This window comes from Bos indicus x Bos taurus, chromosome X (genome assembly GCF_003369695.1).
Source record: "Bos indicus x Bos taurus breed Angus x Brahman F1 hybrid chromosome X, Bos_hybrid_MaternalHap_v2.0, whole genome shotgun sequence".
Taxonomy (NCBI): Eukaryota; Metazoa; Chordata; class Mammalia; order Artiodactyla; family Bovidae; genus Bos; species Bos indicus x Bos taurus.
In genome coordinates, this window is record NC_040105.1 from 132,279,324 (window position 1) to 132,350,911 (window position 71,588).

Here is a 71,588-nt window from a genome sequence, read left to right on the forward strand (position 1 = left end):
GTGAGGAATGGATTGGAGAGAGGCAAGAGTGGAGACCAGTCAGGGAAGGGTTGGAGTCAGCCTGGGTTAGTGTCCTATCACTACTGTAACAAATCATCACAAACTTAGTGGCTTAAAATAACACAAATGTCTCCTCTTACAGTTCTGGAGGTCAGAAGTCTGAAAGGAGTCTCACTGGGCTAAAATCAAGGTGTCAGCAGGGCTGTGTTCTTCTGGAGGTTCCAAGGAGAATGCATTTCCTCCACCTCTTCAGGCTTCAACAGGCTGGCCACTTCCCTGGCTCATGACGCCTTTCTATCTTCCCAGCCAGCAATGGCCAATCAAGACTTTTTCATCAGTTGGGAATCTGCCTCCCTCTTTTATGTCTAAAGACCCTCATTATAATGGACCCATCCACATAACCTGAGATAATTCCTTAATCTCCCTGTTTTAAAGGCAGCTGATTAGCAACTGTAATTCCTTCTTGCCATATAACATAGCACATTCATTGGTTCTGGGGATGGAGATGTAGATGTCTTCAGGAGGCCATTATTCAGCCAACCACACATTCTGATTTACATACATCACCTCATTTATTTCCCATGACTCCTCCCATGAAGTTGGTACTATTATTACACCCCTCCCCCATCAAAAAGAATTTTTTTTTTGAGGGAACCACACAGCATATGGGACCTTAGTTCCCCAGTCAGGCATTCGAAACAAGGAGTCTTAACCACTGGACCAACAGGAAAGTCCCCTATTAGTCCCTTTTTATGGACAGGATACCGAAGCTTACAGAGGTGACCTGCATAAGGTCACACAGTTGGGAAGTGGCAGAGTCCAGAGTCAGATTCCAGGCTGATGTTGCAGATCCTGTGACCTTAGTCCCTGCCCCACACTGCCTCTCAATGCAGAGGGCACAGGGGAGCTGACTTCTGGTGTGCAGTGGGCTAGCTCTTACCCAGAGTCAAGTTTTGGGTGACTCCAGAAGGCAGAGCCAGGCCAATACTTATAAGTTGTGTGTGTGTCAGTCACTCAGTCATGTTTCACTCTTTGCAACCCCACGGACTGTAGCCTGCCAGGTTTCTCTGTCCATGGGATTCTTCAGGCAAGAATATTGGAGTGGATTGCCATTCCCTTCTCCAGAGGATCTGGAGAAAGACTTTTTGTATTTCTAAAAAGTTCTTTGTGGTGATAAGCCTCAAAGAAGTTGGAAGTTGATCCTTTAGCAATGGAGAGTCACTGAAGACATGCTGAGAGAGGGTTCTAGAGACAAGAATGTGTGGGTGAAGACTTTCTTCTTTCTCAGGTGAGAGGAAGGTGAGCATTGAGGTGACAAGAAACTCCCAGGCAGATAACCAATCAGAGGAGGAGGGAAATCAAAGGTGGCCTCATAACCAGATTCAGAGTCAGAATCTGCAAGAGTACCAAAGAGGCCCCCTCTCATTTGGGGAAAGGAGCACCCCACACCTTTCCCCCTCAGATCCATCCATCTCCATCTGCCTGAAGGACCATCTGTTCATGAAATCTGTCTCTTCCAGGTGGGATATTTTATGTTTTCCCACCTGTGGGAGAAACCTGCAAGGCTCACATTGCTCAAATGGAGCTGAGATTAGACTCTAGCCTTGTGCCTATTGCTTGGATGTCAGGGCCCTGAGCAGTCATCACCACAGGTAGCCCAGTGCAGGGGAAGAACCAGGCCAAATGTTTTCAGTGACTTTGGGGGGCCCATTTGGGGTCTGCCCAACAACACTTGCCCTTGGGCCCTGTTCTAGAGTCTTGAGCTGTGGGGAGTCGGGTTATATGACACCCCCACTGCAACAGCCTCTCCAGGCTGCCACTTCTGTAAGGCGGAGGTAGCCCTGGCTCTTGGCTTGGGATGGTCTCTTAGGAGAACAATGGGCAGGCTGGTGCCAGTGGGGATGGGGAAGTTTTGCTTCTTAGCAACAAAGGGAGCATTGGAATGGAAAAGAAGCCCGGGGGCTGCTGGGACTCTCTAGTTGGTTATTTCTCTCTGCTCCTAGACAACTCCAGGCAGCATGGGGACCTGGACTCCCTCTGCCTAGCCTGTGGCTAACGTGCCCCCCCGGAGTGAAGGGGGGTGGCCCGTGTGTCCACCACCCTGTGGCGAGGATCCAGCCCTTTCCACACCAGCGCGCTGCCGAAGGCTTGCAAGCTATTCGGGGAGTTGCACAAACTGGAAGAGGGCTGCTGGGGAGGGGTCGGAGGAAGGGTGTTGGGAGAACTGAGCTGTACTGCCGGCAGCTGCAGGGTGGGTGGCTGAGCACTGTCTTCTCTGGAGGGAGGTCAAGGACACAGCTGGAGCCTATTCTCAGCTCCCTCCCTCCTTCCTACAGCGCCGTGATAATAGCTCCTAACACTTACTGAGCCCTTAGAACAGGGTCTTAGCCAGACTCTGTTCTCAGCCTTTTCCATGGATCATCTCATTTAATCCTTCACAACAGTCGTATGAGATAGGGCTATTATTATCTCTATTTTAGAGATTAAATAATAATACTTTTAAAACACCCTGAGGCACACAGAGGTTAAGTAAGCTATTAAGTGCCTCAGCCAGGATTATGAACTCAGAGTTTGGCTCCAGAGGGTGAAACTAACCAGGCCTTGCTGCCTGTCATGTGACAGGCTGGCTACATGGTCCCACCTTTTGGGGCTGCCCTGTGAAGTGTCCCTTCGAGGCCGGCCCTCTTCGGGCCTTCCTCATGCTTTGAACATTATAATAGCCACCAACATACTGCGCGCTTACTATGCACCAAGGATTGTGCCCTTTACAGGACTGATTTTTATAATCTTCACCACAACCCTGTGGAACAGATATTGTTGCTGCCTCCATTCTATAAGGTGTGGAAACCGAGGATACCGAAGGTTTGATAACTTGTTAAAGGTCAAGTTAGGATGTAGCAGAACTAGGATTTAAATTTGAACCAAAGTCTGACTCTGCAGCTTTTTATTCATTCATTTATTCAACCAATCAGCCTTTCATAGACTGACATATGCCAGGCACTGTGCTTGGCATCAGTGGGTATACACAAGAGCAACAGTTCTATATGTCTGATTCTATCTCTCTAGCTTAGACTGCTCTCTAGAACTGTGGATTTATGAATCCAACTGGCCACGTGACATCATTCTGAGACTAATGTACTCAAAACAGGACTCTTGACCCTTCCTCCAAAGTCGCTTGTGCAAAGCTTTCCTTAATTCTGCAAATAGCGTCATTATCCAGGCAGTCGCTCAATCCAGGGCTTGAAAATTGAGACGCTATCATTTTTTTCCTCCCTTTTTGGCTATGCTGCACGGCACTACGATCTTAGTTCCCTGACCAGGGATCAAACCCATGACCCCTGCACCGGAAGCTCGGAGTCTTAACCAGTGTATACTGCCAGGGAAGTCCAAGAAGCCAACTTTGAATGCTTTCTTTCCTTGACCCCTGACATTTAATCTAGTGTCTGGTTGACTTGATCTCAAACATATCCTAAATCTTTTCATGTTTCTCCCTCCCTTCTCCCCTCACCAATCCATATCCAGAGGGAAGTCAGCATGAACATTAATACATCAATCACATCATTTCATTCCCCTGCAGATTGCCACGTGCTCTGACCTACATGGCACTGCCTGAACTGAGTACTCTGTTGCCACCCTGGTTCCCTGCCCTCTCCCTCCTGTAACAAGCTGAGCTCTTTCCTACCTTTGCCTTTGCTCACATACCCCTCTCTGCCTAGACTGTTCTCCCATCAGATCTCAAATTATTATTATTTTTTGGCCGCACCATGAGGCATGTGAGATGTTAGTTCACTGACCAGGGATCAAACCCGTAGCCCCTGCATTGAGAGTCTTAGCCACTGGACCACCAGGGAAGTCCCTAGGTCTCAATTTAAACGTCACCTCTTCAGAGAGGCCTTCCCTACCCAGTTTCTAAAAAGTAGTCACTCTCTTCTCTCTGCATGGCTCTTATTACTAAAGAATATTTTCTTTAAAAAAATTTTTTTTCTCCTTGCCTATCTCCCTCACCCACTACAATAAAAGCTCCATGAGAGCAAGGTTGGCCCTGAGCATCTGAAAGAGTATGTGGCAAATAGCAGGTGCTCATTAAGTATGGTGGCAGAGTTGGGGGGTAGAGCAAGGTGGGGGGCACACAGAGCGGTGGAAAATCCCTGGGAAATGACAGAGGAACAGCAGCCAAGAAGCAGCAGAGGGACTAAAGAACCTTCTGTGAGCCCGGGCTAGGGGGCAGGGAGGCCTGAGGCTTCTAAGTTTCCACTCTGCCAGTCACTAGCCAAAGGCACTGAGCTTCTCTGAGCCAAAGCTCCCCTAGTTGACAACAGGAATAATGGTATTGTCACCTAATAGGGTTGTTGGGGGGTGTGGGGGACTCTGCTCAAACCCTCCAGTGGCGTCCCAGCTCGCTCCGGGTAAAAGCCAAGGTCACTGTAATGGCCTCCACGTGCCACACACACCCTCCCCCCTCCTCCCTCTCCACTTCCCCTTTGCCCTCATCTCCTACTACTTCCTCTCACGCCTTTCTTCCAGCCCCAACGGCCCCTCCACTTCCCAGCTGCAGGGGCTTCAGCTTGATGTTCTCTCTGCCCAGAAAGCTCTTTCTCCAAATACCTGTGGAGACTCAGCCCTCACTTCCTCCAGGTCTAGTCTCAAAGGTTCACCTCCTCGGTGAGACCACCAAGGGTAACCCTGTTTGACACTGTGCCCTCTCTGCCTTCTCTCACTTCCCACAGGCTGGCATGATGTGAAAGTGCAAGTCACTCAGTTGTGTCCGACTCTTTGCGACCCCATTGATTATACAGTCCATAGAATTCTCCCGGCAAGAATACTGGAGTGGGTAGGCTTTCCCTTCTCCAGGGGATCTTCCTGACCCAGGGATCGAACCCAGGTCTCCCGCATTGCAGGTGAATTCTTTACCAGCTGAGCCACAAGGGAAGCCCAAGAATACTGGAGTGGGTAGTCTATCCCTTCTGCAGGGGATCTTCCCGACCCAGGAATCAAACCGGGGTCTACTGCACTGCAGATGGATTTTTTTTTACCAACTGAGCTATCACTTCTTTCCCTCATGTAACCATTTGTCCTCCCTGTTAGAATGTAAGCTTCATGAGAGCAGGGAGTTTAGCTGTCTTATTCACTGCATCCCCACAGCCCTCAGCATATAGTAGGTATCCAGTCAGTCTGGATTGAATGAATCAATGAAGGGCTGGCATAGTGTCCAGCATATAAAAAATGTGTGGTAAGTGGCAGTTATTATTACAAATGACTATGTGTGGTCCCCCTTCCTGTGTCCGTGGCTTAGCACAGAGCCCTGCACTCAGTTGGCATGAGTTGAAAGAAGAACTCTACTTGAGGTAGAAAGTCCTCTCTACTTGCCACAAGAGAAAATATAAAGACACGTGCTCTAAGAGTGCAGAGGAAGGAGGGCAGGACCGCAGGCAGTTTCTAAAAACCTGATCTCCAGACTCATTCCTGCCCCCAAAAAGGAAACAGGGGACTTCAAGCAAAGGGCAAGTCCCACAAAGGAGCACCAGGGAGGCTGCATGGCTCCTCTACCTGGGCCCCTGGTCTTGGAAGGGGTCTGTCACTAGAATTCAGAGGGCTCATGAACTTGGATGGGGAAAGCTGCATCTTTATTTCTGCTCTCTCTCAACTCCATTTTAGCAGTTCCTTCAATCATGAATGCAGGCAAAAACCCACCATGATCTCAGAGGGCCTGTGACTCGGCCACCAACAGGAATCACATATATTTTCATATCATAGTGAGTGAATCTTAAAATATCAATATGCTCATCACTACTCTGAAATTATGATAATTGTAAGGCTCACTGCTGGATCTTGTTATTTAATCTGCTGAAAATGAGGCACATATATCACAAATTTTAAAAATATGTTGGCTGTATTTCAGTCTCATGGGTTTCCATTATAATCCTCTGTATTTTATTTTATGTATTTAAAAACATTATTCTGAGAAGAGAGGAGGGTTCAGGCTTCACCAGACTGCTAAGGGGTCTGTGGCACAAAAAAATGCCAAGAGCTCCGGGTTAGAGCATGAGCAGTGTGGTTGCAATTGGCCCCAGCTCTCTGGTGACTTCTTCCAATGGGAACCTACACACTCGAATGTGCTAAGTGGATTGGGGCAGACTCTTTCCATTCCTGGATGGGGGAATCCCCTTCCCCCACTGTCTCAGCTTCTGTCATTATGTCTGTGAACTGACTTGTCAAATGACTGGTAGGCCTAGGGTCTCAAACTCCTTCCTGGGAGTTTGATCAGGGCAGGCATTGGGTCTCTAACTCCTTCCTGGACACACTGTACCATCCAAACTAGATTGCTCACTGTTCCTTGGGAGAGCTTCACACATCCTACCATCTTACCATCGCTTCTGCCATTCTCTCTGGCTAGAATGCTGGCCCAAGGTCATGCTACTCAAACAGCAGATCTTCCAACCATACGGGCAAATAACATATTTTCATGCCCTCAAGGGGCTTCTCAGGTGGCTCAGTGGTAAAGAATCCGCCTGTCAATGCAGGAGATGCAGGTATGATCCCTGGTTCAGGAAGAGCCCCTAGAGAAGGAAATGGCAACCCACTCACTCCAGTATTCTTGTCTGGAGAATCTCATGGAAAGAGGAGCCTGGTGCCAGTCTTTGGGGGTGAACTGCAGTCCATGGAGTGGCAAAGAGTTGGACATGACTGAGCACGCAGCACTTTCACAGAATCATCTTTCAGGATTTGAAATAGCTCAACTGGAATTCCATCACCTCCACTAGCTTTGTTCGTAGTGACGCTTTCTGAGGCCCACTTGACTTCACATTCCAGGATGTCTGGCTCTAGGTGAGTGATCACACCATCGTGATTATCTGGGTCGTGCAGATCTTTTTTGTACAGTCCTTCTGTGTATTCTTGTCATCTCTTCTTAATATCTTCTGCTTCTGTTAGGTCCCTACCATTTTTGTCCTTTATCGAGCCCATCTTTGCGTGAAATATTCCCTCGGTATCTCTGATTTTCTTGAAGAGATCTCTAGTCTTTCCCATTCTGTTGTTTTCCTCTATTTCTTTGCATTGATCACTGAGGAAGGCTTTCATATCTCTTCTTGCTATTCTTTGGAACTCTGCATTCAGATGCTTATATCTTTCCTTTTCTCCTTTGCGAACAACAGACTGGTTCCAAATAGGAAAAGGAGTACGTCAAGGCTGTATATTGTCACCCTGCTTATTTAACTTCTATGCAGAGTACATCATGAGAAACGCTGGGCTGGATGAAGCACAAGCCAGAATCAAGAATGCTGGGAGAAATATCAATAACCTCAGATATGCAGATGACACTACCCTTATGGCAGAGAGTGAAGAGGAACTAAAAAGCCTCTTGATGAAAGTGAAAGTGAAGAGTGAAAAAGTTGGCTTAAAGCTCAACATTCAGAAAACGAAGATCATGGCATCTGGTCCCATCACTTCCTGGGAAATAGATGGGGAAACAGTGGAAACAGTGGCAGACTTTATTTTTTTGGGCTCCAAAATCACTGCAGATGGTGACTGCAGCCATGAAATCAAAAGATACTTACTCCTTGGAAGGAAAGTTATGACCAACCTAGACAGCATATTGAAAAGCACAGACGTTACTTTGCCAAAAAAGGTCCATCTAGTCAAGGCTATGGTTTTTCTGGTAGTCATGTATGGATGTGAGAGTTGGACTGTGAAGAAAGCTGGGTGCTGAAGAATTGATGCTTTTGAACTGTGGTGCTGGAGAAGACTCTTGAGAGTCCCTTGGACTGCAAGGAGATCCAACCAGTCCATTCTGAAGGAGATCAGCCGTGGGATTTCTTTGGAAGGAATGATGCTAAAGCTGAAACTCTAGTACTTTGGCCACCTCATGCGAAGAGTTGACTCACTGGAAAAGACTCTGATGCTGGGAGGGATTGGGGGCAGGAGGAGAAGGGGACGACAGAGGATGAAATGGCTGGATGGCATCACTGACTCAATGGACGTGAGTCTGAGTGAACTCCGGTAGCTGGTGATGGACAGGGAGGCCTGGCGTGCTGTGATTCATGGGGTCGCAAAGAGTCGGACACGACTGAGTGACTGAACTGAACTGAACTGAGCATGCACTCATGCCCTCAAAACCCAATGTTCTGGAACCCCACTGAATACTTGCTCAAACACTTGAGGTGATCCTCAGCCACTTCTCTGAGGAACATATTGGTTTTGCCCTCAAGCATTTTAGCAGCTTGAGGTAGGCAGTGGCCTTCTGTCGAGGCAAGAATGAAAGGAGAGCATATTCATTTTCAAAACAAAATGGCAACTCCTCTACCTGGGTCACCATTCCTGGTATGCAGAGCACCCAGGTCTGAGTTTTAATCTGCAGCAAAGAAGCCTGCCCTCTGAATACTCACCAAAGAGCTCAGCCTTGACCCCATGTACCCAGCATCTGGTTCCCAACACTAATCTTTGGAGAAAGCTCAGTCACCATGGTAATAAAATGACAGACCATAGACTCCAGGCTGGATAATAAAGAAGTGAAGAAAGCAGAGGGCTGATAAAGTAGGGGAAATAGAAGCATCAATGGATTGGACACCCAAAAAGATAGAAGAACAGTTCTGGTAACAAACAAGCAAACTGGAGGATGTGGAGGTAGCAGAGAGCTGAGGCTTGAAAGTGAATTTTATTTATCTTTTAAAAAAATTATTGGAGTATAGTTGATTTACAATGTTGTGTTAGTTTCTGCTGTACAGCAAGGTGACTCAGTTATACACATACACATATCCCCTCTTTTTTAGATTCTTTTCCTATACAGGTCATTACACAGTATTGAGTAGAGTTCCCTGTGCTATACAGTAGGTCCTTATTAGTTACCTATTTTTTATACGAAAGTCTTAGTCGCTCAGTCATGTCCAACTGTTTGCAACCCCATGGACCATAGCCCTCCCGGCTCCTCTGTCCATGGGATTTCCCAGGCAAGAATACTGGAATGGGTTGCCATTCCCTTCTCCAGGGGATCTTCCTGACCCAGGGATTGAACCCAGGTCTCCTGCCTTGCAGGCAGATTCTTTACCATCTGAGCCACCAGGGAAATGTGTACCTGCTAATCCTAAACTCCTAATTTATCCTTCCCTCACGTCTTTCCCCTTTGGTACCCATAAATTTGTTTCCTGTGTTTATGTATCTACATCTTTGTGGTTTTTTTTTTTTTCTGTGAGTCTGTTTACGTTTTATAGAGTCATTTGTACCATTGCTTTTACATTCCACATATAAGCAATATCATATATTTGTTATTCTCTGTATGACTTCACACAGTATGATAATATCTAGGTCCATTCACGTCGCTGCAAATGGCATTATTTCATTCTTTCTATGGCAGGGTAATATATGTATCACATCTTGGAAGAGTGATTTTTATTAAAGTGGCATAGTTGAGAGCAATGTCAGGGCTTAAGTGTGGCTGGGTAAGTGTAGCTTGAGAAGGAGTGCAGAAGAGATAAAGGTGAGGAAGTTAAGGAACGCAGAGATGGAGGCATTGAAAGGCATGTTCATATGGACATGTCATCCGTGATAGTGGGGGCGCTTCTGGAGGAGAAGAAAATCATGAACTGTTTTCCCAAAAGTCTTTAATGAATGAGAGGGAGTGGGGAGAGATGACAGGGATTGGGAAGGGGAAAGGTTAGTACAACCTTATAGTATGGATCTTGGGAGAGCAAGCCATTAAACATCCTTCAAGGTCTCTCCTAATTTTTGCCATTCTCTGATCTTTCCCCAGCTGACCAGGTAACTGCCCAGCTTCAAATACCTCTCCTGATGGCTCCCAAACGAATATCTCTAGCTCTGATCTCTCTTCTGAGCTTTAGACAGCCTATCCCACTGCCTACTTGATAGCTGCTCTGCTTGGACCAAATCTATGACCTTCCTTCCAAATGTGGTCCACTTCCCATCTTCTGCATGCTGCGTGTGTGTGTGTTCAGTCATGTCTGACTCTTTGCGACTCTATAGACTGTAGCTCGCCAGGATCATCTGTCTATGGGATTCTCCAGGCAGGAATAGTGGAGTGGGTTGTCATTTCTTTCTCCAGGGGATCCCCTATCTCCATGCTACCAATATCAATTGTCTAAGTCAGAAACTTGGAAATTATCCTTGACAGTTATTCCCCCTCTCCATTTCCCATGTCCAATAGATTATTGAGTCCTGCTGATTTCCCCTCCTAAGTAACTCTTGAGTTCATCCAATTCTTTCCAGTACCATCCTGGCCCCAGTTATCATCATTTCTTACCTGGTCTAATGTATTAGTTCTCCACACATCTGCCCCCTCTGGTCTGTTCACTCTGCAGCCAGAGTGTTTTGAATGCAAATCCAATCATGTTACCTGCCTGCTTAAACTTATCAATGCCTTTCCATGCTTCTTAAGATAAAGGTCAAAAGACTTATGGCTCTATGTTCATCATAAGATTCTCATCCTTAACTCAACATTAGAGCCACCTGTGGAGACTTTAAGACATTGATACCTAGGAGAATTCCTGGTGGTCCAGTGGTTTGGGCTCTGTGCCATGGGTTCAATCCCTGGTAGGGGAACAAAGGGAACTAAGTTCCCACATGCTGCAGTACGGTCAAAAAAAAAAAAAAAAGGATATTGATGCCTAGGTCCAAACCCAGACCACTAAATCTGAATTTTCAGGAAGCCAAACTTGGGTATATTTCTCCGAGGATTTTAATTTTCAGCCAGAACTGGGAACCTCTGCTCTACATAGGTACCTCCCTACCGCTCCAGTTTCTTGATGGCACACATGGCCATCTTGACTCTGTTCCAGCCACACTGCCTTGCTATTAGTCTCTTGGACTGGAACATTCTTCTCCAGCCCACCCCTTTCACCTAGAGAGTGACAATTCATCTTTCAGATTAATGGGTAATTAACTGTCATTTTCTAGCCCCCTCCCCAGGTACACATTAAATCAGATTCTTTCTAGCAGTCATCCAATCATATATTTGCATTTTATTTCGGTGGTTACTTGATTACTAAACTGTCAGCTCCGTATCTGTCACTCACTGCTGAATTCTTATTAGCTAGCACAGTGGCCACCACAATATAATGGCTCAATAAATATTTGATGGTTGAATGAATGAGAGGTAAGATGAGGTATATGAAACCATATGAGCCAATTATATTCTTTGATCACAACTGAATTCTTAATCTAGGTCACATACTGAACCCCTGTGGTTGGTCCCAGTATGGAATCAATGTCCTTGGTTACAGCCTAAGTCCCTTTTCACAGTTGCTTCCACCACGGGCTCTCAATCCTGGCTGCCCATTACCATCACCAGAGAAGCCTAATGAAAAACAAAAAAAAAGCTGGCCCCACCCCAGACTATTTAAATCAGAACATCTTGGGGTGGGGCCTGGCCTGATTAGTTTTTTCTTCTCCTAGCTTTACTGCGGTATGATCAACAAATTAAAAGTGTGTATTAACATATTTTGGTTGTACAATATGATGTTTTCTTAAAGGTGTACCTCATGATGATTTGATATATGTGTACACTGTGAAATGATTACACAGTGGAATTGACAAATCCATCACTTCACATAGTATCTTTTTATTTTTTTATGGTGAGAACACTTAAGATGACTCAACCAAATTCAAGTGTATTGGGCTTCCCAGGTTATTTGAACTGGCATAGCTGCAGTCAAGAGCAATGCTGTGCCCCTTGCCCCTCCAGGTGTGGTCTAGGGCAGCAGCTGGAAGCTTTCTAGGAATGCAGAGTCTCAGGCCCCACCCACCTAAATCAGAATCTTCACTTTAACAAGGACCCCGAGCGATCTGTCCAAGTGATAACGTTTGAAAAGCAAGGCCAAGGAGCCGGGCAGCAGAGTGTGGACTTCCAGGTGCCCCCAGTTTCCAGGGGAGTGTGTGGCTGCTTGGTTGGGAGCCAGTCTCCACTCTTCCACAAGTCCCAACTTCACGGCTGCCTCGGCGTTTGGCTGGGCTGCTGGGTCGACATCCTAGCGTAGCAGCGTAAATAAAGTCTTCACGTGGACCAAAAATCCCGACCTGGATAGCGGCAGCAAAACCGAGCTCTGGATTTCATCGGGAGAGCTGGGAAGAGCAGAGTATGTTTGCTAGGAGCCCTCTCGGACGAGTGGGAACAACAGAAGAAAGCATCAACCCTCGCGGTCCCGTCACGTCCCTGCACCCAACTACCCGCGGGGCTGGGCCTCGCAACCCCTGCCCGCATTGCTGAGCAGGGATGCTTGTCAGGGAATGGCTCTCAGAGCTTCTGCTCCCTGCAACTCTCCCCCACCCCACCCCACCCCTCTCCCCTCCCCTCCCCAAAGCGATCAGACAGGTTCCGAATGTCTGCCTGGTTTTGGCCCGATTTTGGGGCTGGGCCGAGTAGGTGGAGCCGGGACCCCCTCGTTGCCCGACCCAGCCGGTTAGGGGAGACGTGAACCCGGGGCTGGCTGCAGGCCCCAGGGCGCCGGCGGGCTGCTCTGTTCCCCGGAGCTGACTGAGCGCGTGGCTTCCCGGGCTGGCTGGCACTGCCTGCGCCGCCGCAGGCCGGCTGGTCCGGTTGCCCGGCCAGGAAATGTCTTCTGACTGGAAAGACGGCTGCTGTCTGCTGCGGCAGCGGGTGGCAGAGTCTGAAACCAATTTGCACAAGCCCTGGGTGACCAAAAAACTTTGTGTTCGTTTCGAGGAGTGTTCCGCTAGAAGCAGCGTGTTTTTTTTTTTTTTTTTTAAGCCACTGTTCGGGTCCCAGTTCGTATATGAACCCACCCCAACCCCACCCGAGGAGGGTGACAGTGTAGGAAGCATTCCCACGGTGGCGGAGGCTTTCACATCACTGGAGGCGCCGAGTCTCAGCGCCCAGGACACAGCCCCTCCAGAGCCAGCTGTTTGCCATGTAACTGAGAGCTGAGTCCTCTGAGGACACTGGGACGGTTGGGTAAACACTCTCCTTGTCTCTCTAGCAGCTGAGGGAAGCCAGGGCACTCAGTTGTTGCTCAGCCAAAGAGCCAAGGTGCTTCCTTCTAAAAGCCGCAGGCACTGGGTCCTTCCCTGGAGGACACACAGCTTCTGAGAAAAGCAGACCGTGGCCCCTTTCGCGAGAAAACATCTATAAAATCCCGTGCCTGGATGCTCAGCACTGGCCCTGAGGCTTGTATCCACCTGCCTCCATCTTGGCGTTGGTTCCCTGGGCATGGGCCTGGTCACCACTAAGAAACTGGCTCCCTTGTCAGCTCACTCCCACTCCCTGCCTTCTTTCTCCTGTTTCCTTAAGTTTTTCTTACTCTTCTCTTGTTTTCTCCAGCTTTCTTCATCATCTCTCCCCATTCATTCCATCTCTCCTTCTCTTCCTTCCTCCTCCTTCCTTCCTTATTCATTCAAAAAAAAAAAAAAAAAAAAAGCACTCATCAGGTATTAGGGCTTCCCTGGTGGCTCAGTGGTAAAGAATCTGTCTGCTAATGCAGGAGCTGCAGGAGACATGGGTTCGATCCTTAGGTGGGGGAGATCCCCTGAAGAAGGAAATGGCGGCCCCCTCTAGTAGTCTTGCCTGGGAAATTCCCATGGACAGAGGAGCCTGACAGGACACAGTCCATGGGGTTACAAAAGAGTCAGACACGACTTAGTGACTAAACAACAACATTAGCACTGTAGTAGTCGGCTCGGGTTGCCATAATTAACACACCGTGGACTGGGTGGCTTAAACAACAGAAATTTATTTGCACAGTCCTGGAGACTGGAAGTCTGAGATCAAAGTGCCCACATGGTAAGGTCTTGGTGAGACTCTGTCCCTGGCTTGCAGCCTTTTTCCGCTGTGTCCTCATGTGGCTGAGGGGAGGGGGATATTTCTCTCTCTTTCTCTCTTCCATTTCTTATCAGGCCACAGTACTATGGGATTAGGGCCCACCCTTATGACCTCATTTAACCAGATGAGAGCAATATTGTTAACAAAGTGTGGACAGAAGGCAAAAGGAGAATGGAGGGGCAGGAATGAATAGATGCCTCGAGAAACCAAGGAGGGTTTGACAGAATAGGTGACTTTTGAGCTGGCTCTTGAAGCATGAGAAAGAGTTTGCCAGACAAAGAAGGGAGGAACTCTATTCAGGCAAAAAGAGTGGCATGTGCAAAAGCATAAAGTTGTGGCCTGCTTGATGAGCAGTGAAAATTTTGTAGTAGTAGAGATGAGAGTATATAAGGAGGTGTGGCAGGGGATGCTGGAGATGCAACATGGAACTCTCTTGTGAAGGGTTCAAGCAAGAAATGATGATGGCCTATGCTAAGGTAGGGACAGTGGGGATGGAAAGTAAGAACAGAATGCTGGAGACATTAGCGAGACCAAATTGGCTGGCTGAATGGTGGAGTGAAGAGGCAGCAGGGGAGAGCAACTCCTGGATTTCAAGCTTAGGAGACTGGCATAATGGACTGAGATATGGAAGGAAGAGTAGGTCTGAGGTGGGGGGTGAGAGTAGACATAGCGACTGTGAGGTATCTCCAGGATATCCTGCGGAGGTAAGCTGGATGTGGTGAGTGAAGTAGGAATGGAACAAACTCTATGTAGGTTCGTGAACATGTGTGAGGAAAGTATTTGATGCTCGGGAGAGAACTATGCCAAATGATTAGAGGGACTGGAGCTTAGCATTCACACAGGGCTGGGAATAATGCTGGTTCCCATCCAGCGAAAACTGAGGCATTGGCGAAAGTACACAGAAGGGTCTTGCCTTGGTATTAGAGAGTAGTTAGTTCTACACTGAGCACTGCTCTGGTCTCATCTAACAAAGCTTAACAGCAAGACCCAAGAGGGATCAAACAATTTCCAAGAAACGTAGTTAAGTCCCAGAACAAAGTTCAAGAGTATATACAGCAAAGTTTCTCAACTTCAGAACAACTGACATTTTGAGCTAGATAATTCTTTGTTGTGGGGGCTGTCCTGTACATTGGAGGGTGTTTGCCATCATACCTGGCCCTACTTATTGGATGCCAAGACCAGAGAAACAAAGCCATCCCTGGTTGGGAATCACTGATTGTAGGAATACAGTCATAGTAAAGAATCCAACAAAGTAAAACTCACAATGTGTGGCTCCAAAAAAAAAAAAATTACCTGGCATTGACGGAGCAGGAAACTAAAACCAATAAGAAGGTGGTAAATCATTAAGAAGCCAAACCAGAACTTACAGTTAAAACTGGTAAACAAAGATACTAAAACAGTTATTGTAACTGTATTCCAGATGTTCAGAAAGTTAAGTAGAGCCATGAAAGGTATTTTTTAAATACCCAAATCAAACTTACAGAGGTGAAAACTACAACATGTGATGTGAAAAATACATTGGATAGACTTAATGGCAGATTAGACACTGTAAGAAAAAAAAAAGGCTAGTGAACTTGAACACAAAGCAGTAGAAAGGATTCAAAATGAAATACACACAGAAAAGAGAATTTTAAAAAATGAACAGAACATCAGTGAGTTGTAGGAAAATTCAAGTGGCATAATCTAAATATAATTGGAGTCACTGAGGGAGAAAAAGAGACAAGAGGGAACAGAAAAATATTTGAAGAAATAATGGCCCAAAGTTTTCCAAATTTGATGAAGATTATAAACTGAGAGATCCAAGGAACTCAGCAAACTCCAAGTATAAGAAATATGAAGAAAATGACACCAAGACACATCATAATCAAATTTCTCAACATCAGTGATACAGAGAACATTTTAACAGCAGCCAGAGAAAAAAGGCATTTTATGAATAGAGAAACAAAGATAAGACTTCTCATTGTAAACAATGCAAATGAGAAGACTATAAAGCAAAATCTTTTTAAAAACAAAGACAAAAACCCCTGTTAAGCCGGGATTCTACATCAGGCAAAAATATCTTTCAAAAAGGAAGGCCAGGGAATTCCCTGGTTGTCCAGTGGTTAGGGCTTGACCCATTCACTGCCAAGTCTGATCTCTGGTCAGGGAAATAAGATCCTGCAAGCTGCCTGGCAGGGTCAAAAAAAAAAAAAGAAAGAAAGAAATACCAAACAGACACATACTACCAGAAATGGAAGGAAGATGATAGTAGATGAAAATATGGATCTATGAAAAGGAAGAAAGAAATATTAATAGTAACCATATGGGTAAATATATAAGATTTTGAAAAATTATTTAAATATCTTTGATAGTGGATTATTGAAGCAAAAATAATAATAATGCAGTGTGTGATTTATAATGCACATAAACAAAATGTATGACAACAGTGGGAGGGGAGAAAAGGGCATATATTTACTATTATAAATATGTTTTCATGGTATAGGTTGTGTGGTATATACCATTTGAAGATCAACTGAGGTAAGTTAAAGATGTTTACTATAAACCTTAAAGTAACCACTAAAATAATAAAACAGAGTCATAGCTGATAAACAAATAAATGAGATACAATACAATAATAAAAGATATTCAATTAGTCCCAAAAAAACAGAAATAAGAAAAAGAAAAGGAAACAAAGAACAGATGGGACAAATAGAAAACAGATAACAATATGATAGACTTAAACCTAACTATATCAATAATTAATTGAAATGTAAATGATTTAAATACCCAAATAAAATGCAGAGATTGTAATTGGATATAAAAGCAAGAACAAATTATATGCTGCCTACAAGTACAGAACATTCAGAAAACGAAGATCATGGCATCTGGTCCCATCACTTCCTGGGAAATAGATGGGGAAACAGTGGAAACAGTGTCAGACTTTATTTTTCTGGGCTCCAAAATCACTGCAGATGGTGATTGCGGCCAAGAAATTAAAAGATGCTTACTCCTTGGAAGGAAAGTTATGACCAACCTAGACAGCATATTCAAAAGCAGAGACATTATTTTGTCAACAAAGGTCTATCTAGTCAAGGCTGTGGTTTTTCCAGTAGTTATGTATGGATGTGAGAGTTGGACTATAAAGAAGGCTGAGCACCAAAGAATTGATGCTTTTGAACTGTGGTGTTGGAGAAGACTCTTAAGAGTCCCTTGGACTGCAAGGAGATCCAACCAGTCCATCCTAAAGGAGATCAGTCCTGGGTGTTCATTGGAAGGACTGATGTTGAAGCTGAAACTCCAATATTTTGGCCACCTGATGTGAAGAGTTGACTCATTTGAAAAGACCCCAATGCTAGGAAAGATTGAAGGCAGGGGGAGAAGGGGACGACAGAAGATGAGATGGTTGGATGGCATCACCAACTCAATGGACATGAGTTTGGGTGGACTCCGGAGTTGGTGATGGACAAGGAGGCCTGGCGTGCTGCAGTTCATGGGGTCGCAAAGAGTTGGACACGACTGAGTGACTGAATTGAACAAGTACAGATCTTCCTCTACTCACTTTGGGGTTATGTTCCAACAAACCAATCATAAGTTGAAAATTCATTTAATACACCTAACTTATTGATGCTGGGAAAGATTGAAAGTAAAAGAAGGGGGTGGCAGAGGATGAGATGGCTAGATAGCATCACTGACTCAATGGATGTGAGTTTGAGCAAACTCCAGGAGAGAGTGAAGGATAGGGGAGACTGGTGTGCCGCAGCCCATGGTGTGGCAAAGAGTTGGACATGACTTAGTGACTGAACAACAACAACACTGAACATCATGGCTTAGGCAAACCTACCTTAAACATGGTCTGAACACTTACATTAGCCTACAGTTGGGCAAAAGTGATCTAACACAAAGTCTATTTTATATCAATAAAAAAGTGTTATATATCTCATGTAGTTCATTGAATACTGAAAGTTACAAACAGAATAGTTGTCTGGATACAGAATAGTTCTAAGTGTATTGATTATTTACCCTCATGATCACTTGGCTGACTGGGAGCTGTGACTCGGTGCCACCATCCAGCACCACAAGAGAGTATGGTACCATATGTTGCTAGCCTAGGGAAAAAAAATCAAAAATCAAAATTTGCATTATGGTTTCTGTTGAATATGTATTGCTTTACACCATCATAAGGTCGAAAATTACAAGTTAAACCACTGTAAGTCAGGGGCTGTCTGTAAAGCATTTTAGCTATAAAGTTTAAAATAGGTTAAAAAAGTTAAAGTATGGGAAAATGATATACCATGGTAACACTAATAAAAAGAAATTTGGAACAGCAATATTAAATGATATTAAGCAAAACTTAATATCAGAGATAAAGGTCATTTCATAGTGATAAGTGGATCAATCCATTAAGAGGACATGACAATCCTAAGCATTTATGCACCACATAACAGAACTTCAAAATACATGATGCAAAAGCCGACAGAACTACAGGTAGAAACAGAAAAGTTCAAAGTTACAGTAGAAAATTTCACCTCTCATCTTTCGTTAATAGAATAAGGCAGGAAATCAACAGCAAGGATCTAGAAGATAAGTATAACACCATCATCCAACTTGATCTAATTGACACTTATAGAACATTTCATGAAACAACAGCAGAATACATACTCTTTTCAAGAGCATACAGTACATTTACCAAGCTAGATAGATAATATTCTGGGCCACAAGTCTCAAAAATTCAAAATAATTAAGTCATACAAAGTATATTCTCTGACTACAATGAATTTAAATTAGAAACCAATAACAGAAAAATCTCTGGAAATTTCCCAAATATCTGAAAACTAAATCACAAACTTCTAAATAATCCACAAGGCAAAGAAGAAATAAAAATGTAGAGACTATTATGAAATGGATAAAAATGAAAACATGAAAGAGATGGGAATACCAGACCACCTGACCTGCCTCTTGAGAAATCTGTATGCAGGTCAGGAAGCAACAGTTAGAACTGGACACGGAACAACAGACTGGTTCCAAATAGGAAAAGGAGTACATCAAGGCTGTATATTGTCATCCTGCTTATTTAACTTATATGCAGAGTACATCATGAGAAATGCTGGACTGGAAGAAACACAAGCTGGAATCAAGATTGCCGGAAGAAATATCAATAACCTCAGATATGCAGATGACACCACCCTTATGGCAGAAAGTGAAGAGGAACTAAAAAGCCTCTTGATGAAAGTGAAAGAGGTGAGTGAAAAAGTTGACTTAAAGCTCAACATTCAGAAAACGAAGATCATGGCATCCGGTCCCATCACTTCATGGGAAATAGATGGGGAAACAGTGGCAGACTTTATTTTGGGGGGCTCCAAAATCACTGCAGATGGTGACTGCAGCCATGAAATTAAAAGACGCTTACTCCTTGGAAGGAAAGTTATGTCCAACCTAGACAGCATATTAAAAAGCAGAGACATTACTTTGCCAACAAAGGTCCGTCTAGTCAAGGCTATGGTTTTTCCTGTGGTCATGTATGGATGTGAGAGTTGGACTGTGAAGAAGGCTGAGCACTGAAGAATTGGTGCTTTTGAACTGTGGTGTTGGAGAAGACTCTTGAGAGTCCCATGGACTGCAAGGAGATCCAACCAGTCCATTCTGAAGGAGATCAGCCGTGGGATTTCTTTGGAAGGAATGATGCTAAAGCTGAAACTCCAGTACTTTGGCCACATCATGCGAAGAGGTGACTCATTGGAAAAGACTCTGATGCTGGGAGGGATTGAGGGCAGGAGGAGAAGGTGATGACAGAGGATGAGATGGCTGTATGGCATCACTCACTCGATGGACGTGAGTCTGAGTGAACTCCAGGAGTTGGTGATGGACAGGGAGGCCTGGTGTGCTGTGATTCATGGGGTCGCAAAGAGTCGGACACGACTGAGCAACTGAACTGAACTGAACTGAACATAATGTGAGATGCCACTAAATGTCTATAGTAGAAAAGAAGAAAGGTCTCAAATCAATGATTTTCAGCTTCCATAATAAAAATCTAGAGAAAGATGAACAAATTAAACCCAAAGTAAGTAGACAAAAGGAAATAATAAAGATCAGAATAGAAACTGAGGAAATAGAAAAGAAATAAACAATAGAGAAGATAAATGAAACCAAAAGCTTTGAGAAGATCAATAAAATTGTTAATCTCTAGCCAGACTGATCAGAAAAAGAAGAAAGAAGACACAAATTGCCAATATGAGGAATGACAGAGGTGATATAACTACTGATTCTACAGATATTAAAAGGATACTAAGGGAGTATTATCAACAATAAATTTGACAACTTAGATGAAATGGACAGGTCTCTTGGAAAACACAAAAGCTCACCCAAGAGGAAATGGGTACTGTGAATACCCCTCCATTAGGGAAAGTGAGTTTATAGTTAAACACATGCTACAAAGACATCTTCTTGGCCAAATGGCTTCACTAATGAATTCTATAAAACATTTAAAGAAGTAATACCAATTCTATACAAAGTCTTCCAGAAAGTTGAAAAGGAAAACATAGTTCCCCATTAATTCTATTTGTGTTTATTATTAGCATTACCACAATAACAAAACCAGAAAAAGACATAATAAGAAAACTACAGGCCAATATCTCTCATAAATACAGATGTAAAATTTAACAAATCAATGTAACTAAATATATAAAAAGATATAGCCACATCAAGTGTGGTTTTTGCCAGCAAGGCAAATTTGGTTTACCATTTGAAAATCAAGCAGTTGTAATTCACCATATTGATGAACAAAAAAACTCTAAGCATATGATTATTTCAATAGATGGAGAAAAAGAATTTGACAAAATCCAACATCTATTCCTAAGGAAAACTCTCAGCAAGCTAGAAATAGAAGGAAACTTCCTCAACTTGATGAAGGGTATTATAAAAAACCTACAGTTAACATAACATTTAATGGTCAACTACCAAATTCTTTCCCTCTAAGATCAGGAGCAAGACAAGGATGTCTGCCCTTATTCAACATTTTACTGGAAGTTCTAGCCAATGCAAATTGTTAAGAAAATGAAACAAAAAGCATCTAAATAAGAAAGGAAGACGTAAAACTTTATTTGCAGATAACATGATCATCTATGTAGAAAATCTACTGAGATCTACAAGAAAGCTACTAGAACTATGAAGTGATGTTAGCAAGGTTTCAGAATACTAGATCACTTTTTATTTCTATATACTAGCAACAAAAATAATTGGAAATTGAAGGGTTTTTTTTCCTGTTTTTATTTTTATTTTTTTAAATTTTATTTTATTTTTAAACTTTACATAATTGTATTAGTTTTGCCAAATATCGAAATGAATCCACCACAGGTCTTGGCTGCAGGCCCACAGCATGTGGGACCAGGGATTGAACCCATTGGAAGGTGGAGTCTGAACCACTGGACTGCCAAGGAAGTTCCAGAAACTGAAGTTTTCAAACAATGCTGTTTACAATTCAATGGGGAAAAAATAGCCTTTTCAACAAATGTTGCTGGAACAAATGGATATCCACATGCAAAAGAATGAAGTTGGTCTCCTTCCTAGCACCATACATAAAAGTTAACTCAAAATAGATCCTAGGCCTAAATGTAAGAGAGGTGAAACTGTAAAATTCTTAGAAGAAAACATAGCTGTAAATCCGTATGCCCTTGGATTAGGCAATTGTTTTTTAGATATGACACCACAAGCAAAAGCAACCAAACAAAATATAGACACATTGGGTTTAATCAACATTAAAAAACTTTTGTGCATCAAAGGACACTATGAAGAAAGTGAAAAAGTGCACAGAATGGGAGAAAATATTTGCAAATCATACATTTGATAAAGGTCTAGTATCCCACAATATAAAAGAATTCTTACAACTCAACAATAAAAAGATAAAAACTCAAGTAAAGACTGGGCAAAAGGGACTTCGCTGATGGTACAGTGCTTGAGAATCTGCCATGCAATGCAGGTGGCCTGGGTTTGATCCCTGGTGGGAGAACAAAGATCACATATGCCAAGGATCAACTAAACCCACGTGTCACAGCTACTGAAGCCAGCAACCTCTGGAGCCTGTGAGACACAACTAGAGACTCCGTGCATGGCCATGAAAGGATCTCACATGATGCAACGAAGATCCTGTCTGCTACAACTGAGACCCGATGCAGCCAAATAAAATAATAAATAAATAAATACATGAAAAAACAGTAGCAAAAGATCTAAACAGACACTTCTCCAAAGAAATCTCTAAATGGTTACACATGAAACATTATTAGTCATTCAGTTCAGTTCAGTTCAGTCGCTCAGTCGTGTCTGACTCTTTGTGACCCCATGAATCGCAGCACTCCAGGCCTCTCTGTCCATCACCAACTCCCGGAGTTTACCCAAACCCACGTCCATCAAGTCGGTGATGCCATACAGCCATCTCATCCTCTGTTGTCTCCTTTTCTTCCTGCCCCCAATCCCTCCCAGCATCAGAGTCTTGTCCAATGAGTCAACTCTTTGCATGAGGTGGCCAAAGTACTGGAGTTTCAGCTTTAGCATCATTCCTTCCAAAGAACACCCAGGACTGATCTCCTTTAGGATGGACTAGTTGGATCTCCTTGCAGTCCATGGGACTCTCAGAGTCTTCTCCAACACCACAGTTCAAAAGCATCAATTCTTCGGTGCTCAGCTTTCTTCACAGTCCAACTCTCACATCCATACATGACCACTGGAAAAACCATAGCCTTGACTAGATGGACCTTTGTTGGCAAAGTAATGTCTCTGATTTTTAATATGCTATCTAGGTTGGTCATAACTTTCCTTCCAAGGAGTAAGTGTCTTTTAATTTCATGGCTGCAATCACCATCTGCAGTGATTTTGGAGCCCCCAAAAATAAAGTCTGCCACTGTTTCCACTGTTTCCCCATCTATTTCCCATGAAGTGATGGGACCAGATGCCATGATCTTCGTTTTCTGAATGTTGAGCTTTAAGCCAACTTTTTCACTCTCCTCTTTCACTTTCATCAGTGGTCATTAGGAAAATCAAATCAAAACCACAGTGAGATATCAGTTTACATTGCTAGGATGGCTTGAATAAAAAAAAAGCAGAACAATAAGATGGTAAGATGAGTAAAAATAGGAACCTCATGCCTTGCTGGTGGGATTGTAAAATGGGACAACTGCATTGGAAAATAGTTTGGTAGTTCCTCAAAAGGTTAAATATAGTTACCATATGAAGGTAAAAGCTCATAGGCACATACCTAAGAGAGCTGAAGATACACATATATACAAAAATGAGTACATGAGTGCTCATAGAAGCATTTATCACAACAGTCCAAAAGCAGAAACAACTAAGTGATGCATATGACGCTATTAATACAGACAACATAAAGGAATCTCAAAATAATTCTGCCGAGGGAAAGAAACCAGCCCCCAAAATGCATACTGTGCTATTCCATTTATATAAAATTCTGAAAATGCAAACTATACAGTAACAGAAAGAAGATCAGTGGTTGCCTGGGGATGGGGGACTGCAGAGGGGATGAAGTAAAGGATTACAACAGGGCAGAAGGAAACTTTAGGGAGTGATGGAAATGTGATGGTGGTGATGGCTTCATGGAGATACACATATGTCAAAACTTGGCAAGTTGTACACTTTTTGTACAGCAGGCAAATGTGAAGGTTACTTTATGTTGATTATTTCTCAAGTAAAACTATAATACAAAATTTAAAAAGGAGCAGGTTTGTTTACTTTTTTATTTGCCCGTGCTGGGTCTTAGTTGCAGCAGGCGAGATCTTTGATCTTCCTTGTGAGATTTTTAGCTGCGGCATGCAAACTCATAGTTGCGGCATGTTGGATCTAGTTCCCTGACCAGGGATCGAACCCAGGCCCCCTGCATTGGGAGCTTGGAGTCTTAGCCACGGGACCACCAGGGAAGTCCCAGAAGCAGGTTTTTTGAACAGATGAACTGCCAGGTCCTTTCCAGCTCTGATTCTGTGATAGCTATTAGAGGGGATTATCCCAAAGCCTTGCACCGCAATGGTGCTTTGTAATAGGATGCCCAAATCATTGAGATTAAACAAGATTTTGTTTGAATTATTCAGAAACAGGCCTTGTTCTTTACTTTCTGGGACTGTGTAGACAGAGCCCCAAAGCCCAGTTGAACGACGCAGTAGGGAAGCACACCCTCCAGGCAGTGGGAAAACGTCCAGGTCAGAGGAGGAAACTGGGGAAACGACAGCCTAATGAGCTCTGCTCTTTCCAACTTCTTTAAGTCTATGATTCAGAGGATCGGCTCGTCATGGACATTCCAGACCAATGAGGCATCTCAGGACCATGAATGCAAAGACATCCCAGGGGAAAAAACAATGGAAGACAAGGTGGAAATGAGAAATGGCCTTTTTAGGTCTCTTGACCCAAATGCAAGGAGCTGAGAGGATATGGAGGAAGAGGTGGAAGTGTCCCTTCCCTGCAGGAAAGGAGATTATGACTTGACAGGGTCTGGGGAAATCAAATGCAAGACACTGAAGAACTGGAATGTCAGGCCTCCAGGGATGCCTTCTAGATGGACGTGCCAGAGGAGCAGGAGGAAGGAGGTGATCCCCTCCCCACCTGTTGGCAGTGAAAGCCAAGAAGGCAAGGAAGGGAAAGAATGAAAAGCCCAGAGGCACGCTTCAAAGTCATTTGTCAGCTGGGCAGCGCCTTAAGCCAGTGCCAAGGTTGATGGAAAGCACGAGCGGAGATGGACCCAGCCTGAGAGGCTGTCACCCTCCCCTCAGCCCGCAGCTGGAGCAGATGCTTTAAAGGAAGACGATTAAAACCCTCGATGCCCAGGGTGACTCAGGGCAATCTTTATACCTGAGGAGAGTGGCATTTTCTTTTGATCCCAGAGGATGATAAGTTAGGAGCTGCAAGTCTGAAGCAGGGGAATGGAGTGTCCATGTAATCTTATCCTACCCAGCAGAACTCCTACAGAAACTCTTCTTCTAAAGGGTCCTTTCTTGCTTCCACCCTCGAATCTCCTGCTGCCCCAGACCCTGGGCAGGGCGCCTCCCTGGCTTCCAAAAAGCTGATGACATTGGTCAATGTTATCACGATTCCTTAAATGAGTAAGGCATCTCATGGTTTATAGAGCCCCTTTCCCTCCATGATCTCATTTTTCTCATCATTCAACCCTGTGAGATAGGCATTGTTTCTCTCGTTTTTAGGAGAGGAACACAAGCGATGAGAACACAGATGTTTGGATGAATTAATTAATTCATATATTCGTTCAAATAATGGCTGAACACCTACTATGTGTTGGACACCGGTTAGGTTCTGAGGACAGTGATGAAACCAGACAGCCACAGGCCCTCCTGGAGCTCAATAAATTGGGGTTGGCGGGGAAAGTAGGTGAGGAGAGTTATTGATACAATGCAAATCTAATTGCAAACTATGAGAGATATGATGATTTCTCAGCTGGTCTGGAGGCTAAGGCAAGCATCGCTTAAGGAAGCGGTATTTGACCTTAGAGCTGAGCTGATGCTTGATAGGTGTTAGCCAGAAGAAGGTGGGGTGGAGTAGAGAGTTCTCCAAGAGGAAAGGACATGGCACTGCAGATAGAAAGAGGGAGAGAGGCAAGACAGGTGGCTGGCACCTTGCAGGCCATGGCCAAGAGTTGGGTCTCAACCCTCAGAGCCACTGGGAACCACAGAAGACTGGCAAGCTGAGCAGGCCAGCCTAACTATTCTGGTTGGTTTGGAGAATGATGTGCAAGGACTGATGGGGCTTAAATGAGGATGGGGCACAGAAACATAGAGAAGTATACAGACTTGAGAGATATTGGGAAGCAACATGGACAGAAAGTTCATGCTCTTACGATTCCAGCATGCTAGGGATACGAGCAGAGGTAGTGGGGTGCAGTGGGTTGAATGGGAGTGCGCAAAAGATATGTGCATCTCTAAACCCCTAGAAACTGTGAATGTAACCTTATTTGGGTAAAGGTCTTTGCAGATGTAACTAAGTTATGGATTCCAAGAAGAGGTCAGCCTGCAACATGCAGGTGGGCACTAAATCCAATGGTAAGTGTCCTTATGAGAGAGAAGCAGGGACTTCCCTGGTGGTCCAGTGGCTAAACCTCTGAGCTCCCAATGCAGGGGGCCCGGGTTCCATCCCTGGTCAGGGAACTAGATCCCACATGCCACAGCTAAAGATCCCATGTGCCAAAACAAAGACTGAGGATCCTGCATGCTGCAAGTAAGACCTGGAGCAGCCAAATACATAAATATTTTAGAAAAGAAAGAGGCTGAAGGAGGTCACACAGACAGACAGAAGGCCATGTGAAGATGTTGCAGCCCCAAACCAAGGGATGCCTGGAGTCATCACAAGTTGAAAGAAGCAAGGAAGGAATCTCACCTAGAACCTTCTTGATTTCAGACTTCAAGCCTCCAGAGCTGGAATAGAATAAGTTTCTGCTGTTTTAAGCCACCCAGTTTGTGGTAATTTGTTACAGCCACCTTCAGAAACTAATATGTGAGATTTTGCTGTAAAATGGCTACCTTTATTTTTTTCCCCCCAAATGTTACCTTTTTAAGTTAATACATTACTGGGCTCTCTCTTTCTGTGTTCCAGAAATGTATGGACGACGAAGTGAGACATCAAGAGGCTCTCGGTCTGTGATCTGGGTTAAGACCCATGCGGTGACGATGACACCTCTGATCACCATAGGGGTAGAAACTCGCATCTGGGATGGAGCAAAGCTGACCGAGATTATCTCGCTAGCTTAGCCTCATTATTTCAGAGCTCTAAGCGCACAGCCAAACTGGTCATAGACTTAACACCTAGTTCCCATCCATCTTTGCTCTGTCTCAGCACACAAAGGTACCAGATTTGAGGTGGTATAATACCCCACCTTATGTAAGTCTGGTTAAGATTAGCCAGCAAAGCAAGAAGAAGAAAGGTTCAGTGGCCCACTGGACCTTGGAGATAAACCTGCTCATTTGGGAGTGGCCATCCTAGTTCACAGGGCCTTGCTGCTTGAGGAAGGAATTCATAGGCCCCCCTCGGGGGACCAGTGTATTTATAGATCCTGGAGGAGAGGAAGGATGGAGGCTCCTGGGAGACGTCATAGAGGATGTGCAGAGGAAATGAAACTGCTCTGAAAGACCAGCGGGAGGAACGGGGACCTGCGTGGCTCTGGGCGAGGCTGAAGGATCAGAAGGAATGGGCAGGATGCAGGGAAAAGGGGCAACTCTGTGGGGCTGGGGTGGCGGTGGGGGTGGAAGAGCAGTTCTTTACCTTCTTGGAGGCTCCCGCTTGGGACTGAATCCTGCTAGTGAGCAGTCAGTCCGTTGAAAATATTTGATATATTGCCAGTGATCTGAATTCCATTGCCATAATACCTTTCAGAAACATAGTTGTGTCATGTGAGGCGTATCTGTGAGGGAACCCTTGATCTGTTAAATATATAAGAGAAACTGGGAATGTATGTTGTTTGCAAAGAAGTTGGAAGAAATGTAAACGTTGAATGAACATTTCTGGGACATTTGGAACCCATTTGCAACTGGCAGAAACATGCCCTGTGAAAGGATTTAGCACGCAAGGGGACTGAGTTATGGAATTAAAGCCAGGGATGTTAATAGAGGTAGTGTGGTTATGCTGCAAAATGGCTACTTCTCCAAGTTTTGCAAAAGTGATAACTTATAATGTTTAGTATTTGACGCTGCATGCTTGGGGCAAGGGCAAGTGTGAGAGGCAAGACCTTTAATCTGTTGCCAGGGTTAGGATCCAGTTGATGATAAAGACTGGGAGGGATTGGATACCAAGGTGAGGGGAGAATCATACAGCTAGCTGAAGAAGAAATCCTGGCAATGTCCCAAAATCCCAACAACTGGCTTTTTTCCCCCAATTGGTCATTAGGATCTTTTGATTTATAGAGTAAGTTTCAGGCTAGTTTCCATGTAATTAACATCATGGTTTCACACTCAAAGTGGGAAAGTTAATCCCTGAAGATGTATTAAGTTTCTACTGTATGGCAAACATTGTGTTGGTTGCTCTGGGGCATATAGATGAGTTAGAAAACTCAATTCTAGCCAATATAATTGGAAAGACAAATACTTAGTAATGAGACAGTGAAAATTCATGTTCTCTGCTGGTGCTGAGCCAAGTAAAGATCATTTGTCAAGGAGCTAGTTAGTGAGGCATCAACCAGCAGCTGGCCTTTTCTGCTGTTTTTCAAGTTCCTGTTAAGTAGCTACAGAGACAGCGGAAGCTTTGAGGCTCTTCTTACAGACTTTTCACCAAGGTTGCTGCTACTGAACTTCTCTGATCATTAATTTAGCTTACGTCTTAGGGAACAAATTGGATGAGTGATATTGGGAAGATTCATTATTATGATGTGCTCCAGAAGGCCTGACTGTGAATGAGAGTCCGTGACTAACCACAGCCATTCTGAGTGGCTTCACAGTCAGCCGGGGCACTGCTCAGCCAGTGAGTGAGTGACAGCTGTATTCAGGGAAGGCACCGAGGGAAAAGCAAGAGACAGGAGTCAATGAGATCTAGGTCTCCATCCCAACTTTGCCACCCGCTTTCTGTGTAACCCTGGGCAAGTCACTATTCCTTTCTGGACCTCAGTTTCTCTATCTGCATAATGAGGGGGTTGGGACTCTTTCTGTTAGGGAGATTTCTCTGAGTACTGGCTAGGCTTATCACTCTCCGGATGTGTACTTGTCACTCCACTTTTTATATTACTCCTGTTAAAATAGCCACTACCAATTGGGGGTGGGGGGAGTTCACATCTTTGTGTTATTTCTGCTAACTCTTGCTGTTGACCCATCTCAGAACCTGTTGGACAGGCTGTAATGACTTTGCCCAAATAAGGATACCTGATATTTATCATAAACTCAGATTGATTATTAACATGACTGTACTGCCTGGAGAATCCCATGGACAAAGGAGCCTGATGGGCTACAGTCCATGGGGTTGCAAAGAGTCAGACACGACTGAGTGACTAACACACATACAGTTCCTTCCCGTGTTCAATGAATATTTATTGAGTATTTGCTTTGGGCATTAGCACTGCTGGTAAGAACACAAAAATGAGTAAGACATAGCCTTACTGTCGCATACTGTTGTTAAGATATAAACAAATACCTATGAGAATATATAAAATTTATATAATGCTTGCCTTACTAGAAGAGTCAAGCAGTGTACCAAGTACTTCCTAGGTATTGTTTGGTTTAATCCTTTCAATTTTCCAGGGAGCTAAGCCCCCCCCCTTTTTTTCAGATGAGGAACCTAAAATTCAGAAAGCTTAAATAATTTGCTCTAAGTTACCTATTTAGGGACAGTGGCGTTATTTCAGAACCCAGAAGCTTAACCACTATGCTTCACTGCTTCCTAATTTGATTCAAGACAGTACGAGTGTAGTGTTAGAAGTGCGAATAGCGCTTCTTGGTGGTTCAGGAGTTAAGAATCCACCTGCCAGTGCAGGGGACACAGGTTTGACCTCTGGTCTGGGAAGATCCCATATGCCATGGAAAAACCAAGCCCATGTGCCACAACTACTGAGCCTGCATGCCTGGAGCCCACGCTCTCTGTACCAAGAAGAGCCTGCACACTGCAATGAAGGGCAGCCCCTGCTCACCACAGCGAGAGAAACCCCATACGCAGCAATCAACACCCAGTGCGGCCATAAATAAGTTAATCTTAAAAAAAGAAGTGCAAATAAAGTGATATATTAGGCTCAGAGAAGTGAGAATTTGCTTCTCAAAGTTCAGTGAGGGAAGTGTGTGGTCTTCCAGGTTCAGCAGACCTGGGAAATTTTCTTAACTTCTGTTAGTCTCAGTTGCCTCATCTGTAAAATGGGAATGGTAAGAAGTAGGACTACTTCATGGGCATGAGGATTAAATGAGTTAACATACGTGAAGCATTTAGAACAGTGCTTCACACGCAGCAGATGCTCAATAAATTTTAGCTACATCCTCCTCCTCTGTGGGGACAGAAAGAGAGGAATGGGCTACAACAGGAATGCACTCTGAGGTTTCAGTGCATGAAACTATGAGTTGAAACTTGGGTTGTTACAAAAACACTACTTTGAAGAATTACATGCACCCCTCTACTGTTCACTGCAGTGTTATTTACAAATGCCAAGATGGAAGTAACCTGTGTCCATCAACAGATGAATGGATAAATAAGCTGTGGTATATATTCAATGGAATATTATTTAGCCATAAAAGGGGTGAAATCTTGCCATTTGCAACAATATGGATGAAGCTGGAGGGTTTTACACTTAGTGAAATAAGTCAGACAAAGAAAGACAAATGGTGTATGATATCACTTATATGTGGAATCTAAAAATAAAACAAACTAGTGAATATAACAAAACAGAAACAGACTCACAGATACAGAGAACAAACTAGTGGTTACCATTGGGGAGATTAGGGGGGAGTGGCAAGGTGAGAGTAGGGGATGAAGAGGCAGCAACTACTGAGTATATAATAAACTGACTACAAGGATATATTAGATTGTACAGCACAGGGAATATGGCCAATATTTTATAACTTTAAATGGAGTATAGGCTTCCCTGGTGGCTCAGATGGTAAAGCGTCTGCCTGCAATGCGGGAGACCCGGGTTTGATCCCTGGGTCGGAAGATCCTCTGGAGAAGGAAATGGCAACCCACTCCAGTACTATTGCCTGGAAAATTCCATGAATGGAGGAGCCTGGTAGGCTACAGTCCGTGGATCTCAAAGAGTCGGACACGACTAAGCGACTTCACTTTCACTTTCGTAGTCCATAGAAATGTTGAATCACTATGTTGTACACCTGAAACTAATGTAATATTGTAAATTAACTCTATCCCAACAAAAATTGTTTTAAAAAAGAAGGTTGGGTTGTAAGTTGTCAGAGGGGATCCCTTTTTGAGTTGGCTCTGAAGCAAGGTGAGCTCTGTGTGGTGGTGGTTTAGTTGCTAAGTCGTGTCTAACTCTTGCAACCCCATGGACTGTAGCCTGCCAGGCTCTTCTGTCCATGGGATTCTCCAGTAAAAACATACTGGGGTGGGTTGCCATTTCCTTCTGCAGGGGATCTTCCCCACCCAGGGATTGAACCTGGGTCTCCTGCATTGCAGGCAGACTCTTTACCAGCTTAGCTACGAGGGAAGCTGGAGCTCCATATAGAGCAGTCAAATGAAACAACTAAGCCCATATGCCACAACTATTGAGCCTGCGTGCCTAGAGCCCACACTCTGCAACGAGAGAAGCCCCGCACACCACAATGATGTACAGTGTCTTTTTTGAGCCAAAGTCACGAGAATGTCTTCTTGCTTGAAAGGGTGGAGCTTGATACTACTCTGGGGAATAGGACATACTTCTTCATAATACTATCATAATACCATACCTGGGAGGCAAACCTCAAATTCCTATCATGCATTAACTTCCTGGATCAAGTGTATTCATCAGATTAACTCCAGTAGAGATGGGTGCTTTGGGGGAATAAGATAGTGAACAGTTCTGATGGCTACTAAGAAGAGAGGTATGGATGGAACAGGGCAAAGATAGAGCTGTTCTTTCCTGATCAGTTCCAAGAGATCAGAGGCCAGAACCCAAAGGTAAGTGGGTGGGTGGGGGGGTCTTATCAGTAAAAGGAGAAAACTAACATTGACTGAGCAACTACTGTGGCTGGGGCCTGTGCTAAGTACTTTACAGGCATTATTTTGTTTAATCTCCCAACATAACGAGGTAGGTACTATTATTACCCCCATTTACTAACTGAAGACACTTAGGCTCAGAGAGGTTAAATAACTTGCCCAAAGTCACACAACTAAGGGTTGACGCTGAGAATCAGGATTTGAATTCAGGTATTTGAAATTCCAGAAACTGAGTTCTTTCTGATACACACACTGCTCACTGCAACCCAGAGGACAGGGAGTCAACCAAGCAGCAGAGGCTGGCGGTGAAGGCATACAGAGGTCACCAAGCAGAATGGAATAGCTTGTGCACAGCGCCCATGAGGGCAACGAGTCACAGGCTGGCTTCACAGGGGTCCGATATCTCATCTCTGTCTTCAACAGTACACTGGATCTACCCTGCTCCTCAGAATTGCCTCTGAACTTGATTGGAAACCGACTCTTGCCCCTCCTTACAGGCTCCAATTGCAAGAATGCTGCTGCCTCAGGGCAGGAAGGTGGGGACAGCAGCTTGCACCTCCTCCCCACCCTTGGAGAAAAGAAAGAAAGTGAAGTAGCTCAGTCGTGTCTGACTCTCTGCGACCCCATGGACTGTAGCCTACCAGGCTCCTCCATCCGTGGGATTTTCCAGGCAAGAATACTGGAGTGGGTTGCCGTTTCCTTCTCCAGGAGATCTTCCCGACCCAGGGATTGAACCTGGATCTCCTGCATTGTAGGCAGACGCTTTACCACCTGAGCCACCAGGGAAGATAGCAAAGACCTTTAAACATTTATTCTGCTAATATGAACTCAACAGTGTCCTCTTCCAAACAAAAGACAGTGCATAGTTCTACCAACAGTCAGTTATTTCTTCAACAAGTTGCCTCCAAGTGCCAACTTTGTGCCACACACTGCATGAGTTGCTATCATTCTGATGACCTTCAAGTCTAGTGGGTGGAGGCAAGTATGCAAACTAGTTATTTGACTAAGCTACTGAGATATACAGGAACATACAGGGGTTTCAGTATGACTAAGCTGAGTTGTATCCCTTACCTCACAGGCCTTGGTTCTGAAATGGGTATCCTGGTGGTGGACCCTCTCCACAGGCCCACAGAACATGGCATGCAGATACAAAAGTACAGGCTGAAATAACTGCCAATGAAAGTTATAGCCATAGCTGTTAAGAAGAAGATAAAGTTACTGTTGGCAAGAGTAGACTGAGAAAGGAAAAAGATGAGATCTAGAAGACTAAGAAAGGAAAAAGATGTGATCTTGGATCCAGGACTGGAAAAATGGATGCAGTTCAGTGAAGTGGAGAGAAGAATTAGATTAAAACATAATTCTCCCACATGGTCAGCTCTTTAAATCTTGCTTTTGATGCATGTCTTGGGAATTCCCTGGTGCTCCAGTGGTTAGGACTCCAAGCTTTCACTGCTGATGGTCTGAGATCAATCCCTAGTCAGGGAACTGAAATCCCACAAGCTGCACAGCGCAGCTTCTATTCACTGAGAGTTGTTTGCCTTAAATTTGTATTTGGCTTTGCTTTTGTATGTTGTAGGTGGGGAAAAGGATTATATAAGAAAGAATGAGGGACTTCCCTGGTGGTCCAGTGGCTGGGACTCCATGCTCCCAACACTGGGGACTCAGGTCCGATCCCCAGGCAGGGAAGTAGATCCCGCATACCTCAATTAACACTCAGCACAGCCAAATAAATAAATAAAGTAAGAAGAAGAAAGAATGATTGGGCTACTCTAGCCCAACACTGTCCAATAGAACTTTCTGCAATGGTTGAAAGGTTCTATTCTGTGCCGTCCAATTCAGTAGCCTCTAGCCATAGGTGGCAGAGAAGGCAATGGCACCCCACTCCAGTACTCTTGCCTGGAAAATCCCATGGACGGAGGAGCCTGGTAGGCTGCAGTCCATGGGGTCGCTACGAGTCGGACACGACTGAGCGACTTCACTTTCACTTTTCACTTTCATGCATTGGAGAAGGAAATGGCAACCCACTCTAGTGTTCTTGCCTGGAGAATCCCAGGGACAGGGGAGCCTGGTGGGTTGCTGTCTATGGGGTCACACAGAGTCGGACACGACTGAAGCGACTTAGCAGCAGCAGCCATAGGTGGATACTGTCATTGGGGCCAATCGCATTAGAGAGAGCAGCTCTTAACCACTTAGCAAATAGCCCATCCACACCCTGGTTAAGGAGCAATTAAATATGAACGCTTCCATGAACGGACTTATGGGGGCGCTCATTCGCAAATGCCCGGGCTAGTTCCATCAGCAGTTAGAGGATCATGGTTCCTAAAAAGCATCCCGCAAGGGTTGATTTACGATTTGCACGGGTATGTGATTTGCACGGGTACCTTCAGGTACATTATCTCATTCAATCCCCTAACAACCCTGAAGCGGGTAGCACGGAGATGATCATCCCCGCGAGATGCAGTAAATCTAGGTGACAACAGCAAGGCCCTGCAGCCGTTGAGGGTGAAAACTAGAGGTCCCCTGTTTCTCCTCCTGGAGGGGGAAGACTCTTTCCAGGGGGCAGCACAAGGAGAATGATCTCACGTTGCTAATGCCCACTGCTCACCGCCTGGGCTTCGCGGATGAAGAGGTGAAGACACCTCTACCTCTCCTGTCTCTGCCTTTTTCCTACTGAACTGGGGCCAATCTGGCCGTAGCCTATGAACAAGAACCTTATATTATCCCCTTCCCACTACCTTGATTTAGGCAATAGAAAGCGTTTTGAAAAGATCGTTTATATATTCAAAATTATGTAGGGAGCACCAACCATGCCCCAGCCATTGTTCTAGGCCTGGGGATTCAGCTGTGAACAAAGCAGAGACCCGCACTTCGGAGTTGACAATTACCGTGGACGGAGACTCCTAAAAAGTTGGGCGTACACTGCATTGTCTTAACATTTCAAAAAATATGTTAAATCTACGGTGGTCTCTTACATCTTCAGTGTCACACACACACACCATTCAAGGTGTTTTTTGTGTAAATCTGGACTTGCCCTTCAAGCAAACTGCTTGGCCAACTGAAATGTGGAAACACCTTTCAATTTAGTCTTTTAACATGTGTTGAGTGCCACCTATGTGCAGAGCCCGATATTGGGGACTTTGAAGAGAGGCAGAAGGATGAGAAGACAAGGTCCTATCTTAGGGGGTTCCCAGGGCGCTGAAAGGCAGTTCCTTGCCTTGGGAGCTCCCAGGCTGTAGGAAGGGACAGTCTAGACTGGGAAGGCAAACAACTTCAGGACCCACTTTCAGAGGGGAGTCCCAAGTACATGCAAAATGAATCCAGCCTAGGCTGTCTGGAATCGGTAAATGGTCCCTTGTTGTGATAATGGGAAACAAGAGAGCAGATGCCGTCTCTTAGGAACTGTCACATGTCCCAAGGACGAGGAGGAACCGGGGCAGCCTCTTCTGGATTACGCTTTATCCTGGCAAGTCTTCTGAATGAGAAGTGGAAGGATGGGGTGGGGGCATTCCAGTTAGAGGGTGCCTCCTGGAGGGATAGTAGGAAAAATGGGGGCACCGGGCACAATTCAAACCCAGTTGAAGACAGAGGAGAGAGGCGGGCCAGTGCCTGAGGGTCTCGGCTAAGTCCTTACAGCTGCGGGGTGGCCCTGCGGATGGACCGAGTCAGGGGTAGAGGGGGCGAGTGGGGGCAGTGCCTCGGTTCCTTGACAGCTGTTAAGGAAGCGTGGCGACAAAGGGTTAAGTGTGCCCCGGACTGCCCCAAACGCTTCCTGTGTTTGAAATCCTTCAGGTCTCCAGAACCCTCTGGCCCCCGGCCAGGCGGGCTTTGTCCGGGGAGCCGCTTGTGGGCTGTCAGAGCGGCCGCGCCGCCTTTGTTGTGGGGCCACCTCGAGGTTCCTTCTCGCTCCCTGGCTGGGGCTGCCGAGTGCGTGCCGGGAGGGGGGCGGTGTGGGAGGCTCGCTCCCTCTCCCTCTTCCTGGCCCCCCCCTCCAGCCCTCCCGATGACCACATGACCAAGTGGGCTCGCGGCCAAGCCACAGGCTACAAAATGCAGCCCCTGGAGTGAGCGGGGCGCATTCCCGCTGGCAGCCTGAGCCCCGGGCCGTTGGAGCCACAGCCGAGCCGCCAGCCATTTGGAACGGGCTCGCCGCCGCCCCCGGAGCCGCCGAGACCAGCTGGGCGGCGCTGCCCCGCGGCGGGAGAGGGAGGCTGCGGGAGACAGGAGGCGGCGGCCGGCCAGCCCGCGGCGCGGCTCGGGGCGCACGGTCTCGCGGCCCGGAGCCACGCGAGTTCCGCGTCCTGCAGCCCGCCCGAGCCGCGGCTCGCGCCTCCCTCGGCCCCCGGCCTCTCCGCCCCCACCCCCGCCCCCTGGCCCGGGCCGCGCGGCGGCGGCCGGCGGAGCAGCATGAATCTGCGGCGCTGCGTGCAGGCGCTCCTGCTGCTCTGGCTCTGCCTGAGCGCGGTGTGCGGAGGTGAGTGCGCGCCCTCCCGCTAGTCCGCGCTGCAGACCCCGCGCTCCCCGCCCTCCGCCCCGACGCTCGCTCCCTCTCCGCCTCCCGGGAGCCGCGCGCGAGCCGTACCGGAGCCGCCACGCGCCGGGCCGCCCACTGACAGGGCGCCCGGGGTCAGGGGCCCGCCGGCCGCGGACACCGCTCCCTCCGGGACAGTGGGGGGCTCGGCTCGGCCTGGGGCCTCACCCGTCCGGAGCCTGGCTCCTCCCGGTCGCCCCTCGCAGTCTGAGGAGCTCAGGGCCGCAGGAGTGCGCCCCGGGTCCCGCGCCCCGCGCCCCGCGCGTCCCGCTCCCCTCGTGGATCATTGGAGGGAGCTGACCTGAGCCGGGTGGGCAGGGCTCCCGCGTGGAAAGTTAGGGGCAGCCGGCCGGTCCAGGGGCGCGGGCCACTGGGGATGATGTGCCAAGATGCAGACGTGACACTTGTTGCATAGGCAGGAGCGCGCGGCGGGGGCGGTGGCGTGGAGCCCAGCTGTTGCTCCTTGCAGCCTGCATGTGAGCTGAGGCAACCTACCCTGGGCCGGGCCGGGCAGGGCCGGGCCGGGCTGGTCTCCTCCCTTACCCCCAAGTCCTGTTTGGTCTGCTCTCCTGCTCCCATACGGGAAGGCTCTCCCCAAGGCCTCGGTCCCACCGCAGGGACTCAGTTCTTCGAGATCCTGGCTCCCTCCCTCCTCCCCTCCACCCCCGGCATGGTCATGCTGCACTTCAGTCCCCCTGTCTGCAGGCACCAAACAAGGCAAGACCGCCTGACCCGGTAGATACCTCCAGGTAGCTGGCCCCCACCTGCACCACAGCCCCACCTGGCATACTTGGCAGTCATCTCTAAGCCCGGTCTCCACCCACAGCCCAGCCTCCCGGTCAAGGCTGCCTGTCTGTGCCTCAGTGTCTCCTGGGGCTGCCAGCTCCCACCTCCAGCTGCCACAGTCCTGTGATCTGGCTGTCACTGCTGCCTGACTGGCACCAGAGAATAGAAAGCCCAAAACCAGGTGGACTAACGCCAGTGACAGGGTTGGAGTTTCCGGGAGGTAGGAGCTGAGGGAGGCAGAGAGCAGGGCAGCACGTTTCCTAGAGGCAGGCTCCGGGTCCTCCTTGGTTCCAGGCCCTCCAGAACACAATGCAATCTTGGAGGCTCTGAGGGGCCTGGCGGGGCTCCACCTCTCTCTTTGTAGGTCACCTGCTTTCTCAGCTCTTTCTTGCCTTTGGCATCGCTCTGGCCCCAGGGAGTCCTGCCTGGCTTCTCAGGAAGGTGACTTGGTTGGCTCTGGTACCACCTGCCTTCAGCTAGCTATCTAGTGGTCTCTCTTTTCAGGGCCTGAGCCCTGGGTCAACCACCTCCTTGAGAAGAAGGGGAGCAGGCTTTTCCCTGACAAACTCCTGTCAGGTGGACAGTGGCAGAAAGTGAGCAAAAGATACAAATGAAGGAGCCCGCAGGGACCTGCCCTCCGGGAGCCTGCCGCCCAGAGAACTTGGCAAGACACTGGCAAATGGCCCCAGGTGGTGCCTTCAGGGAGAGTGGGTGCAGAGAGGGCATCCCAGAGGAAGCTGGGCCTGCCTGATCGGCACACTTGGGGCTCCCCCAGAGCCTCCAGGGAGACTGTTCACTGACCGACCAGCACTTGGACCCTTTAGATGTCCAGCTGTTGGGGTAGCACTGAGGTAAAGGCAGAGCTGGTTTCAACAGGAGGGAAGGTGCTGTCTGTTTCAGACCCTGCCACGTCCTCCTTCAATTCACCTTTTTTCATTAGGTCGCCTTATCTCCACAGCCTGCTTTGGGTAAATTCGTTGCCCTCACGTTTTGCTTAAGCCAAGCACTGGAAACTTCCCAGGCTCCCCCTGCCTCTTCACCCTGCCCCCCCCGCCCCAGCCTCTCTTGGAGCCAAGGAGGCCACCAGCCCAGGGTCCAAGGACACAGGTCCTGCTGTTCGTGCCTCCTGTCCTGGGTCAGAGAAAGAGCTTTTCTGAAGCACCTCACCCCTGGCGCAGACTCACATGCTGTCCGCAGCCCGAGTCCCCAGTCAGAGTTCCAGGCCTGAAATCCATGCTTCCTCCACAACATTGTGCCCTGACTTGGAATGCACCCCCACTAACACACACAGACTCCTCCGCGGCCTCCTGACCTGGGATACACTTTGCTCTTCTGAGTCTGCAAACTGCTGAGCCAGGGCCAAGCAGCCCTTGGTCTTTGTCTGAGCACCTCTCTCTCTCTCCTGCCTCTCCCCAGCCCCAGCTGAGGCCTGGCCACCATGACAGCGTGAGGACAGACTCTGACCTCTCTGACTCAGGGAGGGGGCGTCTCCACTCCATCCCCAATGCCTTAGAGCTAAGCCCCCAGGTAACCTGAGTCAGTAAGGGACTAATGCAGGTGAAGCAGACGAGCAGGGCTGCCAGGGCAGGTGTCTTCAGTGGCTTGGCTGGCATGGGAAGACGGCTCAGGGCATGGGGCTGGGCAGACAGAGGAGGGGCACCTCATCCCAGAGACACATGCAGGACCCCAGAGCAGTGGAGGGGACACAGCCAGTGCCACTTGTGTGGGCTTTTAAAGCCATCACAAGACAGGCTGGATGGCAATAAGAAAAAAAAATGATACTTCATTCCAAGTGAGGATGGCATGTTCCTGAAAAGTGGCACACACCTCATTGTGTGCTGGCAGGGTTGGAGTTCATGTGGTGTGAAAAGCAAGCCCTGTTTACCCCTGACTGTGGTTCACAGTGGAGATGCTGATGGCACTTCGGTCCCTGTAGGCTTGCGACTCCTGGCTGGATTGCCCTAGCCTTCCTTTAAGTAGCAGATGAGTTAGAGGAAGATATTTAAGTTCACTGGGGATGACCCAATTTCTACAGGGGAATTCTCTTGTGTAGCCAGGACCTCTGCAGTGATGAGAATCGGAAGCCTCTGATTGGCCCCTTTAGACAGGACAAAGCCTGAGTTTCAGGTGTCAGCTTATCTTAGGGTGAACCAGACTCAGAATCAAAAGTAGGAAACAGGTGGGTGATAGGATCAGGGTGGGAGAGGAACTGCAAACTTCTGGCTATGAGGAGGACAGTGAGCCCCCTGCCCAGTGGGGTGCAAGATGCCTGGGGCTTCTGGGTGACTGCTTTCCAGGGTCCGGCTGAGAGCTCAGTCAGCCTAGGTAGTTCTTCTCTGCAGCCCCAGTGTCTAGACATCTCCCTGGCTAGAGTCTGAGCCCAGCAGCCATGCCCCTCATCCTGGCTCTGGGCCTCCCTCCCTCTTAGGGGCCTCCCCCACCAGGCCTCCCTCCCTGATTGCCACCACCACTTACAGCCCTGGGTCTGAGCATTTGCAGATGATACCCTTCCCAGCTGGGCACTGTGACTCTCTTCTCATGGCCTGCTGTTCCTGGGACCATAGCCTGTGCCATTGGTCACCCTTCAGACTCAAGAATCAAGACCTCATTGAGACCTTTATGGTCTTTAGGGTGCTTCTGTGTGCCTGGCCACACCCTCAGCACAGTCCTTTTTGCCCCGAGAGTTTCTCTGGTACTAACTTTTCGTTAGCATCATTCCTATCCTCTTGCAGAGGGCAGGACAGCCTTGAGGGGGCTCCAAAACACAGGGCAGAAGCTGAAGCAGCTGGGGTGGGGGGCTGAGTGAAGGGGCTTCCCTCCTGTCCCTATACACGTTCCAGCCCCTTTGCAGAAGGTAGCCCCACGACGGGAGGAAGCAGCCTCCTGGCCCCTACTGCCCCAAAGCACAATTTGTGTTTGAATTTACATTAGGTGCTGGGTTTAGGGGACCACATTAACCCAGTCCCAACCAGAAGCATGAAGAGTGGCTGGTAAACAGAGAGGTCCTAATGGGCTTGTGACTCTTCTGCGGGAGGGAGGGTGAAGGGCTAGAGAGTGTGCGCGTGCGTGTCTGGGCCAGCACTGGAGAGCGGTAGGCCCCAGGGGCCTGGGCAGGGAGGGCCCTAAGGACAGACCTCGCCTGCTTCTGGCCTAAGAGGAGGAGAAATGCCTGGAAATTGTGTGCAAGTGGAGGAGGAATCACAAAAGCCAACTAGCCAAGGAAGGAACTGGAGCATGGGGATGCTGGAGGCAGGGAGGAAGGAAAGGAAGAGCTGCCAGGGGTATAATGGGGGAACTGGCAGCCAAGGGGCGGTTATATGGAAACTGTGAGCTAGTGGTGGAGACTCCTGGATGGATAGAAACAGGTCTCGAGAGAGAGGGATATAGCTGGAGGCGAACCTGCTGGTGTGGGAAGAGGGAGACTGGGATTCACGATCGCTGGCCTCAGAAGCTGTATTTGCCTGGAGCAGCCCCATCCTGGGCATTGCCTAACACTCTGCTGGTCTGTCTCTCGCCCAGCACCATCACCACTCCCCGCTCTGCTGGCCTCTGGTAGCTGGCTTGTCTGTGGCGTGCCAGCTCGCCTGCCCTGGCTGGACGTCAGCCTCCATGTGAGGTGGCCCATGAGTCTCGTCCCTCATCGCACCCAGGAACACCCAGCACCACTTGGATTCTATCGGCAGGGCTTGCTCTGGCATCAGGAGGTTTCTACTCTGTGCACAGATGTAGAGGGGAGCCCCTAGAGCAGAAAAGAAGCCAACTGGGATCAGAATAGAGGGAATGTGCATCAGACACAGGATGGGGGTATGATCTGGGGATGAAAAGAGGTGTGGTAAGGGGGGCAACTTTAGCAGCCCAGCCCCCTTCCCGATGCACTTGCTGCTTCAGGTGACGTTCACTCATTTGTTTACTCATTCATTTGTACAATATTTATTGGCCTCTGAATCTGGTCACAACCTGAATAGAATCCAGCATAAGGCAGAGTCAGAGACCACCCTGTCCCCCTGACACAGAGAATCGGAGACTGCCCCCCCCCCCCCAGCAGTCCCCCAGTCACCCACCAGGAGGCCATGGGAGCAAGTGAGCCCCAAGATGGCTAGACACTGATGACATGCCCAGGGGGGAGGTCTGAGAGCTCTAGGACTCAAAAGTGGGTCACCTGCATATCAAAGGATGTACAATGACATCATGTTTCAGATTTGCTTTAGAATACCTCCGCAAAGAAAGAAACAGGAGAACCAAAGCATATGTAACTCCATCTGGATCACTGTTGAATCTAGGTGATGGCCACGTGATGGGGGGAGTTCATTTCATTGAAATATTGTGTCTGAAATGTTTTCAGTGTATCAGTTGCCAGGGTGCAGTGGGAGGTATACTGTCTGCCATGCCCCAGGCTCAGTACAGGCCTGATACCCCAAACTGCACCTCTTGATGACGTTCTGAACACAGAACGTGTATTTGTGCCCATCAGAAACATGATAAAACTCTCAAAAGGACATAAAGTCAGGTGTATAATTCGCAAAATGTGAGTCATGGGTTCCATTTGCCCCAGAACAGTGTAACTGTTGCAAAAAGTTCATTGGTTCATGGATTGAAAAAGAAAAACTATGAGAGCGCCACCTCATGGGGAAACTGCCCCTCCTGGCCGGCTGTGAGGCCAGGCCTCTGCATCAGCCTTTGGGGATGACTGGCTTGACTGGCTTTCTTCTTCCTACAGGACCCCTGCTGCAGACTTCTGACGGGAAGGAGATGGAAGAAGGCACCATCCGATACCTGGTGCAGCCCAGGGGGCCGAGGAGCGGCCCAGGCCCCTGGCAGGGAGGTCGGAGGAAGTTCCGGCGCCAGCGGCCACGCCTCTCCCACAAGGGTCCCATGCCTTTCTGAAGCAGGTACTTGAGCCTCTGGTGAGTGGGTGGCACAGAGAGGGCAGGGGAGGAACAGTCTGGAAGCTGGGTGGGCCTGCTGCTGATTGCTGGCCAGAGACCTGCACCAGGCAGTCCCAGCCCCACACAGAACCCTGGGGCTCACAGATGGGAGGCCGAGGCTCGAGAGGGGCTTGGCGCTCCCCCAGGAGTCAGGTGCTGGCTCCCGTCCGCCCGGCTGCCTAGAGTTGGGCTGGCTGGCCCAGGTGGAGTGTTCTGGAAGACCAGGGGGGGGAATGCGCTTTGATAAGCTGGGGAGGGGTGCCCCAGGGTATGTGTGTGAGTGTGGATCCTCACCAGAGGCGGAGAAGGAGGCAGGGAGCTTTGGGGGTAGCCGCAGGCAGAAGACAGGAAGAGAGCTGCCTGGAGCTATGGGAGGAGAGTTAGAGGTGACCTGCTGTCCTTCCCACTGTCTCCGGGACAGGGGCACCAGCTCAGGGGCCTGAGGCTTTAGGTTCAGGCTTGCGCGGAGCAGGGTGAAGGTGGTCTTCTGTCCTGCCCTGGGCGGTTCCTTTGACCTAGGACACATCAATGACTCCTCTCTGGTCATTTTTGTCTCTTTAGGACCGAAGGGGCCACCACACGCCCACCCCCTGTGATTTCTCTCTACTCCTCCATAGATCGGCCTGCTTCTCTGGAGCCCTCACAGCCGTTCGCCTCACCTGGCCCCTCTTCTAGCTGCTCACCGGCTGGCTCTCCTCCCCCACTTGCCTTCCCATCAAGGATCCATTCAGCCCCTGATTCCTGACTTGGGAGACCTCGCACTGGAATACCAGCCCTCCCCCTGCTCTAAGCCCTACCTCTTCTGTCTGATACCCTAATGCCTAACCCTTCTCTGGCCCTTCCTGCCTCAGGTATGCCCTGCGGGCTGGGTGGAACCCTCCCTTCTTCAACTAGGGCATCAGCCTTCCCCTGGCTGCCAGAGGGGCACAGGGAGCTGAGCAATGAGAGACTCTAGTGAGAGGGGAGAGGGATGGGGTGTTGGCATGCAGACAGGGTGCCTTGGGGGACACGGGAATGGGGGCTTGGCTCTCTGGTCAAGGAGGAGGTGAAGCACCAGAGAAGAGAGGAATAGCTACTGTGGTGTCTTCCTCCTCCCTGAGTTTGGCCCAGTTAAGGAAAGAGGTGAAGGAGAGGGGCCATGCTGTACTGGGTTGGCCAAGAAGTTCATTTGGGCTTTCCATAAAGCTGTTATGGATACTTCGTCACTTCTCTCACCACCTTGCTGTGCTGCCTGACCGTCCCTCTCCCCCTACCCCGGCTAGTTTCAGCTCCAGCTTTGGAGGGGAGGAGATGGGCCTGAGGCGGCTCTGTACCCTCCCAGGAACGAAAGCCAAGCAGGACACTTGGTTTTGCCAAGAATCACAGACTATCAGAGCCAAAAGGCACCTTGGAGATCACGTAGCTCCACCTCCTTATGCAAACTCCTGCAAAAAGCAGAGGCCTGGAGGGGGATGGTGACCTGCTCAGTGTCACCAGAGCCAGAATGAGGGCTCAGGTCTCCCGCTCCCACGTGAGGACATCCTCTTCCTTCTTGATGAGGCTTTCCAAAGCCATGAAGTGCCTTTCTCCCGGGGTTGGGGCTCAGGGTGCCTAGGAAGGGGGAGGGAACTGGCTGTGAGCTGCCCCATGGTGGGACGGAGCTGTCCCAGCCTCCCTGGCCTCGGGTCCATTCCCCAACCTGGCCCGGAAAGTTCTATGACTGGCCAGCCACTCCCATTCCTGTGACACTCGCAGACCCCAGGTATTTTCATAGCGGCAGCTCAGGCACCAAGACTCCCAGGAGCCAGGAGGTGGCCTTAAGCAACTGGACTCAATAGCTGTCCCTTCATGTTGACAGGACTTTCTCTCCCAGTGGCCTTTCCTTGGGGAGGGGGGAGACAGAAAGGAGAGAGGAAAGAAAGGGAGGGAGGGAGGAAGGAAAGATGGGAGGAAGTGTGGATCTCAGCAGGCTTTCTTCTGAGAGGCCTGGGAAGGAGAAAAGGGAAGACAGGAGCCTGATGGCCACCCATGTATGTGTGGGAGCAGGGGGAGTCAGGGCCCCCCGAGTCCCACAACAGATCCCTTTCGCCTATACCCGAACCCTTCCCCTTCTCTCCACTGCTGCTAACGCTACTGCTGCTGCTGCTGCTGCTTCAAGGCCCACCCTGGGGAACCAGGCTGGGCACCCGCTGACCCCCCAATGCCTCTCAGCCCGGAGTGGGGGCTGACCAGTGTCCAGAAAGCCTCTTCTGCCATGGATGCCCCCACCAGGGACTGGGCCGTTTTCCCCTCTTCCTCTCTGCTTCTCCTGTCGCATCAGTTGCCCAGCCCTGTGGGGAACGAGATGGAAAGGGATGGCTGGGAAAGTCTGGGGACACGAGAAGTGGGGATGCTGAGGGGCTGTCTTATTTAAAGTGGTTGTGTGTGATTCTTAGACTAATTTATACAAAGTTATTAAGGCCCTTTTCATTAAGAAAGCCTTCCCTTTCCCTAGTTGTGTTCACTGTGTTTGTAAAGATTGTTCAGTGTAAATATGTCTTATAATAAAGAATGAAAAGCTGACAATTCACCCTTACTCTTGGAGGTCACTTTCAGGAGGGGCACACCTCTCCCCTGAAGTCCCCAGTCCCTCCCCACCCCCAATGCCCATGAACTTCACGCACAGGGAAGGAAGTACCTGCCTTCTATATCAGTTCCAGGTCTGATGGCTTCTAACTAATTTGCCAAAAACTCACAAAAAGAATTGCTATGCTTAATGACCAGTTCACATAACATACAGTCCAGTTTTAAGTGTGTTGGCATCTGTTTGAGTGTCCTAATTGTTATATGCAGTGTCCTTTAAAGGATTAAAAAAAAATTAAGAACATTCTGATTAAAGGTGGGATTTCTACTAAAAATTGTTTTATATCCTTGGTGCGTGCCTTCTTCTATTTTTATCTACTTTTGAACACTCCTGGGACTTTTTAGCCAGTTTGCCTTTCTTGAGAAATGTTCTGTTTCCTGCAATAAATACATTTGATAATGACTTTGTATGTATCATTTTATGTCTCACACAGTAGAGTTGCTTGATGCACAAGATAGCCTGAGAAATAAAATGCAAGGAGTTCGATGCAATTCTGCCCCATCTGTCTCACTTCTTCACGATTGTTGTCAAAATGCCAATATCTTGGAGAACAGAAAGGAATGCTGGGTACATGCTAATTTGGTTAATCAACTCATTAGGTGCACACAGGCATACACAATCCAGAGTAAAACCCAGCGAAGAGGAGACAGGAGTGATCCAAAAGGTACCTTCAAGTTTTGTGGGAAATTTTACAGATTTGACAGGTATTTAGTTCTAGAAATATACAATTTGAAGAAAGGGTCTTGAGACACTTGCTAAAAAGTCATAAAGCTGCTCAATGAAAGGTCAAATAGAAAACACCACCCACAGCACACACAGCAATCTCATCATTGACAAAAATGTTGCAGATTGTGACAGTGATTTTAGAAAACGACATTATGTTGGAAGTGCCTCTTAGGAAAATTGGTACAAAATGCCGTCTTTCAAAATTACTACTTTGACTTTTAGGCAAACTGGTCGTCAAAGGAACTGGTTTTAGGCAAGGAGGTTTGGGGTGGGCTGGCTTCATGCTGATTGGTCTGTTACCTCCCCTAATCACCCCCAAAGCTCTAATTTCACATGAAACCAAGGAGGGGGTGGGCAGTGGCAGGACAGAACAACTTAATACTGACCCGTAAGTGTGTAGCCCTGTAACAGTTTACAGAGCTCTTTGAAAAAATATCAAATCTTTGTATTATCCTAACAACTGTACAACACAGATCCCCCATTTTACAAATGAGAAAACGGGCTAAGAGAACTTGCCCAAAGGCTCAGAGCCAGTAAGTGAATCTAGAATCTGGACTTTGAATTCTAGAATGTAAACTCTTTCTATAGTACTATGAAAGATCCCCTAATTAGAGAGAAGACTTAAGTACAAAATGTACTTAAACACCAGTAAGTGCACTTGAAATAGATGGTGTGGTGTGGACTGGTGGAATCAAAGAAAGGCTAATGGAGACTGACCAGCTAACACTGGCCCCAGAAGACCCAGTTGCGTTTGGTAAAGTTGGCAGGAGGATGGTGGACAGTGGAGGAGGGGACAAGGAAGGGGAGTAGCTACCGGGCTCCTCCAGGCATGGTTCGTCACTGGATGCTAGTGGGTGGTGGTAAGTCTGATCTCCTTGGACCAGACGATGAGGAGAAGTAAAGCTGGTGGCTTTCTGTAAAGATAGGCGTGCATGTGTGCTAAGTCACTTCAGTCATGTCCGACTCTGTGCAACCCTATGGACTGTAGCCTGCCAGGCTCCTCTGTCCATGAGACTCTCCAGGCAAGAATACTGGAGTGAGTTGCCATGCCCTCCTCCAGGGGATCTTCCCAACCCAGGGATTGAACCTGTGTCTCTTGCTTCTCCTGCATTGGCAGACAGGTTCTTTTTATCTACCTGGGAAGTATAATTAGACATCAAACCCAAAGAAGGTGGGACATAAGGGTTGCCACCCTTTGGAGATATCTTGACCAAGTAAATACAATAGAACCAGAGTAGGGGGGTTGGAGAAGGCAATGGCACCCCACTCCAGTACTTTTGCCTGGAAAATCCCATGGACGGAGGAGCCTGGTGGGCTGCAGTCCATGGGGTTGCTAAGAGTCGGACACGACTGAGCGACTTCACTTTCACTTTTCACTTTCATGCACTGGAGAAGGAAATGGCAACCCACTCCAGTGTTCTTGCCTGGAGAATCCAAGGGACGGGGGAGCCTGGTGGGCTGCTGTCTATGGTGTCGCACAGAGTCGGACACGACTAAAGCGACTTAGCAGCAGCAGCAGCAGCAGCAGCAGGGGGGTTGTTTTTGAAAAAGAGAAAAAAAAGAAAAAGGAATTCACTTTTTGTTCACTGATTACTACTGGACCAAGATGTGGAAGGGCATGGGGGGAGGCAGATAAACCTGAAAAACAACGGTTCTTCAAATCCACCTGGAAATCGGACAGTCCCCAAAAGGCAGAGAATAGGGAGGTAAACAGACTCAGGCTATACAAGGCTTCTCAGGACCCCAGGTGTAGTATAAAATGAGCCATAGCCACTTAGATGTGTAACATTTCAGATTCTCCCACAAGCCCTGGCTGACTCGATACTGCTAACTGGGGCTAGTCATTCCGAGGTGCTTATAGAATTCTATTTTTCAGGCCTGAAGTTTATTCAACTGAAATTTCTCAACTCCAAATTTCTAAATAGAGTGAATCTCAGCTGACTGCCAAAGGGCATGGTGGAGAAGACTTACTACCTTCTTTTGTGATCCTAGAAGGGGCTGCTGACTGAGCCAGCATTTTTCTGGAACCCCTGAAATGGAAGGTCTCTCCAGGGTTCTTTGAAAAACCAATTTTCCCTACATACTGGCCAGTGCTCAGAGAAGGACACTCCTGACTGCTGCCTTGGACATCAATCGAAGGCCAGAGGGGCATCTAGGACATATCCTTGAAAGTTTCAAATCAGGGATCAGTGAACTTTTCCTGTAAATTGACTTTGCAGGCCATGAGGTCTCTGTCCCAAGTCTTCAAGTCAGCTATTGCCCTTCAAAAGTGGCCATAGACAAAATGTGAATGAACCACAGTGGCTGTGCTACAAAACTGTATTTATAAAAACAAATGGTGGGCCATAGAAGCCTTTCTCATGTGGAGCATCAGCAAGCCCTCCAACAGAGCCCTTGAACCCTTTTCTGGGGCCCAAAGGGAGGACTCCCATTCTGCAGCAAGGTCTAGAATTAAAAGCAGTTAATCAACTTGTTAGGAGCTGGCTCCTGTTCCATGCTATCTGACCATAGATATACTAGCAGAGGGCTGTCTGTGGAAGGGGAAGTCTGAAGTCAGATCAGGGCTCAACTCCCAGCACCACCACTCACTTATCTGTGAGACCTGAAAGCTGGTGTCTCAGTGAGCCCCATTTCCTCTGTGGACAGGATCCTCTGGCTTCTTCTGAGCACTATGGCCAGGATGGAATGCCACGATGCAGGTCAAGTGTTGGGCACCGTGCCTGTCTCATGTATGAGCTCCCTAGTGGGAGGTAATATTATCCTCACTAAGCCTTAGTCTAACCTTGAGAAGTGGACAGGGCAGCCATCATTGTCCCCAATTTATAGATGGAATAACAGGCTCAGGGAGGTCAAGTCACTTGTTCAGACTCAGAGAGCCACTAACTGGCCAGGGCAGTCTCAAAGTTGGCTCTGTTCTCAGCTCAGGTTAGCTGCCTACAAAACCCATGGGATTCCCAAATGGTGCTAGTGGTAAAGAACCCACCTACCAGTGCAGGAGACAGAAGAGACGCTGGTCAATCCCTGGGTCAGGAAGATCCCCTGGAGAAGGAAATGGCAACCCCCTCTAGTATTCTTGCCTGGAGAATCCCATGAGCAGAGGAGACTGGCGGGCTACAGTCCATAGGATCGCAAAGAGTCAGACACGACTGAAGCGACTTGACACACATGTGCACACGCAAACAATCCACAGGGCCTACCCGAGCATGGATGGCCCTCAGCACTCTCCCCTGTGGCAGTGTTAGCTTGGGCAGCACTTTATCCGGAATTTCGGACTTGGGCACTTGCTCAAGAAGAACTGCCTGGCCCCTAGGTTCCTTTCTACCAGAGGCCAGGCACCCGGAAACCTGACTTCCAGTCCCAAATCTGCCTTTGCCCAGGGCTGGCTGGGCAGCTTGGCAAAGTCTCCCCTCAGCCCCTTCTGGGTCTCAGCCTCCTCACCTGCCTTGGCTGCCTGGAAAGAGGGGGGTGGTAGGAAGCTTTGTTGTGGTCCCAGCAAACAGCGAAGATGCTCCAGAGGGAATCAGTGCTCTGGGAGAAGAAACTGAAGAAATGATGGGAAACAGGACCCCTGGCCAGTGAGGAAGTCTGTGACTGGGTTCTGTGGGTCTGTCTAAGCGTCCCTTGGCCCCAGAGGCTGCTGGAACCTTCATTTAATTTTATTTTTTAAAAGTCTTTATTGAATTTGCTACAATATTGTTTCTGTTTTATGTTTTGGTTTTTTGACCATGAGGCATGTGGGATCCTAGTTCCCTGACCAGGGATCGAACCTGCACACCTTGTACTGGAAGGCAAAGTCTTACCCACTGGTTCACCAGGGAAGTCCCTGGAACCTCCGTGTTACACTGCTCCCATCTTGCAAGCCAAATGCTTTCTGACCTTCGCTGAGTGTGAGAGAATTGGCAGGCTGCAGCCCAGTGGCCTGAAGCTAGTGGCTCAGCACTTGGGATCCTAATCCCAGCTTGGCCTGTAACTGGCTGTGTGACCCTAGGCAAGTCATTTCATCTTCTGGGGATCCCAGTTCCCCCTCACCTATTTTCACAGGACAAGAATTGCAGCTCCTCCTCCCTCGGATTTACAGAATCCTAGTAGGGCAGAGCTGGCAGGCTCCTGAGAGGCCATTCAGTCTGCTGAGCCTCTTCCTTTTTACAGAAAGTTGGGCTCAGAAAAGGAAAGAGACTCACTTAAAGGGACTCGCCAAGCCGGTCCTAACAGACACGTAGGGAGCCAGCACTTCCTGGGTGCCAAGCACTGTTCTGAGTGCATTGCCTGTCCTAGCTAACTTAGTCCCCATCATAACTCCATTTTACACCTGAGGAAACTGAGGCACAAAGAGACTAAGTTCGTCTGAGGATCTTCTGTGGTATGTAACGGAATAAGGACCCAGGTGACACTGTTTTAAAGGAAGCCAAAGGCACTAGTGCAATGCCAAGCAGTTACTCCCCGGGGATGGGGAAGCCTTCACTCTGGCTCCCTCAGTCCAACGGCAGCAGCAATACTTATGTCTGTAGGATCTGGGACACTGGCCTGGCCTGGATGAAGAAGCCAGCTTTCCATCTAGGCAGGGATGTCTCGGACTTCTTCCCCAGCAAGTGTGGGGACAAGCGTCAGTGACCCTGGCACTGTCATAAGCTTTCCTGTCTCTAGACCCCCAAACTTTCTCATAGCCTAGAGTCCTCTTGGGGCTTCCCAGGTGGTACTAGTGGTAAAGAACCTGCCTGCCAATGCAGGAAACACAGGAAACACAGGTTCGATCCCTGGGTTGAAAAGATCCCCCAGAGGAGGGCATAGTAATACACTCCAGTATTCTTGCCTGAAAATCCCATGGGCAGAGGAGCCTGGTGGGCTGCAGTCCATACATGACTGAAGTGACTTAGCACACACACCTTTTTGGGAACTCCTAAGCTGAATGATAAGAGAAGAAAAACAAAGCAGGGAGGGGAGAGAGCACACAGGGATGGGGGATACAGGGAGGAGGCATCTCAGGAGGGAGTTCTCACCTCTGGGTCCCTTGTACCTCCATCACCTCAGATGCTACTTTCCCCAGGAGTTTCACACTGATTCCCCTCCTACCCCACCCCAAGGTGACTCTGGGCTACCCCGCAGCCCAGCCCCATAGCCCTCTCTACCCCCATCCCAGCTCCCGAATGGCCTGTCAAGTTTCAGGTCCCATGCATTGTGCAAGTTGCAAAAGTAGCTCCAGCTCGCCTCAGCTGAGGCTAATATTTTCAGAACCAAAGCACAAGAAAAACCTGTTCTGCCTGCCCCCACCCAAGACTGATTCAAAAGAATCAATCTCCTGGACAATGAGCTCAACAAAAAAAAAGCACCTACTCTGTGCAGGATGGTAGGTGAGTGACTGCAGAGACGACTGTTCCTTTCCTTGCCTTTGGCAAGGGCGGGACCTGACTGTTGCCATGGTCCCAGCAGTAGTGTGACAAAGTGAGCATCTCATGTATCTTTCAGGAAGCAGAGGCTGGGAAGGACTTGGCCTACGTCACCCAAACCCCATTTCTCGGTGCACCTCTAGTCTCTCCAGCCTTCCCTTCCCTGGCTCTCTGCCTTCTCTAATTCTCCCAGTCCTTCAAGTGCCAGCTAAGGCCGCCTCTCTTATGAAGCCTGACCAGATGCTCCTGCAGCCCTGAAAGTCACGGGCAGGCGATGCCCAGATAATCCAGGCTTGCTCCTCCACCAAAGCCTGTGTCCTTGCCAAATATATACTTTCTGGCCAGACTGAGCATGACCTTTACCACAATGGAGGTGATGATGCCCAAAGTGATGACTGATAGGGGAATCTAACGATAGCACCTTTCCACACGGGGCGCTGTGCTGTGCTAAGTCACTTCAGTCATGTCCAACTCTGTGCAACCTTATGGAGTGTTGCCCACCAGGCTCCTCTATCCATGGGATTTCCCAGGCAAGAGTACTGTGGTGGGTTGCCACTTCCTCCTCCAGGGGCTCTTCCTGACCCAGGGATCAAACCCACGTCTCTTACGTCTACCTGCATCAGCACAGGATCTGGAGGCTTACAAATCCTGGCTCCTCCAAGCACTAAGCCTGGGTCACACTTCACCATTCCGGGCCCCAGTTTTACTGTTTGTACAATGAAAATGATAATCCCTAGCTTCCTCACAGGCTTGTCGAGAGGCTGAAGTTTCTGAAGTGGAAAAGTTTGCTACACTACAGAGGTAATTCAGGTGTGAACAATGCCTACCTCAGAGGGTGCCCAGTTTGTCTCCTGCCAAGGGCCGTAGAAATTCATTTCTCAACATTCAACAAATGCCTTTGAGTGGCTGCTCTGTGCCACATTCCTTGAACCTGGTGAGGGAGACCTGTGTTATTCAAAAGTCCCAAGGGCACATCTGACCACATGGTGTCAGGGCCCTGTGGGCAAGCACAGGACTCGAGGAAGTTTATCACAGAGAAGTGGCAGGATCCAGTTGGGGAGGAGAGTGTGAGACGCTTCCTTGAGAAGTATGTGGCAGGAGACGTCAGAGTGAATAGAGAATAAAGCAAGAAAAAGGAAGTCCTGGCAGAGGGAGCCCACGGCTTGGAGGGAGTAAGCATGTGTGATTTATTCTTAAACCCATTTCACAGAAAGTGGGCCCTGAGAGGCGCTATGATTCACAAAGTGAGAGATTCCATTCAAGTCGTGTGTGCTAGCTGATTCCCTTCTGAGCTCTCAGCTGGGCAGAGCGACAGCAGGGCCCTGCTATGGTAACTAAAATATCATCTCATTAGCTTGCCCAAGGCTCTATCGATTTCATCAGCTGGGCAGGAGGGGCTGAGGCCCCACAGCCACAGGACCGGGTGGCTGGCTGTGCCTGGGCCAGCTCTCAGACTGGCTGGACACTTGGCATGCTGCTTAAATGTTCCACTTGTGCTCCACCTCCCTCTCTCCTCCTAGCCCCTCCGTCCACTGCTGAAACTCAGTGTGGCGTGAGAGGCTGCTCCCTGCTGGCTGAGCCTGGGAATGGCAGGGACTTCTCACTGGCCACTGAAGGAAAGTTCCTGAGGTCACCTCAACTCTGTGGTTCACCGGGAGGTGTGAGGAAGGGCAAAGACCAATGTGTATGTGGAGGGCAACCAACTGGAGTTAGTGAAAGCTGACTGTTTTTCTTGCTTCTACTGCAGGACTCTGAATCTGTGAATGATTTTGTGGGTGTGAGTGTGGAGCTCCCACGACTTGAGAAGGTATCTACAGGTCATGCGCACAGGTGGACTGTGTGTGTGAACACTGTCTGGGCAGGTATGTGCGTTTGCTCTGCGGCATGGACTGTATGCCTGCATGTTTCCTGCTTGTGCCTGGAAGAGGGACAGAAATTACCACCTAAGGATGCCGGGCTAAAATTCTCCAGCTGGTGGCTTCAAAAGGTGGCATTCGGCTCTCTGAGTCCAGGCTGGGCCCTATTTGCCTCCATACCAGACTTTTCCTAGGCTGTCTGGGTCTTGGGCTTTCCCGAAGAGCCTTTCCACAAGTTCTCCCCCAGCAGGCCCACCCCTGCACACCCGCAGCTACTGTGGGAATCTTACAGCCTCTGGAGGCAACAACAAATCTGATTTCTGCACGTGCTCCCAGGAGAGGCCCAAAGGAGCATCCCACTGCCTGGCAAGGCCCAATCCAGGGCTGTTCTTTCCTGGTATGCTCTAGTGCTGCCTTCCTGGGTATTTCTGAACATTCCGATCAGTTAATGGCCATGCCATGCTGGTTATTAAAGATTATCGGTCACCCTTGTCCATTTCCTATACTCCCAGGTTATATATATATATATATATATATATATATATATATATATATGTATATATGTATGTATTAACCTGGAGCTTCAGGATACCATGAGTCTTACTCTTGTTCTCCAGCCTAACAGCAGGTTTTTCTATTTAAACAGCCCCCTTCTTCATCACGTCTCCAAATGGCATGAAAACACTGGTCCACCTCACTAGTCTCAGCAAGCAAAATCACTTGCTCAGGCCACCAGCCATCAGTTAAATACTTGCGCCATTAGGTTGAGAACAGAAATGTCAGATGAGAGTCTAATGACTCCCTTGGACTTTGCCCAAAGGCCCAGCTTTCTCAGTGAGATCAAAGGGATGGGCGCTCAGAAGGATTCAAGTTTAGGTTCAAGTAAGAACACATGAACAGGCCTGGCCTTGTCCTTTGCCCATGGGTAATGCACACCAGCCACACCCACAGCATTTCTAGGAAACACCCTCTTCTGCTCCCTGGGCCTCAGCTCCTCCTAGGAAAAATGCGAACTGTGCGGAGCTGCTCTCCACAAGTTACTGCCCGGGCAGGGCTCCTCTGCCTGCCCCATGACATGCCCCTTCCACCTGCCATCTTCCCCATATGGCGGCCCTGAGGACTGCCAGGCAGCGTGATGGAAAGGAAGCTCCCATCCTTGTTCTGCCCCTTGGTAGCAGTGTCACCCTCCCCCTCCGAGTTTGGCCTCTCTTGTCTGTAACATGCTGATGATCACTGTACCTCTTGAGTTGTCTTGATGCTCAGTGGAGTCACTGATTCCCAGAGCTTGGAGACAGAAACCATTGCTAGAAGCAGGTAAGGAGTGAGAGCTTCCCTCAGGCAGCTTCCCAACAGGGGATCTTGCAATCTTAGCCTTGCCAGAATCTCTTTTTTATCCCCAAGGTGTAACCAAGAGTCCTGGGGTTGGCAGGGACCTTAGTTGAGCAATTAGTAGATAATAGCAGCTACTATTTATTGAACACTTATTATATACTGTTTTAAGTGCTTTGCATATATTATACTCATGTAATCCCCACAGCATCCCCTTGAGGTAGAAACTCTTATCATTCTCATCTTATAGACAAGGAAACCAAAGCTTGATAACCTTAGGAAAATTGCCCCAAGTCACCTAGCGAGTCAACTGGGCCAAGAGTTGAAGCCTGGCGTTCGGCCCCCAGAACCTGTGTTCTTAATCATTGTGCTTGATGGCCTATAGACAGTCTTCCCTGAGCAGCTGTTTTGCTTCTGCTTGCATACCTCCAGTGACGGAGAGCTCGCTACTCACCAGCATAGCCTATTCTGACTTCATGCAACTGTGGCTGCTAGAATCTTCTCACATGTCTGGCCAAGCCTTTGGTGATCCAGACTACACAAAGATCCCAATTTCCTGAAGACTCAAGTAGGGTGTAAGTTAAAACAGGAGACAACAGAAGGAAATATTTTCCCTGTATCCCTAGACACACAGAGGCCCTATGATTCCATTCCCTTTGGCATGCCAATATCTTCTCAAATGGAGACTGAAGCAGGAAGTAGGATGGTTACCCCCATCTCATTAGTTATCTTTCAACTGGGGTTAATGAGTGAGAAGATGGTTCTATAATTAGAAGCCAACACATACATTTGCATGCTAAGTTGCTTTAGTTGTGTCTGACTCTTTGTGACCCTAAGGACTGTAGCTCTCTAGGCTCCTCTGTCTATGGGATTCTCTAGGAAAAAATATTGGAGTGGGTTGCCATGCCCTCCTCCAGAGGATCTTCCTGACCCAGGGATCAAACCTGCATCTCTTATGTCTCCTGCATTGGCAGGCAGGCTCCTTACCACTAGTGCCACCTGGGAGTGGGTTGCCATTCCCTTCTCCAGAGGATCTTCTCGACCCCAGGATCAAACCTGGGTCTCCTGCCTTGCAGGTGGCTTCTTTACTGTCTGAGCCACCAGGGAAGCACCTAAGACATACACAGCTTTCACTGTATTAATAGGTAGCCAATGAATGCTGAATGAATGAATGCACAAATGAATGAGGCTCAAAGCCTCCTTTCCTGCCAGCCTCAATCCCCTGGAAGAGTTAGTTTTGCATTGTGCTTTGATATCCTTAAAAAGCACCATTTCCATGGTAATGAAGCATATAGATCTGCCACTCTGCAGGGCCAAATTCTTTCCTGTCACACTGACTCTGAGCTCGTCCAAAAAAGATCCTAAACTACCTTTGGTGCCCATGGAATGGGGCACTGTCAGTTGGGAGGCTTGAGGAGTGGGCACTGCCATGGGCGGGTCCCCCAGCACACATCTCCTCCGGGGAATTCCTGGGCTGATCGACCTTGCTGGGGTTTCCATGGTAACAACACTAGGCTAATGGGTTGCCAGGGTGATGGTGTGCTACTGCTAAGATTGCACAGGACCAGACCACACAGGGCCACTGAGTTGAAAAGATGCTAATAACACCTTTCTGAGTCTCTATGGCAACAACACTCAAGCACCGGGTAGGCTTTGTCCCAAATGCAGATTAGGCCCCCACCCACCACACTCAGCAAGAACACCCTGGGAGGCAGGCCACTGGTCCAGTGTCCTGGGGCTTGGCTCCTGCTGTTCCCCCCAGAGGAAGAGTCAGCCAGCCCAGCCTTGTCCCCCCTCAGAGGCCCCCTCTCTGCCCCAGGCCCCTCACCATACAGGTCTGGGGTGTCTGGCTGAAGCAGCCAGGGCTTGGGCCACTGGGACTGTCAGGAAGAAGTGCCAAGGCAGGAAGAGGGCTCGGGCTGGTTTTTCATGGGGGAAAATGAAGTCTGGGATACCTTTGGGGTTGGGGACATGTCCTGGTATGGCTGCTGCCAGGCCACTGGACTCACTACCCTCTGGGGCTAAGGAAGCAGCCAAGGTGCCATGTCTGCCTAGCAAATCCAGGACCATGAGGCCAGAGTTTTCAAACTACTTTGAAAGCTGTGGCACATATGAATTCCATCAAAGTTGGATGGGTGGGGGCATTCCCCATTCAGTCTTGTCCTTCTCCCTACCACAGTGTTCCTGAGGAACCTTAGCTTCTGTGGAACATAGTCAAAAACCTCTGCTTAAGCCAGTCCAAATGGAAAGATTAACTGGGGACCAAAGAGGGCAGGTGACTTGCCTAAGGCCCCACAGCCAATCATTGTGAAAGTAGCTCAGTCGTATCCGACTCTTTGTGACCCCTTGGACTGTACAGTCCATGGAATTCTCCAGGTCAGAATACTGGAGTGGGTTGCCATTTCCTTCTCCAGGGGAATCTTCCCAACCTAGGGATCGAACACAGGTCTCCTGCATTGCAAGTGGATTCTTTACCAGCTGAGTTACAAGGGAAGCCAGGACTGAAACGCAGGACTCTCATGCTGGTAGGCCCACTGTCAATAAACCAGTGTGTTATGCACATCTGATTGACCTCTAACTTGGGCTTTTTGAATTCTCAAAGACCCCTGGGGCTTCTGTCTTTCTATTTATTTATGGAGGTTTTAATAAGGATCTGTGGGGACAGGCAAAAATGTTTAGAATGGACCTTCCAAATTTAACATTTTTGAGCACCTGCTGTGTGCTACACATTTTACTAAAACATACTTTCTGTGCTAGGTGTCATCTTATTTCTTTATAATAATCTATTTAGGCAGGTATAGTTTTCTTCCAGGACTTCCCTGGTGGTCCAGTGGTTAAGACTGCACACTTTCAATGCAGGCAACGTGGGTTCAATCACTGGTTAGGGAACTAGGATCTGACATGCCATGTGGCACGGCCAAAAAGAAAAATAAATTATCTTCATTTAGCAGGTGAGAAAATGGAATCTTCGAGGGTAACTGAAGATTGGGTCTATTGAATCTTGAGCATGTCTTCAGCAGAGACATCGCCTTACTAGCTCCAGCAGGGGATTGTGGGATGAATGCTGATCATGGTCTATCTCTAGTGACATTGAGCTGAGATAGGTGGATGCATTTGAAGTATTAGAAACCCATTACTACCTTCCCCCACCCTGTTCCCCCCAACTAAAATCACATCTACCTCTGCCCCATCAGAGATGACTGGAGAACAAATCGAGTCTCAAAGTGCAGGCATCTGTTATTCTTCACAACCTGACACAGCTGCTGGCCACAACAGGCAGAACATCTTGTGAGTTGTGATTGGGGAGCGAGATGGTTCCTAGTTGCCATGGAAACTCAGGGGAAGGTGTCGTGAACACCGCGTCCATTACACAGAAGGTCTGGGGCAGAAGCACATGGAGTTACCTCCCAGCTGGTGGCCTGGTGGGTGTGGCCCCCCTTTGTCTGCCCCCAGGAACTGCCAGAGTGTGCAGGCTCCCGCCAGAGACTTTCCAAGAATCGCTGCCTCACACCCTCCTTCATGGCACAGCTTCCCTCCTTCGCATTTGCTCCTACTGCAGGGCAGTGGAGGGGCCTGGGAGTCTGAGCCTCGACTCTGGATCCCAGCTCTGTGACTCTGTGTTCCCAGGCAAGTCATCTGACCTCTCTGGGCCTCAGTTGTCCTTTCTGTAAACTGGGCTGTGGCAAGAATCAAACTAGATCTCAGCTGAAAGAGTCAAGTGCTCAAGGGAGACCTTCCCTGGCACGCTAGACCGGGCTTGGACTAGATCTAGGTTTGGCCCCTTTTCGTGGTGCCTATGGCCCTCTCACTGCTCCTGTGTGGGCCCTGGTCCCACGGCTGTGTCACTCCTGGTAGCTGCTCTCTGTCTCTAGACTGGGAGCTCTGTGACTGCAGGCCTCCCTGGGGCAGTCTCCTTAGGGCCCTGCTGTCCCTACAGCCAGAAGGGCATGTAGTGTAGGGGTTAAGAGCGCAGGCACTGAAACCAGATGGCCACTATCGGCTGTGAGACTATGGGCAAGGTCTTGAACTTCTCACGGCCAGTTTCCTGATGTGTAATACGGAGGTGCTGATAGTGTGTCACTGCTGTGTGTGTGTGTGTGTGTGTGTGTGTGTGTGCGTGTGCCCATGCATTTGCTTGGCACTAAGTAAATGCTCCATAAAAATTGTAGGAGAAAGCAAGGAGGGAGCTCTCTGCCTCAGTTAAGGGTGGGGCTTCCCTCTCTTTAACCCCGCTCCCCATTGTCCCCACCCCCATTTCCTGTCAGAGCTGTGTCCCCTGAAAAGAAAAGCCCAGCCAGGCTATTCCAGTCTCACAGATCTGAACCCAGCAGGACTGAGTTTTATACCCCTGTGGCCTGGTCCTTCCCCCACTCCTGCAGCAAGAATCTCTTTTATTTATTTATGATGCATTTGTTAAGCACCTACAGTATGCCACTCCCAGGCCTTCTCAAGCATTGCCTACATCAGCTCCTTCACACTCTCCTTAGCAGTACTCCCGCCTTAGCATCGCATCTCCCTCAGACTATTCAGCCTCCCTCCCTCTCAGCCACTCAGTAGCTCCCTCTCCTTTGCCTCATTTTCCTTATCTAAAAATGAGGCTCTGAAAAGACTCTGAGGACCCTTGTAGCTGAGGTGGTTCCAGATGGCCGGGTGTTCTTGGCTCCTTGTCCTGGGACCAGGGTAAGTTGTGGGTATTGTTGTGTGTGTTGCTGTGTGTGAGTTGTATGTATGTCCTGGAGCTCACCAAGGGCAGGGCTTGGCTTCCCTGCCTGCTGGGCAAGACACAGCCCCCAGTCCCAAGGTGCTCCAGGTCTTCTGGGGCAAGGTTAAGGCCATAGTAAGGGGGGGGGGAGGTGGAGCTGGAGTTCCCAGAGGGAGGCCAACATCTCCACAGTGAGTTTCCACATGTTGCCAAAGTCAGGAGAGTCAGCCGCGCTGAGTGGCTGAGAGAGGAGCTCACGAGGACCACCCCTCCACTGGGAGAGTCAGCCTCGGGGGCCTTGTTGGCCCACGTTGACCAGGCAACTGTCCCCATACGCTGCCTCACAGTGTCTAATCAGAATCCCGTGGACCCTGGCATATATGTCACCAAGCCACTCTGCAGGGTCTTCCCCACACCCCTCTCATATCCCAAAGCTGCCAAATTTGAGTTACAGCCCCCTTGGCAGTTGAGGAATTCTTACTCCTTCCCATCTGCAACCCTGCCTTAAGTGAAACTGTTGCCCTTCATCAGTCCCCTCGGGGTGAGAAAAGCTCCTCAACTTCACAGGCATGAGGGAGCCAAGGCTGGTTGTTGAGCAGTGGAGTAGCACGCTGAGAGCATTGGGGCCCAGTGAGGAAGCCACACGGACTTGAAACACTCGGAGGTAGAATACCTGAATTCTAGCCCTGGTTCAGACAGCCCCTCTCTACACCTGTTTCCTCAGGGGTAAAATGGGGGTGATGCTATAACTTGCCCTGCTAACATTTCTGGGTTGGTATGAGGATCAAATAAGTACATACATGTAAAAGCACCTGTAGCCTACAGCGCGCTATGTAAATGCTCCCAGCAATTGACAGGTTTCCCTTTGTCCTGTCCTAGGGGGGGTCTGGCTCCACAATTTCTCCTTCCCCCTCCACCATCTGCAATGTTCACCTCTCCATTGGCTCCTTCCCTTGACCTTCAAATGTGCTACAAGCTTCTCATCCCTTCACTGATAGGCACTTCGCTCTCACTGCCAAATCTGAAAAAAAGAATCTCTACCAGATATCTTCATTGGCTCAACTCAGAGTCGTCCCCAAGCTCTGCTCTCTGGCTCTGCCCCCTTCCCCATCTCGCCGTTCATCCTTCTTAGTGTGTGTCTCTGTAGGCACTTGGTCTCACTGACCCCTCTCCACCTAAGTCCTCTGGTTTCTGTGGTAGGCAGCCTCTACGATGGTCCCCATGATCCCCACCTCCTGAGATTCCCACCCTTGTCTATTTCTTCCCTGGAGTATGGGCTGAACCTAGTGACTCGCTTCTCACAAATAGAATATGGTCAAGGGCAGGTCCGGAGAAGGCAATGGCACCCCACTCCAGTACTCTTACCTGGAAAATCCCATGGATGGAGGAGCCTGGTAGGCTGCAGTCCATGGGGTCGCTAAGAGTCTGATACGACTGAGCGACTTCACTTTCACTTTTCACTTTCATGTATTGGAGAAGGAAATGGCAACCCACTCCTGTGTTCTTGCCTGGAGAATCCCAGGGATGGGGGAGCCTGGTGGGCTGCTGTCTATGGGGTCGCACAGAGTCGGACATGACTGAAGTGATTTAGCAGCAGCAAGGGCAGGTCAGGAAGCAATAGGTAGAATTGGACATGGAACCACAGACTGGTTCCAAATAGGAAAAGGAGTACGTCAAGGCTGTATATTGTCACCCTGCTTATTTAACTTCTATGCAGAGTACATCATGAGAAACACTGGACTGGAAGAAACACAAGCTGGAATGAAGATTGCTGGGAGAAATATCAATAACCTCAGATATGCAGATGTTACCACCCTTATGGCAGAAAGTGAAGAAGAACTACAGAGCCTCTTGATGAAAGTGAAAGAGGAGAGTGAAAAAGTTGGCTTAAAGCTCAACATTCAGAAAACTAAGATCATGGCATCCGGTCCCACCACTTCATGGCAAATAGATGGGGAAACAGTGGAAACAGTGGCTGACTTTATTTCTGGGGGCTCCAAAATCACTGCAGATGGTGACTGCAGCCATGAAATTAAAAGACACTTACTCCTTGGAAGGAAGTTATGACCAACATAGACACCATATTAAAAAGCAGAGACATTACTTTGTCAACAAATATCTGTCTAGTCAAGGCTATGGTTTTTCCAGTAGTCATGTGTGGATGTGAGAGTTGGACTATAAAGAGGGCTGAGCACTGAAGAATTGATGCTTTTGAACTGTGGTGTTGGAGAAGACTCTTCAGAGTCCCTTGGACTGCAAGGAGATCCAACCAGTCCGTCCTAAAGGAGATCAGTCCTGGGTATTTATTGGAAAGACTGATGTTGAAGCTGAAAGTCCAGTACTTTGGCCATCTGATGCAAAGAGCTGACTCATTTGAAAAGACCCTGATGCTGGGAAAGATTGAAGGCAGGAGGAGAAGGGGACGACAGAAGATGAGATGGTTGGATGGCATCACCGACTCAATGGACATGGGTTTGGGTGGACTCTGGAAGTTGGTGATGGACAGGGAGGCCTGGCGTGCTGTGGTTCATGGGGTCACAAAGAGTCAGACACGACTGAGCGACTGAACTGAACTGAAGGATGATGGGCTGCTTTGTCCAAGGTTAGATTGTAAGACTGTGACCCCTGTCTTTCTTGCACTCTCCCATCATCTCTCATTTGCTGGTGCTGTGGAAGCCAGCTACCATGTTGTGAGCTGCCCTGGGGATACTGGTAGTATGATACCTACCTTATAAGGTCAAGTGAGACTATGCAGAGGGAGTGCTTAGCGTAGCAAAGCAGGTATTTTATGATCCATAGAAAATTAATTTTCTCAGTTCCAAATATGTGTTAGAAATAATGTTTGCTGTCAATTTATTTTCAACCCATATTCCTGTGATGAAAAGACTATAAGTTAGTAGATCCAGTCTATAGTGATGAATAGGCCAACTACTTAACCTCTCTGGTTTTATTCTTTTGGTTCTGTGAAGTAGCTAGTTAGGGGATCTCTGAGTAGTTTTCAGTTTTAAAGTTCCATGTTAGGATTTTTTTCAAATTAATTTTTAAACAAAGTTTTAATAAAATTTAGCATCAGTTCAGTTCAGTCGCTCAGTCGTGTCCGACTCTTTGCGACCCCATGAACCACAGCACACCAGGCCTCCCTGTCCATCACGAACTCCTGGAGTTCACTCAGACTCACGTCCATTGAGTCAGTGATACCATCCAGCCATCTCATCCTCTGTCGTCCCCTTCTCCTCCTGCCCGCAATCCCTCCCAGCATCAGAGTCTTTTCCAATGAGTCAACTCTTCTCATGAGGTGGCCAAAATACTGGAGTTTCAGCTTTAGTATCGTTCCTTCCACAGAAATCCCAGGGCTGATCTCCTTCAGAATGGACTGGTTGGATCTCCTTGCAGTCCATGGGACTCTCAAGAGTCTTCTCCAACACCACAGTTCAAAAGCATCAATTCTTCGGTGCTCAGCTTCTTCACAGTCCAACTCTCACATCCATACATGACTACTGGAAAAACCATAGCCTTGACTAGATGGACCTTTGTTGGCAAAGTAATGTCTCTGCTTTTCAATATGCTGTCTAGGTTGGTCATAACTTTCCTTCCAAGGAGTAAGCGTCTTTTAATTTCATGGCTGCAGTCACCATCTGCAGTGATTTTGGAGCCCCCAAAGAATAAAGTCTGCCACTGTTTCCACTGTTTCCCCATCTATTTCCCATGAAGTGATGGGACCAGATGCCATGATCTTAGTTTTCTGAATGTAGAGCTTTAAGCCAACTTTTCACTCTCCTCTTTCACTTTCATCAAGAGGTATTATATGTTTTAGCAATTTATATTTTAATTAAATGTACTTCAGATTAAAATTGCATTCAGTTCAGTTCAGTTCAGTCGCTCAGTCGTGTCCAACTCTTTGCGACCCCATGAATCGCAGCACGCCAGGCCTCCCTGTCCATCACCAACTCCCGGAGTTCACTCAGACTCACGTCCATCAAGTTGGTGATGCCATCCAGCCATCTCATCCTCTGTCATCCCCTTCTCCTGCCCCCAATCCCTCCCAGCATCACAGTCTTTTCCAATGAGTCAACTCTTTGCATGAGGTGGCCAAAGTACTGGAGTTAGGCAATGTTTAAAATACAGGAGGATATGGAAAGTGATACATGTATCTATCATTCACTTTAAGAAATAAAACTTAAAAAAAGGAAACAGAGGCTCTCAATTTAATAGCCAGTGAGTGCCTGAAGGCCGCTCCAACAGCCTCATAAGACAGCTGGGAGTGACCATCCTCCAGGTGAACCTTGAGGTACTTATACCTGGCCATCACCTCGACTGCTTGTGAGAGAACCTGAGATGGAGTCCAGCTAAGTGTACCCCATTCCTGACCCACACAAACCATGAGATAAAAATGCCTGTCATGAGAAGGAGAAATATCATATGACATCCCTTATATGTGGAATCTAAAAAGAAATGATACAAATGAACTTAGTTACAAAACAGAAAGACACTCACAGACTTAGAGAAAGAACTTATGGTTGCCAGGGGAAAAGGATAGTTAGGGAGATTGAGATGAACATGTACATACTGCTATATTCAAAATGGATAACCAACAAGGACCTACTGTCTAGCACAGGGAACTCTGTTCAATGTTATGTGGCAGTCTGGATGTGAGGGGCACTTAGGGGAGTATGGATATATGTATATGTATGGCTGAGTCCCTTCGCTGTTCACCTGAAACTACCACAGTATTGTTAATCAGCTATAACCCAATACAAAATAAGAAGTTTAAAGTTTGAAAAAAAAAATGCCTGTCGTCTGAAGCTGTGAAGTTTGGGGGTAACTTATGAAGTTCAAATTATTGCTGTTACTTTCCAGCAGTTTGGACAACACCGCTAACCAAATGTCATCAAGGAGAAATCTGGCTGGGCCCAGTTTAAACAGGGCACAGTGAAATCAACAGATATGGTTTATTTCCTAATATCTTGGAATTAATGATCTGAGACACACAGATGGAGGTAAACAGAAGCACTTAATCACTTTGTATCTGTATGCCCAGCAGCAGAAAGCATTGCATCACACTCCATGGAATAAGAAAAAAAAAAAAAGCTAGAAATTCAAACAACCTGAGTCCATTAATAGGGGACTGGGTCCATCAATTGGGGCATAATGGAACAATGACATTATAGAGTTAACTGGAAGGAACGGTATGTTTCAACATAATCAATCTCAAACAGGAACATGGTATCATTTATATAGAATTTAAACACTCATAAAGCAAGCATAGAAATTGTTTATACACACTGCATAATAAAAACATTAAAAATGTGCACAGAGAAGATATAGGTTCCTTTCCTGAGTTTCAGACTCATGTACCCTGCTGCCTATTTAGACATCTTACAGGCTTCTCAAATATGACCACAATCACCTGCCTGATTCTGCTCCAACCCCCAAACCTGCTCCCCCTGCAGGAAATGGCAGTAGATGACAACTCCAAAGTGGATCAGGTGGAAATCTTTTGAGACGTCCTTGATTATTTTCTTTTTTTTCACATCCCACTCCTCCTGTCTAATCCTGTCAACTCTACCTTCAGAATAGATCTAGATTCTGCCATGTCTCACCCACCGTTACCTCTGGGGCACACCATCGCCTTTCACTTGGATTATTTTGAAGACGCTCTTAACTGGTTTCCCTGTCTCTGCCCTTGTCCCCCTGCATTCTGTTCTCTACACCGCAGCTGGAATAATCTTTTACAATCTAAATCAGATTAGGTTGGGCCTCTGTTCCAAACCCTCCAGTGGCCCTAATCTCCCTCATTACAATGGCAAATAAGGCCCTTAGGATCTGGCCTCCATTATATCTTCAGCTTCACCTCCTGCTGCTCTTCCTTCCAGTCCTCCACTCCAAATACACTGGCTTCTTTGTTAGTCTTTGCTCGTTCCAGGCATATTCCTACCACGGGGACTTTGCATGTACTACTTCCATGTCCATCATGTTCTTCTGGATATAAGCACCATCTACTCCTTCACATCCTTCAGTATCTGCTTAAATGTCATCTTCTTGGTCAACCTTCCCTACTCACTGTATTTAAAGCTGCAAACCCTCTTCTAGTCACTATTCCTCTTTCTTCCTTTATTTTTCATCCAATAACATTTAGCACCATGTGTCATATTATCCGTTTTGTTTTTGTTTAGACGCTAAGTGGCGTCTGACTCTGCGACCCCATGGACTGCAGCACACCAGGGTCCCCTGTCCTTCACTGTGTCCTGGAGTTTGCTCAAATTCATGTCCACTGAGTCAGTGATGCCATCCAACCATCTCGTCCTCTGTCACCACCTTCTTGTCCATTTTACTGGTTTGTTTATTGTTCTCCACCTCCTCTCACTAGAACATAAACTGCGGAAGGGTCAGGGGTTCGGTCTGGGGTGCTCTGCACTGCATTCTCAGTGTCTATGAGCCTGGCACACAGTAGGTGGGGTTGGGGGCAGCCTCCACCCAGGAAGTTGTGCCTATTGTCAGGGAAGCCTTCTAAAAGAGCCTCGAGTCACATCCACAGCAGCCGTAGCTTCTGGCCCTGCCACCCCTGACGGCTTTACGGGGAGAATGGGTTGGGTGGGGTGTGTGTACAACAGTGTGTGCAGAACTGTGTGGAAATGGGTAGGATGGGGAACAAGGGGTGCAGGTGTGTGTGTGTGGTAACTGTGGGGTGACTGCACTCAGGAGGGAGAGAAGGGCCTTTAGGGTCAGCAAAGAAGCAGAGAGCAAGTCAGTGCCTCAGATTCATCCTTGGCCTCCAGCAGGTGGACTTTTGGCATGGCCAGACCCTCCCTGCAGTGTCCTCTGAGAGAGCCGCATTGGTAGTGACTATTTGGCCAAGCATCTCTGAGGAGGTGGAGGGGAAGCTTCAGGCATTTCCCCTCCTGAGTCAAAGGAATGCCAGAGAAGCCTTGAGAACAATGGGGAGCCAACAGCCCCTCGGTGGCCCCATGACGTGGGCCTTGAGGGGGGCTCACAGCTGCCGGCCAGAACCCAGGGCAGGGGACAGGGGCTGGCGGGGATACAGAGGAGCCATGGAATCCTTGAAGGAGGAAGCCGGAAGCAGCTGGGGATGACACTGATAGGCATTTCCCGCCTCAGGATGCCCTCCCGCTTTCTTCACTGCCGCTGCAGCTGCAAAAGCAAAGATGTCGCTTCCCTCTGGCCCCAAATGCCCGTCCTAGAGGTTGGGAGCTGTTGGATCCCCCTTCCAGCCTCCCTCCCTGTCCCTGAGTAGAGCAGGCAGCTCCCTCAACCCTCAACAGGGCGCCTCATAGGCGTAAGGGAAAGCTGGGCCTGCCTGACCCTGGGTTTGCTCTGCTTTGCCAAAATAAGGGCTGCTTCTGAGGGCTTCGGGGTCTGGAAGGTTGACTGCCCTCTTGTGCTTTCCCTGGGCCCCTCCTAGTGTGCTCTGGCTGGGCACTGCTGTCCTTCACCTCTTCACCTCATGTCACTGTCTCAGTGTACAATGCTAGGCCTCAGGCCAGTGGAGGCCTCTCACTCTGGACAGTCTAACCCACATGACTTCCCTGTTCTAGGACTCCTCAATCTTTTTATGCATTGCAACTCACTCTAAGCTTCCCAGGTAGCTCAGTGGTAAAGAATCCACCTGTAATGCAGGAGATGCAGGAGATGTGGGTTCGATCCCTGGATTGGGAAGATCCCCTGGAGGAAGAAATGGCAACCCACTCCAGTATTCTTGCCTGGAGAATCTCATGGACAGAGAAGCTTGGTAGGCTACATTCCATAGCATCACAGAGTTGGACATGACTAAGCAACAGAACACAATCACTCTGAGTATGCTTCTGTTTACATACTTGGGTTGTGATAACAACCAACCCCCCCCTGCCCCAACCTACACACAGACATATGTGGTAATCATGGCTGCACCTATTCATGATCCTCAACGGTTGCTCAAGGGTGGGAAGACAGGCTGGGGGTCATGCGTGATTCCCAGCCCCGAAGCTATAACCCACTTTCTCTCCCATTTAAAAAGGCCTGCTGGGATGAAAGTGACTTTGCTCTGTGGGGAACTCTGACTCTACTTTTATTTAAATAAGAATGATGCTGAATCCAATCTCATTTATCACAAAAGGTCACTCGTCTGCACTTAGCTGTTCTATGATTAGTCATACACGTCACAGCTGATCTGCCTTAACTCTGTTGTTGATGGAAATGGCCTCATCCAGAACCTTCTCTCGAATTGAACTGCATAAGAGAGGTTTCAGTGAGTGGCCCTTTCCTGGATGTCTCCACCAGGGTGGGGGTGACCATGAGTCCAGATGGCGGGCTGCAGCAGGGGACAAGCACCCAGACCATACACACCACAGCTACAGTTTGGTTCAAGCCATACTGAACCCTGGGAAGCAGCCTGCTCACCACCCCCAAGGCATAAGCTACCAAGCTGGACCCTATTCAGAGAGGGCCAAGTAAAGGATCCAGGGACAGAATGCTGTAGTGTCTGAAGACCAAAGACGAGGGCATGCATCAGGCGATGCCTGGGAGAGAGACAGACACAGAGAGCCCCTCAGTGAGAGAAAGGGAAGGGTGCTGAGAAATCCCATGGATCTCTGTTGTCCAAAACAGTCACCAGCAGCCACATGATATGTGACTGGTGTGAAAGAAGACACCTCATTAGTGTAAAACACACTAGAATTTGGTGGGGAGGGATAAATTAGGAATTTGGGATTAACAGATACACACTATTATACATTAAATAGATAAACAACAAGGACTCACTGCATAACGCAGGGAACTCTACTCTATATCTTGTAATAACCTATAATGGGAAAGAATCTGAGAAAGAATGCGCATATATATACAACCGAATCATTGTGCTGTACACAGGAAGATAACACAACATTGGAAATCAACCATACTTCAATTTTTAAAAAGGGTGAGAAAAGACACACTGGAATTTGAAAACCTGGTATTCAAAAAATGTTAAATACCTCATTAATAATTTTCATATTGAATACATGTAAAAAGGACTATTTTGATAAATTGACTTAAATAAAGTATTCTATTAAACATATATAATTACAAAGAGGCACAAGGACCCTTTATTCTGAGGATGGTTTCACAGGTATACACATATGTAAGATCTTAAACTGTACACCTTAAATATGTGCAGTTTATTATATATAAATTTTACCTCTCTGATGTTGTTAAACAATACTTTAGTAGCTCCCTCACTGCTACCCAAGAAGATAAACGAACTAATTTCACCTGTTTACTTTTTTTGATGCTGCTACTAGAAAATTTTAAATTACATCTATGACTTTCATTATATTTCTATTGAACAGGGCTGATCTAGTGATTGTAGACCATTTTACATATCATGAGACTGAGGCGCAGAGAGGGAAAGGAGCTTGCTCATATAATGAGGTAGAGAAATTTTTATTCCTTAACGACAAGAATCCACAGGGCAAGAACTACCTAAGGTGGTAAAAAGACTTAGACAAAAGGGTCCCAAAGGCTTCAGGGAGTGGAGGAATAACTTGGGGCAATCTTAGGAACCCTGGAGGGAAAGAGTAAGGAGCAGAGAGGAAGAGGGACAGAGGAGACAGGGAGCTGGAGGGTCTGTGAATTGTGTGTGATGTGACTTCTTCCCTGGGGGTCCATCAGCCAAAGATCTTCAGTCAATTCTACTCTTGTTTTCTTGATGGGAAGGGTCTAGGTTTCTTGCCTTGGTCAATAGGGTGGAAGTCAATAGGGAGACCACGCCCAAAGCTCCAGGAACCTGGGTGGCACAGGAGGCTGTGAGAATATAAATCTTATTTATTCCTCCACCCTAAGGGATTGACCAATACCTTGGACACGGTTCTTGATTTGCCTGGGTCATGGCTTGGGGGTGGGGATGGGAGAACTCAAAGTAATATCGTTTAGATCTCAAGGGGCATGCATGACCTGGTAACTCTGGGATCTCTAGTATGGTCAGAATTTCAAATTTAAGAAGAATATGATCAGAGTGACTGCAGCTGTATTTCCCTCCTCCCACGCCTTAATTCAGCAATCGAACTAGAAAGGATTAAGGAAGCTTCTACTGTGTGCAAGGCCAGAACTTTCACCCCATCATGCTAGGTGCTATGAAGTGTATGCAAAAGCCACATTTGCTTGAAGGCCACAGAGTCATTTCAGCAAGTGGTGGCATAGGCAATGAACAAAAATTTGAACAGAGTAGTTAAAGGTATATGGGGGTGCTTGGGGCCACCAAGAAAACAGCTCAGCACCCTCATAGGGCCCAAGGCCCCAGTGAATGATGGGTCTGATTCAAGGAGGTGCTAAATGTGTCCATAATCGCTGGCCAGGAGGCAGGGGGAAAAGGAAGAGAGAGCATCTGGAGCCCAAGGTCAGTAGAACTGGGTCAACCATGCAGGAAGGGGAGCAGCGGGCTGCCCTGGGTGGGGGGCAGGAAATCTCTGGGGTTTGGCTTTGAGATCCTGGTCAATCTGGCTGAGAATCCCAGGATGAGAGGGGGCACCAAGCAGCCCGAATGTGGTCCAGTGTGTACTTCACCACTACTGTCAGAGGCCAACATGGGGTCTGCTGTCGACTGTGCCCTAGCCTGGAGGGCCTGATCAGGGAGTGGTGGTGGATCCATGTGAGCCGGCCCCAGGGGCAGCACTCATACCTCCCTGGTGATGGATTCCCCACCTTCCCGTGGGGGAGGCCAGCCAGGACTGAGGAGCAACTGTGTCTCCCCCTGGGTCCCATTATCACCCCTTCTCAACTCCGTGCAATCATTCCCCAAGGACCTAATGAGCACCTCCTGGATATAAGGCCCTGTGGGAGTTACAGGAGGGATCGCAGCCCTTAGGTGACTGGCACATGTACGTGTCTTGTTATGATACCAAGTGGGTCCCCAGGACACATCCAATTAAAACCCTGTGGAAAGTTAGAGGAGGGAGAGAGTATTTTCACTTGAGTGGATCAGGAGGACTTCATGGAGGAGGTGGCATTGAAGCTGACTTTTGAAAAAAAGTTGGATTTGGATATGAATTACTAGTCCCTCATACAGTGCTTCTGATTTACCAGATACTCTCCTGCATGCACTACACATGGTAACTCATTTAGGGTTAGCCACAATCCTACGAAAGAAGAACCATTATTATCTCCAGTTAATGGGTGTGGAAATGGAGGCATAGAGGCTATACAGATGGCAAGCAAGGGAGCCCAGGATGAAATCTAGACAGAGTCTGTGCTTGTCACCACTAGACTACACTGTCTCTTGGATGGGCAGAAATGGGGTGGGAGCAGAGTCGTCCAAGGAACGGAATAAGCAGACAGTCAGGGATGCAGGAAAAGATGGCCCCCTCCTGGAAAGAAGAGATGAGTCTATTAGGACTGAAGTGTTTGGCCCATGAAGGGAGAAGTCCAAGATGGGACAGAAAAGGAAGGTGGTTTCCAGCTAAGTCACCAGGGATCTGACGGCAATGAGTCTCCAGCACTCACCTCAGCCCCGATTCCAGAGGGGGAGGCACCTGCCTCTGAAGCTGGGCCCAGCTGAGACAGTGCTGTCCAGTTCTTGGGGGGCTTTGCCAAGGGCAAAGGCATTGAGGCGGGTGTTCATCCGGGGACAAGAATGGAAAATCCATCATGCTCAAGGCAGGAAATTCCACAGTGAAGGCCCCTTGAGCTGCATCATTGCAGCAAGACCCATCGCCCGTGCAAGGCAGGTTCCGTTTGTTTGAGGACCAAAGGTTGTTTTTACCCTGCTCTGCCTATGTTTATATCAGGGGATATTTACCATCAAAACAAAAACAAAGTCCAGGCAGCGCTCCCGCCAGTGCAGTGACCACGGAACCCTTCTCTCTGGCATTTCTGGTTCTGTCCCACCTGATGGATTTCTCAATTGAACAACATCAAAGATCTCCTTTTCTGGTTTCCTTCTCATCTTAAAGGGACTGGCGCTGAGAGGAAGCCATTTGACTGTGGAAGAAAAGTTGTTTCTAGATTTGACACCTTCTCCCATGTCCAACCTGGGTGAGAAGTGAAACAGGTTTGTTACACAACCGCTGCTACACAAGCAGGGACAGGGAAGCCAAGGTCTGGACCCTCGTGCTCCACTGCCAGCCTGGGGAACATCCACAGCCCGGAGGCAGCAGCTCTTATTGAACCAGATTTCAGAGGCTGAAGGGAAAGCAGGAGAGGTGACACTGGGGGCCTGCCGTCTCTAGCACGAATACCTTTATTCGGCAGATGAAATAACTGAGACTTAGAAGAAAAAAGGGATGACGATGAGACCCAAAGGACAGAGAGAGAGTAGGGATGCGTGCAGAAAATAAAGGATACAAAGAGAAGAGAATGTGAGGTGGAGACAAAGGGCGGCCCCATGGCCTCTGCAGCCATCTGGCCCAAGATCCCTCTCTGCCTTTCTGCTGCCCCTACCTCTGCCCCCACCTGGCTGCTCACCCTCTTGCCTGCACCTGACCCACATCTCCTTCCATCCTCACTGAAGGCCTGCTGGTCCCCTCCACCAGCCCTCACACAGATGAGTGCATCCCAACCCGGCCAGAACTCAATCTGCCTGCCCCATGCCAATCCCTCCTCTCCTGCAGCGTCCAGCCCTACCCCCACTCCCCAAGTGCAGACTCCTTCTGCTGCATAAAGTACAGGCTGCAGAGTCTAGCACTGGGCTATGGACAGAATCCCCCTAGACTTTCCTCCCTACCTCTTGCGTGAGGTGGCACCCTCCACCATCAGCCAGGGCCGAGACCAAGTCCCCTCTTTTTTTCTCCGTTCCTCTCCCTCCTCCTCTCTCACCAACAGCAGCCAACAATGGGCCATGCTGTCATGCCCAGTGAGGCATACGATAAGATCCAATGAACCTCCCCATGACAAGAGGGATCCACTAACCGCCAAGACTAGGGATGAATAAGGACGGGGATGGGGGAGTGGGAGACTGGGGGATTGGCAGGTGGCAAAAGAAAAGGGCCAAAAAGAGAATAGGAAGAGTCTCGGACAAGGAGAGGAAGCCGTTTCCCAAAAAATGGTAGAGAGTGATGACACACCGCCTGTGGCCCAGAAGCTGAGGAGAGGAACAGAGACACAGTGGCCTCATTACGCTGGCCCCACGCCAGCAACACCTCCGCGGGGGAGCAGCTCCCAGCACCGCTAGCTGCCGCTCTAGCACTGGAGGGAGTGTGGACCATGCGGGTGTGGGTGGTGCACTGATCTGGGGATTCTCTCTGGCCTGGCCTCTGTGGGGACCACACCACATGCTTGAGTGCCCGACTGCAAGGTCTCATGGGTGTGGCAGCTGGATCTGGGCAGGTGAGGAGCAGAACCAAGTTGGCCCCTGCTGGCCACTGCTGGCTCATCTCATTTAATTTGGACAATTCAGTGAGGAAGGTGCTGCTTTTCT

General features: G+C 48.2%; 1 protein-coding gene and 1 non-coding gene across 3 annotated transcripts; one reads left to right on the forward strand and one right to left on the reverse strand.

Annotated features, from left to right (window-relative positions):
- Positions 1–32,083: 32,083 nt before the first annotated feature.
- Positions 32,084–32,155, reverse strand: TRNAC-ACA. The gene has a single exon. It is a non-coding gene; the product is annotated as a tRNA-Cys (tRNA).
- A 3,140-nt stretch (positions 32,156–35,295) lies between these two features.
- On the forward strand, positions 35,296–44,696 carry APLN (apelin). 2 transcript variants are annotated; one of them, XM_027534405.1, is made up of 3 exons: positions 35,296–35,840; positions 41,401–41,587; positions 42,170–44,696. In XM_027534405.1, exons 1-2 carry the CDS (start codon positions 35,774–35,776, stop codon positions 41,565–41,567), a joined length of 234 nt encoding a protein of 77 aa, XP_027390206.1. In that variant the 5' UTR covers positions 35,296–35,773; the 3' UTR covers positions 41,568–41,587; positions 42,170–44,696. The 2 variants fall into 2 exon arrangements, with proteins under 2 accessions (XP_027390206.1, XP_027390205.1); XM_027534404.1 differs by having other exon boundaries at positions 35,399–35,840; positions 41,401–41,572.
- The last annotated feature ends 26,892 nt before the right edge of the window (positions 44,697–71,588 follow it).

Excerpts from the sequence above, each read along its gene's own strand:
- APLN (XM_027534405.1), top strand. The coding sequence starts at position 35,774 with ATGAATCTGCGGCGCTGCGTGCAGGCGCTCCTGCTGCTCTGGCTCTGC. Across the intron at positions 35,841-41,400 it reads CCTGAGCGCGGTGTGCGGAG|GACCCCTGCTGCAGACTTCT; the intron begins GTGAGTGCGCGC and ends TTCTTCCTACAG.